At 38.6% G+C, this 72089-nt stretch overlaps 1 protein-coding gene across 1 annotated transcript; it reads left to right on the plus strand.

The window, feature by feature from the left end:
- The first annotated feature begins 28118 nt into the window (after positions 1-28118).
- LOC101104639 (olfactory receptor 13C3) lies at positions 28119-29129 on the plus strand. The gene has a single exon (XM_027963895.2). The coding sequence runs from the start codon at positions 28176-28178 to the stop codon at positions 29127-29129; it is 954 nt and encodes a 317-aa protein (XP_027819696.2). The 5' UTR covers positions 28119-28175.
- Positions 29130-72089: the final 42960 nt, after the last annotated feature.

Raw genomic sequence — 72089 nt, forward strand, 5'->3', positions numbered from 1 at the left:
CCACAGGACTGGAAAAGGTCAGTTTTAATTCCAATGCCAAAGAAAGGCAATGCCAAAGAATGCTCCAACTACTGCACAATTGCACTCGTCTCACACGCTAGTAAAGTAATGCTCAAAATTCTCCAAGCCAGGCTTCAGCAATACATGAACCGTGAACTTCCAGATGTTCAAGCTGGTTTTAGAAAAGGCAGAGGAACAAGAGATCAAATTGTCAACATCTGCTGGCTGATCAAAAAAAAAAAGCAAGAGAGTTCCAGAAAACATCTATTTCTGCTTTATTGACTATGCCAAAGCCTTTGACTGCGTGGATCACAATAAACTGGAAATTCTGAAAGAGATGGGAATACCAGACCACCTGACCTGCCTTTTGAGAGACCTGTATACAGATTAGGAAGCAACAGGCCATGGAACAACAGACTGGTTCCAAATAGGAAAAGGAATAAGTCAAGGCTGTATATTGTCACCCTGTCTTCAACTTACATAGAGAGTACATCATGAGAAACTCTGGGTTGGAGGAAGCACAAGCTGGAGTCAAGATTGCTGGGAGAAATAATAACCTCAGATATGCAGATAATACCACCCTTATGGCAGAAAGTGAAGAAGAACTAAAGAGCCTTTTGATGAAAGTGAAAGAGGAGAGTGAAAATTTTGACTTAAAGCTCAACATTAAGAAAACTAAAATCATGGCATCCGGTCCCATCACTTCATGGCAAATCGATGGGGGAACAGTGGAAACAGTGGCTGAATTTATTTTTCTGGGCTCCAAAATCACTGCAGATGGTGATTGCAGCCATGAAATTAAAAGATGCTTACTCCTTGGAAGGAAAGTTATGACCAACCTAGATAGCATATTCAAAAGCAGAGACATTACTTTGCTGACTAAGGTCCGTCTAGTCAAGGCTATGGTTTTTCCAGTGGTCACGTATGGATGTGAGAGTTGGACTGTGCAGAAAGCTGAGCGCTGGAGAATTGATGGTTTTGAACTGTGGTGTTGGAGAAGACTCTTAAGAGTCCCCTGGACTGCAAGAAGATCCAACCAGTCCATTCTGAATGAGATCAGCCCTGGGATTTCTTTGGAAGGAATGATGCTAAAGCTGAAACTCCAGTACTTTGGTCACCTCATGCGAAGAGTTGACTCATTGGAAAAGACTCTGATGCTGGGAGGAAGGAGGAGAAGGGGACAACAGAGGGTGAGTTGGCTGATGGCATCACCGACACAATGGACATGGGTTTGAGTGGACTCTGGGAATTGGCGGTGGACAAGGAACCCTGTTGTGCTGTGATTCATGGGGTCGCAAAGAGCTGGACACAATTGAGCGACTGAGTTGAACTGATGGAAAGTAGAAGTATGAACATATTGAAGTTGCAGGTATACATTTGTAGGTATACATTTTAAAGTGGATAGGAAGTGTTGGGTATGGCAGGATATACTTTTACTTGGTACTAAGACTGGAATTTGATTTTCTGTAGACACATGTATCAACTTACTCTTTCTCTGGGAATAAATATATGATTTAAGCCTTGAAGGAACTTCAGTTGTCTGGAGTCTGAATATACTGCGGTTTAGAAGGGAGATGCCAATCAAGTTAAATGCCCTCTCTATTCTTTTCAATGGAACATCTTCTAAAAGGTGATTCCTATTTGAAAATTACTTATAGACAATGAATGTGGTGTACATTTGGTATCCTAACAACTCTTAGATAATCGCTGCAAAATATTTTACTTGCATACTTTTTAAAGAGATACCACTGATCTGTTTTAAGGCTTTCAAATGGAGTGGGGAAGGAGGGAAGGTTAAAAAATGGTACAGAGGAAATAATTTTTATTACTATTGCAATGCTAGTATACCTTTTCAGAAGCAGTCAACAAAAATACTCTGTCAAATTTCATTGTGCCTTAAATGTTTTCCCCATTTAACTTTACATCCCTAAAATGGAGTCTCAGAATATGGGAATAAGGGAATGAAGGTTTTTTTTTTTTTTTAAGATTTTTGGTAGTTTCTAATAAAATTGGTTTACTTTGTGTCTGTATATTGGCTAATTCCACTTTTACTAGATTTTTGGCATTATTGAAAATTATCTTTTAGAGTTTTTCATTCTTGTCTAATTCTAGGAGAATTGTTATATAACTATACATAGTCATTTCCTGGGTCACTATGTACCTGTTAATATAATATTTGTGAGAAATTTATATTAATACAAACTGGTATTTCAATTATTTAAAAACAATTAGGTAAAAACAGAAACAGAACAGTTAAAAACATTGTTTGTAAAACTTAAATCAGTCAGACAGAATAGAGAGAAAGACTGGAAAGAAATATCCAAAATATTCATGGTTGTCTTAAGGGACATTTTTCTACTTTTATGAATTATCCAAACTTTTAAAGTAAATGTGCATAAATGAAAAATATAATAAAAAAGAGAAAAACACTTAAGAAGCTGTCCAAATATGTTAGGAAGAATAACTCAGAGCAAAAAATGTTTAAACAGTATAATCAGTACAGAGATTGCTTTAGGTGTCTAGAGACTTAAGGCTGAGTTGTACACTGTGCCTTGACCAGTTATCCATGGGAACCCCCTATTTCTGGTAGACCTAAAACATTATTATTCCTGCTCTTCAAATCTTCCAGGTTAATAGTGTTTATTGTCTTCAGGAAGTAAACCAAGATAAAGAACTTGAGTTCTTGACTTAGTTGTATATTCTCAGAAGAAATTACAGATCATTGGAGCCTAGAAGACTGGAACTGTCACTAGAAGATGAAATTCTTATTTGTTAACGTCCTGAAGTAGCCTGAATCCTAGCTGTCCTCCAATCCCTTTCACCCAATTCTTGATCTTTTTGAAGAAACCACTCTGTGGCCCAGTGCTGTGGGACTTCATCCAGGCACCATTTTAGTCTTGTAACAGATCTATGACTTTTCTATCCAGGATGTAACTCAAGCTCTCTAATTTTCTTTAAAGACATCTAACTTTCTAGATTTTTTTCCCCCTCTGTTCTATGGAATTTAAAGATCTAACATTTAAAGTGATAAGATTTCAGTGAAAAACAGATACCATCTATAATCTAAATTTTCACTAGAGTAAATAATTCTGTTATCCTGTCCAGTTCCTATAGAAAGATTAGGTAAGACATTGATATTTTGCAAAGATAAATGGATTTCCCAACTCTCAATTTATAGTTTTTATGAACTCTAATCAATTAATATACAAGGAAAAGAGTATTATTTTAGCCCACCAAGAGATGAGTAATTGAAATGTAAAGTGCTAGCCTCTTAGGCACTTCATATAATTTTTATCATTTAACTTTCAGAATAGTCCCCATATTATTATGAATTTTTTAACAATGAAGAAATTATTTTGAGATTTCAAAAGTCAAGTACAATTTTCAGTATCTTATAGTTGGTACATACCAGAACTGATTTAAACCCTTATGTTTATTATTCCAAGCTCCCCTTTTTTACCACTGTGTAACAGTGTTTACATATTTATTAATTATTATATAAAATCACTATTTAATATGATGCACTTAACTATCATATGCTGTGCTATGCTAAATTGCTTCAGTCATGTCCAACTCTGTGCGACCCCACAGACAGAAGCCCATGAGGCTCCCCTGTCCCTGGGATTCTCCAGGCAAGAACACTGGAGTGGATTGCCATTTCCTTCTCCAATGCATGAAAGTGAAAAGTGAAAGTGAAGTCACTCAGTCGTGTCTGACCCTCAGTGACCCCATGGACTGCAGCCTACCAGGCTCCTCTGTCCATGGGACTCTCCAGGCAAGAGTACTGGAGTGGGGTGCCATTGCCTTCTCCAAGGATCCATATAGTAAACATATACATAAAATATATATTTTCTTCTTTTAAAAACATTGAAGACATTCGTTGTCTTCCATTTATGATGACATTATCACAGTAATGAATTCAAATAAAAAAACATGCCCCAAACTTTTTTCTCCTGGTTTAGTATAGAGAATTAAACTCTAGGTAGTGGAATTGATTAATTATATTAATGAGAACCCCCAAAATTTAAGTATTTTCATTTGCTTTGGCCTTCCTGACTCACACTAACCCTCATATTTACTTCTGAATTCTATTGCATATTTTTTGTTTCTAGTCCTATTTTTATCATAAGCATCTTTAATTAAGGTATCCTCAAACTCTTATTGAGCATAGTTTATGTATGAATAATGTATAAATGACTGGGGGGTCTTTATCTAGATACTTCTTTCTTAAGATTTTAGTGAACTCCATACTTGTCAGTACTCAGATAAAGTACTCATTAACCTATTATTTGCAAAGGTCTTTTGCATTGCAGGCAACTTTCTTTTCCTCACTTTTCTTTGGAATATTTTGGGATTTAAATGAAAATTAAGTGGTATCCTGGTCTTGGAGATGATGCCTATTTTTTTTTAATGCTTTTTTTACTTTACGTATGTATAAACATATATATATATATTTTCAAAATCCCAGGTGCAATGGTCCCTTCACTCAAAAGTTTTTATATTTATTGATATTCTGTTTTTCTTTTGAGATAACTTAAATAAGAACTTCTCAATTTTTCTTACCTTGTGGCTGAGTTTTAAAGTCATTTACACCATTCCATTCTATTAAGTAATAGAAAGCATTCTCAAGAATTTGAATTTTTTGTGCATAGTTAAAATGAGGCCAGAAGATTCTAAATTTGAAAGACTATTTATTCTCAAAAAGAAACATAGGAAAGAATAGCCACAATCAATTAGTCTGTACATGAATATTCTTAAGAGGCAACGAGGGAAATAAAACGTATAAAAAAGATCAGTGATGCAACTCTAGTTTCCTATGATTTGCCTTAAAGTTGACACTTACTCAAGAGACTCAGACTTTTTTGGAAGATAATTTAGCACTTATTTTTACAACTTCGTTAGTCTCTAAGGTTGAGAGTCAGAAACTTAGGATTCTCTAGAGATAAAGTTCCCCACTTCTGCTACATCTGAAACTCCAATTATACTGACTTAACAAAAATCTTTCTCAGCCATACATTTCTTGGAATATTCCGTGAATACATTTAATGGCCTCAGCATATATTGGGACTTAAATCAGAATATGTCCAAAAGTTCTCAGAAATGTTAAATTTTCACCTAAGAATTTATCTTTATATTCCACAAATAATCCAAGGTCAATGTTGATAAAATCCTAAATAAGTCTCATTCTACCTTTTTAAAAGATTTTTATCATCTATATTTTTATTAATTCTAAACCACATGGAAATAATGTTTCTTTATACCAGTATGAATAAATTTTAATTAACATTTTCCATTTTAAGTCAACAATTTTCTATGACTTTTCAGTCTTATAACTTTCCTTTTTAATATTGGAAGAATAATTTTAATATTTGCAGAATTTAAAATTTGAAGCCTTTACTTCTAATATAGTTGGATATTCTAATTTGTTTTTTAATATTTTGAGATTTTGATATAATGACTATTGATATCTATATATCAGGGCAGTCTAACCTGCTTTTTCTGGTACTGGGAGTAACTTAAGGTTCAACTCTGAATATGGGATTATGGAATGGAGAGAGATGAATTTAGAGAATCCTTAGTGCATGTGCAAAATTATTTTTCCAAAACTTAACTGTTTATTACCCTGCTACAGCTATATTTGCAGAAACCATTTGTATATATTTTCCAGAACCAGAGAATGTATTATTTTTTTATTTGTATAAAATGTTACTTTTTCTTTTTATTCTTATGATTGCTAGTTAGATTTACCATTTCCCCTATATTTATTACTTATATTTACTCTTTTATTATATATCAATACTCTTTGCTTAACTATCTCTTAGTAGTTTGATAGTTTTCCTCTTAATTTGTATGAACACTTAATAAATTACCACTTTTCTCTTAAAATTTCTACAAATACTTTTCTAGTTTGTGTTTTCCCTTCTTATTTTTGACATGGTATTTAATTTTTCCTTGAGATTTTCATATTATCCCTGAAAAATATAACTGAAATTTTCTTCTATGATTTTATTTGGTTTTGTTTAATCCATATGATAATTATGTTTTATGACCAACACATGGAATAGACTGATATTTTAAAAATATTAACTATTTTTCCAAAATACTTTATTAAAACATATCATGCTCTTTTCATATTATTCATTTACCAAATATTTTTTGAGCACTTGTTATGGGTCAGGCAGTAGGATCAATGTTGGGCTGGAATGGGACATAATTAATAGAAAAAGACAGTTCCAAAATTCTAAAGATACATAGGGGAAGCATTGGAAAAGACCCTGATGCTGGAAAAGATTGAGGGGAGGAGGAGAAGGGGATAACAGAGACTGAGATGGTTAGATGGCATCGCCAACTCAATGAACATGAGTTTGACAAACTCTGGGGGACAGTGAAAGACAAAGAAGCCTGTCATGCTACAGTCCATGGGGTTGCAAAGAGTTGGACATAACTTAGCAATTGAACCACAAAAATGGGAAGCATTATATTGTAGGTCATGAAATTTCTATGTTTATCTGTAATTTATATCTTGTTATGCTTAATAGTAAATCAGAAGTATTTTCACATATTATCAGATACTCAAGAAATTATTCATAATGCCTACATATTACTCTATTATATACATGCTTCCGGAGAAGGCAATGGCACCTCACTCCAGTACTCTTGCCTGGCAAATCCCATGGTTGGAGAAGCCTAGTGGGCTGCAGTCCATGGGGTCGCAAAAAGTCGCATACGACTGAGCAACTTTCCTTTCACTTTTCACTTTCATGTATTGGAGAAGGACATGGCAATCCACTCCAGTGTTCTTGCCTGGAGAATCCCAGGGACAGGGGAGCCTGATGGGCTGCCGTCTATGGGGTCGCACAGAGTCGGACACGACTGAAGTGACTTAGCAGTAGCAGCATATACATGCTTCAAGATTTATTTAGTCTATTTTCAAATAATAGACATATACCATGCTTTGACAATTTTAAAAAAATTAGGATTGTGAGGTTTTTAGGATTGTGGGAGTATTTTAGGATTGTGAGGTTCTCTCTGAGAAGGAAAGACCTTTCAGTACACTAGAGAGAATCAATAGCAGAAGAACTGGGGCAGAAGAATGGATAAGTGACCTGGAAAACAGAATGGTGGAATTTCCTGCTGCCAAACAGATTATAGATAAAAGAATGAAGAAAATGAAGACAGTCTAAGATACCTCTGGAACAGTATTAAACACCTGAACATTCACATTGTACCGGTCTCAGGAGGAGAAGAGAGAGAGAAAGGACCTGAGAAAATGATTGAAGAAATAGTAGCTGAAAACTTCCTAACATGGGAGAGGAAATAACCAGGTCCAGGAAGTGTAGAATCTGGGCAGAATAAACCCAAAGAGGAACAAACCATGACACATAGTAATCAAACTAACAATAATTAAAGATGAAGATAAAATATTAGAAGCAACAAGGGAGCAACGATAAATAACACACAAGGGAACTCCCATGAGGTTATCAACTGATTTCTCAAGAGAAACTCTGCAAACTGAAAGGGAAAGGAAAGACCTATTTAAAATGATGAAAGGGAAGAATCTATAGCCAAGAATACACTTGCCAAGAATACCCAGCAAGACTGTCATTCAGATTTGACAGAGGAAACAAAAGTTTCACAGACAAGCGAAAATTAAGAGAATTCAGCACCACCAAACGAACTTTACAACAAATGTTAAAGGAACTTCTCTAAGCAGGAAACACAAGAAAAGGAAAAGACCTACAAGAAATAAACCCAAAACAATTAGGAAAATGGTAATAGGATCATACATGTCAATAATTACCCTGTATGTAAATGGATTAAGTGCACCAACCAAAAGACATAGACTGGCTAGGCAGATGAAAACATGTGCGTGTATGCACTTTCACTTACCACATCACTCTACTTAACCCTCAAATTGTACGTAATTATTTTGTATTGTTAGGTTAATCATGTTTCCATTATGGCTTGCAGTTTTAATTATCTTTTTTATTTTTTGCCTGGCTATTGATTATGGTAACTTAGAAACATCTTTTACTGTTGTGATTATGTAGCTATTCCACTTCCTGGTGCTGTCTGAGGGTGACTGAGAGTTATTTTCTAAGAGGATATACAACTTGAAGAGTAATAAGGGCTCATCAGTTCAGTTCAGTCGCTCAGTCGTGTCCGACTCTTTGCAACCCCATGAATCGCAGCATGCTAGGCCTCCCTGTTCATCACCAACTCCTGGAGTTCACTCAGACTCACGTCCATCGAGTCAGTGATGCCATCCAGCCATCTCATCCTGTCGTCCCCTTCTCCTCCTGCCCCCAGTCCCTCCCAGCATCAGAGTCTTTTCCAGTGAGTCAACTCTTCGCATGAGGTGGCCAAAGTACTGGAGTTTCAGCTTCAGCATCATTCCCTCCAAAGAAATCCCAGGGCTGATCTCCTTCAGGATTGACTGGTTGGATCTCCTTGCAGTCCAAGGGACTCTCAAGAGTCTTCTCCAACACCACAGTTCAAAAGCATCAATTCTTCAGTGCTCAGCTTTCTTCACAGTCCAACTCTCACATCCATACATGACCACTGGAAAAACCATAGCCTTGACTAGATGGACCTTTGTTGGCAAAGTAATGTCTGCTTTTCAATATGCTATCTAGGTTGGTCATAACTTTTCTTTCAAGGAGTAAGCGTCTTTTAATTTCATGGCTGCAATCACCATCTGCAGTGATTTTGGAGCCCCCAAAATAAAAGTCTGACACTGTTTCCACTGTTTCCCCATCTATTTCCCATGAAGTGAGGGGACCAGATGCCATGATCTTCATTTTCTGAATGTTGAGCTTTAAGCCAACTTTTTCATTCTTCACTTTCACTTTCATATAGCCTCCAGAAACTACATCTGAACATGTCCATTTGTTTGCATGCAGGGCAAGCCTGGCTCGCCTAGCACAGGAGGGGTCTCTTGACCTCCTCTCAGATCCTGGGCTCCACGCAGGGGTCAGACTTTGCACCTGGAGGCATGAGGCACAAGAAGGTGGACATTGTGGGGCTGGGAACATTAGCGAGAGCTTCAGCTCAAGCTGCCTCAAACTCTAGCCTCAGCTTTTCCACTGTCCCATGGAGCCATGGTCGAGAACCTACCTTGGTTTGTTCTGCTTCCCTGATTGCTCACTTGGTAAAGAATCCACCTGCAATGCAGGAGACCCTGGTTTGATTCCTGGGTTGGGAAGATCCCCTGGAGAAGGGATAGGCTACCCACACCAGTATTCATGGGCTTCCCCTGTGGCTCAGCTGGTAAAAAATCTGCCTGCAATGTGGAAGACCTGGGTCCAATCCTTGGGTTGGAAAGATCCCCTGGAGAAGGGAAAGGTAACTCACTCCAGTTCTGGCCTGGAGAATTCCATAGACTGTATAGCCCATGGGGTCACAAAGAGTCAGACACAACTGAGCAACTTTCACTATGTAACTATTGTTTATTTTAATACCAGTGTATCATGATTGATCAACAGAAAATAATAGAATTCTTTATCACTACAACTACCATTTAATAGAAAATCCTGTAATCACTTTTTAAAATCCAACTGCACTTTAGAATTTTCTTGGAATTTGTTTAAAAAATACAAATGCCCTGGTAATGGTTTTGTTCTCCAAAGCTCCAGATATGATTCTAACAAGCAGCTCTGTTTTAAAAAACTGAACTATATGATGATCTTTAGCTTTTATCTAGTTTCACTTTTCTATTTCATATTCAGTACTCCTATTTCATTAAATTTATGTTTTCCAATTTCTCCATCTCATTTGTTGTTCTTTCTCAAGCCTTTATCAAATGTAGTAGAAAAGATTTTATATACACATATATATAAATAGTATGTATAATATATACATATATATTAAAAACTTATGGATTTTTGCTTAGCTAAATAATTCATGCCAGTTTGATCCCCCTTGTTTGACTAAGTATAAATAGAATGCTGCTGCTGTTGCAGCAGCTAAGTTGCTTCAGTCGTGTCCGACTGTGCGACCCCATAGACGGCAGCCCACCAGGCTCCGCCGTCCCTGGGATTCTCCAGGCAAGAACACTGGAGTGGGTTGCCATTTCCATCTCCAATGCATGAAAATGAAAAGTGAAAAGGAAGTCGATCAGTCCTGTCAGACTCTTAGCAATCCCATGGACTGCAGCTGACCAGGCTCCTCCATCCATGGGATTTTCCAGGCAAGAGTACTGGCGTGGGTTACCATTGCCTTCTCCGAATAGAATGCTAGATTCCTAATTTATATTCACTCAAAAACTTGGATATATTTCCATTTATTCTTGCATCTGATATTACTGATGAAAATCTAGAAAACTTATTATTTTGGTGATTTTTTTTTAAATGAACGAGGCTTGAAATTCTAATCCAATTCTGAGGATATAAAGAAATACTATGTTATAAAAAATATACCAGGAAATTAACATATGATAAAGTATCACAAAGCTAGTGGAGGTGATGGAATTCCAGTTGAGCTATTTCAAATCCTGGAAGATGATGCTGTGAAAGTGCTGCACTCAGTATGTCAGCAAATTTGGAAAACTCAGCAGTGGCCACAGGACTGGAAAAGGTCAGTTTTCATTCCAATCCCAAAGAAAGGCAATGCCAAAGAATATTAAAACTATCACACAATTGCACTCATCTCACATGCTAGTAAAGTAATGCTCAAAATTCTCCAAACCAGGCTTCAGCGGTATGTGAACCGTGAATTTCCAGATGTTCAAGCTGGTTTTAGAAAAGGCAGAGGAACAAGAGATCAAATTGCCAACATCCTCTGAATCATGGAAAAAGCAAGAGAATTCCATAAAAACATCTATTTCTGCTTTATTGACTATGCCAAAGCCTTTGACTGTGTGGATCACAATAAACTCTGGCAAATTCTGAGAGAGATGGGAATACCAGACCACCTGACTTGCCTCTTGAGAAACCTATATGCAGATCAGGAAACAACGGTTAGAACTGGACATGGAAAAACAGACTGGTTCCAAATAGGAAAAGGAGTATGTCAAGGCTATATATTGTCACCCTGTTTATTTAACTTATATGCAGAGTACATCATAAGAAATGCTGGGCTGGAAGAAGCACAAGGTGGAATCGATATTGCTGGGAGAAATATCAATAACCTCAGATATGCAGATGACACCACCCTTATGGCAGAAAGTGAAGAGGAACTAAAAAGCCTCTTGATGAAAGTGAAAGAGGAGAGCAAAAAAGTTGGCTTAAAGCTCAACATTCAGAACACTAGGATCATGGCATCTGGTCCCATCACTTCATGGGAAATAGATAGGGAAACAGTGTCAGACTTTATTTTTTTGGGCTCCAAAATCACTGCAGATGGAGATTGCAGCCAGGAAATTAAAGACGCTTACTCCTTGGAAGGAAAGTTATGACCAATCTAGGTAGCATATTCAAAAGCAGAGATATTAGTTTGCCAACAAAGGTCCGTCTAGTCAAGGCTATGGTTTTTCCAGTAGTCACGTATGGGTGTGAGAGTTGGACTGTGAAGAAAGCTGAGCACCGAAGAATTGATGCTTTTGAACTGTGGTGTTGGAGAAGACTCTTGAGAGTCCCTTGGACTGCAAAGACATCCAACCAGTCCATCCTAAAGGAGATCAGTCCTGGGTGTTCATTGAAAGGACTGAAGCTGAGGCTGAAAATCCAATACTTTGGCCACCTCATGCGAAGAGTTGACTCATTGGAAAAGACTCTGATGCTCGGAGGGATTGGGGGCAGGAGGAGAAGGGGACCACAGAGGGTGAGATGGCTGGATGGCATCACCAGCTCGATGGACAGGAGTTTTAGTGAACTTTGGGAGTTGGTGATGCACAGGGAGGCCTGGCGTGCTGCGATTCATGGGGTTGGAAAGAGTCGGACATGACTGAGTGACTGAACTGAACTGAACTGAAAGTATTATTAACTAAAGATTTTGTTCAAATTTCACAAAATTTTGTGCTAGTGTCCATTGTTTTCTTAATGTTATTCAAGATTCTGAATTTTGCTTAGTTACATTGAGCAGCTTCCAACAAAATATGATAAATTCTCTTCATTTTTACTGTTACAAATATTTTCTGATTTTCCTTGTTATGGCTTCTTAGATATACCCATCATTTAAAAGTGGAAAATTTAGTTTCCAAATATGGAGTTTTAAAAGTATGTTTGATATTAATTTCTCATTTAAATCCTTCATTCTCTGCAATTACCTTTGTTTTCTTTGAATCTTTTAACTTTACTGAGTCTTTCAGTAGCTAAGTCAAAGATATCTCTTGGTAAATGTTACATTGCATTTGAAAATATGTGGGTTATTTTCAAATATCTTTTGTTATGGATTTCTAAAGTTAATTTCACAGTGATAAGAGAACAGACTTTGTATGATTTCAGTACCTTTAGACCATGACATTGTTGCATCTTGATTATGTCCCTGATAAGTTTCAGTGTCTTCTGGTTTATAGTCTGTGGGAATCTGAATAGAATTTGTATCCTGCTATTGTAGGAAAATTGTATCAATCTTAATTATGTTGAATTGGTTCATAGTTCTTTTCAGAGCACTATACTACTTTTATGTCTATTCATTTCTACTAATTTTTGAGAGTTTGTTACTAAAACTCCAATTAACAATCTTAATTCATCTACTTAAAAATAATTGTAATAAGTGGTAGAACTATATGTAACTTTGTTCTGTATGTTCCAGTAAGTCAGTCAGTTCAGTCACTTAGTTGTGTCTGATTCTTTGCTACCCCATGGACTGCAGCACACTAGGCTTCCCTGTCCATCACCCACTCTCGGAACTTGCTCAAACTCACGCCCATTGAATTGATGATGCCATCTAACCATCTCATCCTCTGTTGTCCTCTTCTCCTCCCACCTTCAATCTTTCCCAGCATCAGGGTCTTTTCCAATGAATCAGTTCTTTGCATCAGGTGGCCAAAGTATTGGAGTTTCAGCTTTATCATCAGTCCTTCCAATGAATATTCAGGACTGATTTCCTTTAGGATTGACTGGTTTGATTTCCTTGCTGTCCAAGGGACTCTCAAGTCTTCTCCAATATCTGTGTATCTGAGGTTACTGATACTTCTCAACCACCACAGTTCAAAAGCATCACTTCTTCGGCACTCAGCTTTCTTTATAGTCCAAATCTCACATCCATACATGACTCCTGGAAAAACCATAGCTTTGACTAGACAGACCTTTGTTGGCAAAGAAATGTCTCTGCTTTTTAATATGCTATCTACGTTGGTTATAACTTTTCTTCCAAGGCGCAAATGTCTTAAATTCATGGCTGCAGTCACCATCTGAAGTGATTTTAGAGTCCAAAAATATCAAGTCTCTCACTGTTTCCATTGTTTCCCCATCTATTTGCCATGAAGTGATAGGATCAGATGCCATGATCATAGTTTTCTGAATGATGAGTTTTAAGCCAACTTTTTTACTTTCCTCTTTTACTTTCATCTAGGCTCTTTAGTTCTTTTTTGCTTTCTGCCATAAGGGTGGTGTCATCTGCATATCTGAAGGTATTGCTATTTCTCCCAGCATTCTTGATTCCAACTTGTGATTCATCCAGCCCAGCATTTCTCATGATGTACTCTGCATATAAGTTAAATAAGCAGTGTGACAATATACAGCCTTGATGTACTCCTTTCCTGATTTGGAACCAGTGTTATTCCATGTCCAGTTCTAACTGTTGTTTCTTAACCTGCATACAGATTTCTCAGGAGGCAGGTCATGTGGCCTGGTATTCCCATCTCTTGAAGAATTTTCCACAGTTTATTGTGATCCACACAGTCAAAGGCTTTGGCACAGTCAATAAAACAGAAGTAGATGTTTTTCTAGAACTCTCTCACTTTTTCGATGATCATAATTATTAGTTGTAATTAAAAGAATATTAGATCATAAATTACATTCTTAGGATACCAGATTCCAAATTCTAAATCTTCCACATGCTGTGAAGGAGAGGGCTGCACTACTTTTCAGAATCTAGGTTTACTCATCTGTTTACCAGTAGCTTCTTCATAGATTCCATGAGTGAATCAAGAGATATAATACGATGAAAGCCATTTGCAAGCTAAATGTGATATCCAAATGTTTGTTCATTGATTTTCTTTTTTTTTTTTTGATTTTCAACATATATATATATATAGCAATGGCTTAGTTGTATGCCACACAATATAATTAGGGATGGTGGGAAAAACTAAATCTTTTTTTTGTTGTTCAGTTGCTAAGTCATGTTGGACTGTCTGTGACATCATGGAAAATAGCACCCTATGCTTCTGTGCCCTCCAGTATCTCCCAGAGTTGCTCAAATTCATGTCTGTTGGGTTGATAACGCTATCTAACCATTTGATGCACTGTTGCCACCTTCTCCTTTTGCCTTCAATCTTTCCCAGCATAGGGACTTTTCCAATGAGTTGGCTCTTCAAATTAGGTGGGCGAAGTATTGGAGATTCAGTTTCAGCATCAATCGTTCCAATGAACATTCAGGGTTGATTTCCTTTAGGATTGACTAATTTGATCTCCTTGCAGTCCAAGGGACTCTCAAGAGTCTTCTCCAGAACCACAATTCAAAATTGTTGATTCTTTGATCAGTCTTATTTATGACCCAACTCTCTCATCTGTACATGACTACTGGAAAAACCATAGCTGACCATATGGACCTTTGTTGCCAAAGTGACATCTCTGCATTTTAATATGCTATCCGGGTTTGTCATTCCCAAGGAGCAAGTGTCTTTTAATTTCATGGCTGCAGTCATTTTCTGAAGTGATTTAGGAGCCCAGAAAAATAAAATCTGTCATTGTTTCCACTTTTCCCCTTTCTATTTGCTATGAACTAATGGGATGAGATGCCATGATCTTAGCTTTTTGAATGTTGAGTTGTAAGCCAACTTTTTCACTCTCCTCCTTCACCTTCATCAAGAGGCTCTTTAGCTCCTCTTCACTTTCTTCCATTAGAGGTTTATCTTCTGCATATCTGAGATTATTGATATTGCTCCCAGCAATCTTGATTCCAACTTGTGATTCATCCAACATGGCATTTCGCACGATGTACCCTGCATATCAATTAAATAAGCAGGGTGACAATATACAGTCTTGTTGTACTCCTTTTCCTAATTTTGAACCATTCAGTTGTTCCGTGTCTAGTTCTAACTGTTGCCATTTGACCTGCATACAGCTAAGGTGGTCTGGAATTCCCATTTCTTTAAGAATTTTCCACAGTTTGTTGTAACCCACACAGTCAAAGGCTTCAGGGTAGTCAGTGAAGCAGAAGTAGATGCTTTTCTGGAACTCCTTTCCTTTCTCCATAATGCAAAAAAAAAACCACACATACACAAAAAACAAAAAAAACCACCACAACAAAAACAAACAAACAAACTTGGCAATATGATTTTTGGTTCTGCTGCCTCTTTGAAACCCAGCTTGTATATCTGCAAGTTCTTGGTTCACATACTGCTGAAGCCTAGCATGAAGAATTTTGAGCATAAACTTGCTAGCTTGTGAAATGAGCACAGTTGTACTTCAGTTTGAACATTGTTTGGTTTGAACATTGTTTGCACTTCAGGATTGCAATGAAAACTGATCTTTCCCAGTCCTGTGGCTAATGCTGAGTTTTCCAAATTTGCTGACACATTGAGGGTAGCACTTTAACAGCATCATCTTTTAGGATTTTAAATAATTCAGCTGGAATTCCATCACCTCCACTTACTTTGTTCATCATAATGCTTCCTAAGGTCCAGTTGACTTTATACTCCGTGATGTCCAGCTCTAGGTGAGTGACCACAGAATCATCGTTATCCGAGTCATTAAGAACTTTTTGTGTCATTCTTCTGTGTATTCCTGCCACCTCTTTTTAATTTCTTCTGCTTCTGTCAGGTCCTTAATATTTCTGTCTGTTATCATGCCTCTCCTTGTGTGAAATGTTCCTTTGCCATCTCTGATTCTTTTAAAGAGGTCTCTTTTCTTCCCCATTTTATTGTTGTCTCTATTTCTTTGCATTGATAATTTAAGATGGCCTTCTTATCTTTCCTTGTTCTTCTCTGGAACTTTGCATCAGCTGGGCACATCTTTCCCTTTCTCCCTGGTGTTTTACTTCTCTTTTGTCAGCTATTTGTAAAGCCTCCTCAGACAACTACTTCACCTTCTTGCATTTGTTTGTGTTTTTCCCTTTGTAATGGTTTTGGTTACTGCCCCCTTTACAATGTTATGAACTTCTGTCCATAGTTCTTCAGTCACTCTGTCTACCAGATCTAATCCCTTAAATCTATTTATCACCTCCACTGTATAACTATAATGGATTTGATATAGATCATACCTGAATGGCCTAGTGGTTTTCTCTACTTTCTCCAATTTAAATTTTAATTTGCAATAAGGAGCTCATGATGTGAGCCACAGTCAGCCCCAGGTCTTGTTTTTGCTGACTTTACAGAACTTCTCCAGAACTTCTCTTTGATTGCAAAGATCATAATCAGTCTGTTTTTGATATTGACTACCTGGTGATGTCTATGTGTAGAGTCATCTTTTGTGTTGTTGGAAAAGGGTGTTTGCTATGACCAGCTTATTTTCTTGACAAAACTTGTTAGCCTTTGCTCTGCTTAATTTTGTACTCCAAGGCCAAACTTCCCTTTTATTCCTGGTATCTCTTGACTTCCTACTTTTGCATTCCAACCCTCCATGATGAAAAGGACATCTATTTTTGGTGTTAGTTTTAGAAGGTCTTATAGGTCTTCATAGAACCAGGAAACTTCAGCTTCGTTGGCATCAGTAATTGGGGCATAGACTTTGATTACTGTGATGTTGCATGGTTTGCCTTGGAAATGAACTGAGGTCATTCTGTTGTTTTTGAGATTGTTCCCACGTACTACATTTCAGATTCTTGTTGACTATGAGGGCTACTCCATTTCTTCTAAGGGATTCTTGCCCACAGTAGTAGATACAACGGTCATCTGAATTAAATTTGCCCATTCTCATCCATTTTACTCACTGATTCCTAAGATGTTGATGTTTACTCTTGCCATTTCCTACTTGATTGCATCCAATTTGCCTTGATTCGTGGACCTAACATTCCGGTTTCCTGTGTAACATTTTTCTTTACAACATTTGACTTTACTTTCACCACCAGACACATCCACAACTGAGCACTGTTTCTGCTTTGACCCAACCACTTCATTCTTTCCATAGTTATTAGTAATTGCCCTCCAGTCTTCCCCAGTATCCTGACACCTTCCAACTTGGGGGGCTAATCTTCTGTCATATCTTTTTGCCTTTTCATGTTTATGGAGTTCTCCCGACAAGACTACTAGAGTGCTTTGCCATCTCCTCTTCCAGTAGACCACATTTTGTCAGAATTCTTCATTATGACCCTTCTGTCTTGGGTGGCCTTGCATGGTATGGCTTACAGCTTCAATGAGTTACCTAAGCCCCTGTGCCACAGCAAGGCTATAATCCATGAAAGGGGAGTACCATTGACTTATTTCTGTTTCTTGATGAGAAACTTTCCACGTTTAACTGTGAAATATAATGTCAGCTTTTATTCTGTTATAGATAGCCTTTATTAAGTTTAGATGTGTTCCTTATGTACCCAACTTACTTATTCTTTTTAATCATGAGAAAATATTGTAATATTGTAATTTTGTCTCTTTTCTGTGTCTATTGAGATTATCATGTGATTTTAATCTTTTATTCTATTATTGTGATCTATTGCATATATTGACTTATGTATGTTGAACCATCTTTGCATTCCAGTGATAAATCTCACTTGATCGTGGTGTATGATTCTTGTAATATGCTTTTAAATTCAGTTTGCCAATATTTGGCTGAGAATTTTTGCATCTCTATTCTTCAGGGATATTGGTCTATAGTTAGTTTTTTTTTTTTTTTCCCTTGTAGTGTCCTTATCTGACTTTGGTGTGAGGGTAATGTTGACCTTTGAAAATAAGTTTGGGAGTTCTCCTTCCCCTTTCTTTCTTTCTTTTTGGATGAATTTGAGAAGGATTGATATTAATTCTTTAAATGTTTGGTGAAATTTACCAGTAAAGCATTTGGTCCTGGGTCTGTTTTTATTGGGGGATTTATAATTATTAGTCTCATCAGATTGTTTGTACCTTCATGATTCATTCTGGGTAAACTGCTTCTTTCCAGGAATTTATAAATTTCTTTCAGGTTATCTAATTTATTGGCATATAATTGTTAATAGCAGTCTCTTATGATCCTATGTATTTCCTTACTATCATTTGTAATGTGTCATCTTTTATTTCTGATTTTATATATTTGAGTTTTCTCTCTCTTTTTCTTAGCTTAGCTGAAGGCTTTGTTTATCAATTTTATCTTTGTAAAAAAGCCACCTCTAATGTTTATCAATCTTTCACCTTGTTTTTCTGGTCTGACTTCATTTATTTACACTCTGAGCTACGTATTTCCTCCTTATTGCTAACTTTGGGCTTGATTTTTCTTCTCTTTCTAGTTCCTTGAAGTTAGGTTATTTGAGATCTTTCTTTTCCTTTTATACATTTATTTATCATTATAAACTTCTCTTTCTGAACTGCTTTTGCAGTACTTTATCTGTTTTAGTGTGTATTTCCATTTTCATTTATTTCAACATATTTTTTAACTTCCCTTTGGATTTTTTTAAAATTTAAATTTATTTATTTTAATTGGAGGCTAATTACTTTACAATATTGTATTGGTTTTGCCATATATCAACATGAATCTGCCATGGGTGTACATGTGTTCCCAATCCTGAACCCCCCTCCCACCTCCCTCCCCATACCATCCCTCTGGGTCATCCCTTTTACACTTTGGTTACTCATAGGTGTGTTGTTTTGTTTTCACATATTTGTAAATTATCCAGCTTTCCCTTGGTTGGTTTCTAATTTCATACTATTGGGTATGAAAAAAAGATACTTGATATGACTTCAGTCTTCTTACATATGCCAAGGCTTGTTTTGTAGCCTATGGTAGACATTTTTGTGATCTATCCTGGAGAATGTTCCTTGTGTACTTGAGAGGAATGGATATTCTGCTGCTCTTGGATAGACTGTTCTGTATATGTCTTTTAGGTCCATTTAGCTGAAAGTATGACTTAAATCCAATATTTTCATGTTAATTTTCTGCCTGTATGATCTATCTATTGCTGAAAGTGGGGGTATTGAATCTCCCTGATGCCGGGAGCCAGTGTGAGGAATCCCGCCCATGACAAGGTCATGAGGAAGGAAGCTGACATATGCAAGGCGTGCTCAGACTTCAGGGACCCCTCTGGAAATTCCTAAGCATGTACCCCAACAAAAATCTGCTGGCTTTTGTGCTCTGCTTTTCCACTCTTCTGACATTTTCTGGAAAAAGTCAATTCAGGGCTTTAGTCTTCTGCATTTGAAAGAGTGTTTCAATCCAAATACTCCTCTGATGGCTTTCTAGCCTGCCTGCAGGACTCGTACAGCTGCGCATGTGATTGTTTGAGGCCTCCTGACCGCAGGAGGCACAGGAAGCTTAAAACATCCTAGGAATGTAGGAGCTTCCCAGGAGTCAAAATCTTTAGAATAGGACTGATTAAAAGTTTCATTTGTTGAGTCAATACTTGCTGCCAAATTTTCATATCCTTTATTTGTAGATATAGTTGGTATATAGAAAAACAAGTAGTAGACCTGGTATTAGCAACATTAGATCTTTGAGTTAAGTACCTTCTTTGTTATAACCCACTGCACCTTTGTTCTATAGAGATGTAACTTTAATGCTTTAAGGAGATGCAGATTAAAGAAAAACACTTCAGGGGAAACAAAATTAACATTCATTAAGGAAGAGAGCCAAAAGTGTTAACAAGCCTCTTGGCCAGAAGATAATGTAAATCACCTGAGACCTTTTGTATACAAAATGATATACAGAAAGAGTCTGGGCTGCGAATGCTACATAATTTTGTGTTACCCATTGATCTCCATGTTTTATCAAAAGTATAAAAGGCCTCCTGAACAATAAAGGATGGGGCCAGTTTCTCGGACCAGTTTCTCAAACTAGTCTCTCGGCCTGGTTTCTTGGGACTCTGGCTCCCCCCGTGTCTTTTTCTCTCTCTTCTTCTCTCCCTTCCCTCTCTCTGCTCTTTACTTCAACTTCAGGCTGAATCTCCACCTGGGGCGCAGAGGCTCGCCAGGTCTACTTACTTGCCCTGGCTGTTAAGACCCGCAGGAAAGGGAGCTTAAGGCGAGGCACCCTTAGATATTCAAGCGGGCGCCGGTGGCCCAACGTAGATGGTGCAAATTCCTTGTCTGGAATTTTATTGGCCTTCCGTGTAAACCAAGCTATTCAGCCCTCTTCCTCCACTTAATCTTCCTACTACGCTACAGTTTCTTAATCTAATCTTATATTAATAAATAAACAAGTCTTTCCACGCCAACGCCGCCCACCCTTCGAATTCCCTGGATCCACCGGGGCTGGACCCCGGCACCCTACTATTTCTGTGTTACTATTTCTACCTTTATATCAGTTAGTATTTACTCAATATATTTAGGTGCTTTTTTTGTAGGGTGCTTATATAATTGCTATGTTTCCTTGATGAATCCACTCCTTTGTCATTATGTAATGAACTTCTTTGTCTCCCATGAAAATTTCTGTCTTAAAGTCTATTTTATCTGATCTAAGTATGAAAGTGAAAGTGAAGTCACTCAGTTGTGTCCGACTCTTTGCGACTCCATGGACTGTAGCCCACCAGGCTCCTCTGTCCGTGGGATTCTCCAGGCAAGAATACTGGAGTGGGTTGCCATTTTCTTCTCCAAGGGATCTTCCTGACCCAGGGATTGAACCCAGATCTCCCGCATTGCAGGCAGAGGCTTTAACCTCTGAGCCACTAGGGAAGCCCCACATTGTCTTTTGCACTGTATTTGCATGGAATATATTTTGCCATCCCCTCACGTTCAGTTCATGTGTGTCCTTAAAACTGAAGTTTTAAGGCAAAATATTGTTGGGTCTTATTTTTTGTTTGTTTTTATTTTTAATTGGAGGATAATTGCTTGTTGTATTGATTTCTGCTATACAATGTGAATCAGCTTTAGGTATGCATATATCCACTTCCTCTTGAGCTGAAATGAAGTGGATGACCCTAGATCCTGTTATACATAGTGAAATTAGCCAAAAAGAGAAAAAAATTATATGTTAATGTATATATGGGATCTAGAAAAATGTTACTAATAAACCTATTTGCAGGGTAGAAATAGAGTTGTAGATGTAGAGAATGGACTTGTGTACATAGTGGAGGAAGGAGAATGTGGGAAGAATTGAGAGAGTAGCATGATATGTACACTACCATGTTTAAAATAGCTAACAGGAAGAAGCTATATAGCATAAGGTACTCTGCTTGGTGCTCTGTGATGACCTAGAGGGCTGGGATGAAGGCAGAGACTCGAGGGTCTTTTTTTTCCCCTAAATTCATCCAGCCACTTGGATCTTTTGATTGGAGATGTCAATCCATTTACATTTAGAATAATTTTTGATATGTGGTGACTTACTAATACCTCCTTATTAATAACATTATGGCTTTTACATATTTCCATTGTATCTTTTTTCCTCTTGCTGCCTACTTTTATGGATGCTGATTTTCCCTGTGATATGCTGATTCTCATCTCTTTATCTTTTGTGAATTTATCATGGTTAAATTTATAGTTACCATATAGCTTACATAAAACATACAATAGTCTATTTTATGCTGATAGAAACTTCAGTTCAGTTCAGTTCAGTTGCTCAGTCATGTCCGACGCTTTGCGACCCCATGAGTCGCAGCACGCCAGGCCCCCCTGTCCATCACCAACTCCCGGAGTTCACTCAGATTCATGTCCATCGAGTCAGTGATGCCATCCAGCCATCTCATCCTCGGTCATCCCCTTCTCCTCCTGCCCCCAATCCTGCAAGCATCAGTCTTTTCCAATGAGTCAACACTTTGCATGAGGTGGCCAAAGTACTGGAGTTTCAGCTTTAGCATCATTCCTTCCAAAGAAATCCCAGGGCTGATCTCCTTCAGAATGGACTGGTTGGATCTCCTTGCAGTCCAAGGGACTCTCAAGAGTCTTCTGCAGCACCATCAATTCTTTGGTGCTCAGTCTTCTTCACAGTCCAACTCTCACATCCATACATGACTACTGGAAAACCCATAGCCTTGACTAGCCGGACCTTAGTCGGCAAAGTAATGTCTCTGCTTTTGAATATACTATCTAGGTTGGTCATAACTTTTCTTCCAAGGACTAAGTGTCTTTTATTTATTTATTTATTTATTTATTGTGTCTTTTAATTTCATGGCTGCAGTCACCATCTGCAGTGATTTTGAAGCCCTAGAAAATAAAGTTTGACACTGTTTCCATTGTTTCCCCATCTATTTCCCAGGAAGTGATAGGACCAGATGCCATGATCTTCGTTTTCTGAATGTTGAGCTTTAAGCCAACTTTTTCACTCTCCACTTTCACTTTCTTCAAGAGGCTTTTTATTTCCTCTTCACTTTCTGCCATAAGGGTGGTGTCATCTGCATATCTGAGGTTATTGATATTTCTCCCGGCAATCTTGATTCCAGCTTGTGTTTCTTCCAGTCCAGCATTTCTCATGATGTTCTCTGCATATAAGTTAAATAAGCAGGGTGACAATACACAGCCTACACATACTCCTTTTCCTATTTGGAACCAGTCTGTTGTTCCATGTCCAGTTCTAACTGTTGCTTCCTGACATGCATACTGCCCTTTAAATCCTCCTTTTTATGTTTTTAACAGGATATTTTGCCCATTTTTATAGTCTCTATTTATCACAGTAATTTTTAATGCCCTTTTCCTTTAGTTTTTATACTATATTTAAATGGCTAATATAACATCCTATTATAGACTTAGAATTTTATTAAACTAAGTGTTTCAAAGTGCTGAATATTTTTACATGTTTTCATGTTACTAATTTAGTTCAGTTCAGTTGAGTTGCTCAGTTGTGTCCGATTATGCAACCCCATGGACTACAGCACACCATGCTTCCCTGTCCATCACCAACTCCAGGAGCTTGCTCAAACTCATGTCCATCAAGGCAGTGATGCCATCCTACCATCTCATCCTCTGTCATCCCTCTCCTCCTGCCTTCAGTCTTTCCCAGCATCAAGGTCTTTTCCAATGAGTTGATTCTTTGCATAAGTTGGCCAAAGTATTGGAGCTTCAGCTTCAGCATCAGTCATTCCAATGAATATTCCGGACTGATTTTCTTTAGGATGGACTGGTTGGATCTCCTTGCTGTCCAAGGGATTCTTAAGAGTCCTCCAACACCACAGTTCAAAAGCATCAATTCTTTGTCACTCAGCTTTCTTTATGGTCCACCTCTCATATCCATACATGATTACTGGAAACACCATAGCTTAGATTATATGGACCTTTGTCAGCAAAATAATGTCTCTGCTTTTTAATATGCTGTCTAAGTTTGTCATAGCTTTCCTTCCAAGGAGCAAATGTCTTTTAATTTCATGGATTTAGTCACCATCTGCAGTGATTTTGGAGTTCAAGAAAATAAAGTCTCTCACTATTTCCATTGTTTCCTCATCTGTTTGCCCTGAAATGATGGGACCAGATACCATGATCTTAGTTTCTTGGATGTTGAGTTTTAAGCTAGCTATTTCACTCTCCTCTTTACTTTCATCAAGAGGCTTTCTAGTTCTTCACTTTCTGCCATAAGGGTGGTGTCATCTGCATATCTGAGGTTATTGATATTTCTCGCAGCAATCATGAAACCAGCTTGTGGTTCATCCAGTCCAGCATTTCTCATGATGTACTCTGCATATAAGTTAAATAATCAGGGTAACAATATACAGCCTTGATGTACTCATTTCCTAATTTGGAACAAGTCTGTTGTTCCATGTCCGGTTCTAACTGTTGTTTCTTGACTTGCATTCAGTAACTCAGGAGGCAGGTTAGGTGGTCTGGTATTCCCATCTCTTTCAGAATTTTCCATTTTGTTGTGATCCGCATAGTCAAAGACTTTATGCATAGTCAGTGAAGCAGAAATATATGATTTTTCTGGAATTCTCTTGCTTTTTCTATGATCCAGCAGACATTGGCAATTTGATCTCTGGTTCCTCTGTTTTTTCTAAATCCAATTTGAACATCTGGAAGTTCTCGGTTTACATACTGTTGAAGCCTGGCTTGGAGAATTTTGAGCATTACTTTCTAGCGTGTGAGATGAGTGCAGTTGTGTGGTAGTTTGAATGTTCTTTGGCCTTGGAATGAAAACTGAACTTTTCCAGTCCTGTGGCCAGTGCTGAGTTTTCCAAATTTTCCAGCATATTGAGTGCAATACTTTCACAGCATCATCTTTAAGGATTTAAATAGCTCAGCTGAAATTCCATCATATCCAATAGTTTTGTTCATAGTGATGCTTCCTAATTAGTGTTCTGTCATTTCATCTTGAAGAACTCCTTTTAGCATTTGTGGTAAAGTGAGCCGTGGTGCTAAATTCCTTCAGCTTTGTTTCTGTGGGAAAGTCGTTATTTCTTCTTTGTTTCTGAAGAGTAACTTTGCCAAAGGTTGGTATTATCTACAGTATAACTCAATAAATTTTCCTAATACATTTAATTCAGTAATGAATTATTTATCTACCTGAATTTATACCTTAAACTGCCTATTCTGTACTTCTTCCCCTCTTACTCCTCTCTCTCCTGCTTACCCTCTTCCTCCTACTCTTTTTCTTCTTTACTTTGTGTCCTTAAACATGTGGATTCCCTTTTTGTGCTGTGAGTTTATTTTATTGCTTTTCAGTATCTTTTTCCATTACAAAAAAGGTGATGCCATCCTGCACAAAATTGACCTATCTAAAACAATGAATATAAAAAAGCAAAAACATTAAATTTGTCATTGAATTCACAATGAATTGATCAATTGAATTGATTGCTTTTCAATTCAAGCATTTCATTTTGATAATTTTCATTTGAATTAATAAATTCTTACTTTGAATTTACATTATTTTGGTAATAATTTGAACTAAAAAGCTCTCACATTTCATGAAATTACTTTGGTGAACATTTGCTCCTGTTTTGAAATGTTACGTGGGTAGAACAGTGTCATTTCATTTTGGAGTTTTAGTTCAGCCACAGTTTGTTCCCAACACCGCTCTTAATTGTGTCTGTGGGACAATGTCCCTAATGCATGAGAAGGTTCCCATTCCATTGATCTCTCATTCCAACTTTAAATTGCTTTGGGAACAGGGGAACAATTACAACTGATGCATAACAAATATTTATTCTTCCACGTCTGAGGAAACAAGCATTGTTTGTTGATCCTAATCTTAATTCAGAATGCTGACAGTAAGTACTGACAAGAAGTGTAGCAAGTTCTTTTAGGAAGTAGAAATAATTTATTAATAATAATGGTAAATCTTGATTGTCATGGCATTGTATCTTTTCAGTCTATAGTTAAAGCTATCGTTTAGTAGTAATTTGTAATGTGAATAGCCTGATGAAATAGAGGTATCAGTTTATCACTAAAATACAGCTGTGAATCATTATGACTATTACTATTTCATTATTATTTGTACACTCTGTTAATCCTTAATTTCCATATGCTATCTCATTATTTCCTAAAAATATTCCTCTAAGGAAAGTAAGGCAAATATTTTTATCATTTTACAAATGAGAAGACAGCTATAAATTAGAGGCAGAGAATCTCAAACCAAAGACTTTGATTTTAATATGAGATGCTTTTCCACTATACAAAACCCATGTTACATATATTTTTAATAAATATTAAATTATTCTCTATAGTTACAATGCATAAATGGTAATAATTTGTATAAGATGGCTGTTTGTTAGTATTGACTGAAAAATAGTTTAAAAAGCTAAAACCTGATGTTGATGAACAAATGTGACATGTTAAAGTTTTCCTGATCATTAATTCACAAATACTGCATGGGAAAATTGCTTGAGTTTAGAAAATAAGCCTTCACCAAGTCAGTCAGAACCCATCTATTATGTGCTGACACTGTATTAGACTTAGGTGTAGAAGGATGAACAAGACAAATAAGCTCCTTCCCCCACATCTCTTGTTACCTCACAGTGTAACAACATAAACAGTTTTAAGTGCTGGGAGCAGAAGTAAACCAAATGTAGCGAAACAAGCCTAGTTCAAGGTGTGTTTGACTTAGTGAGAGATTTCTGCCTAGGACGGAAAGGCTTGGAACAGATGACTGGAAGAAGCAGTTTAGATAGCCTCAGATGCATTGTCATTGCAGTTGTCTGGAAGAGGAAGATAACAGTCGCTGGAGTCCTGGATTCAAAGAGCCTGGTTAAAACATCTTCATATATCCTGGTAAATCTTGCTGTCTTCTTCCATTTCTGTTAGTGATAGGTCTGATCAGGGTGCTCATGTTCCTTATCCAGTGCATCCTCTCACCAATTTCTGAGCCTCACTGGGGAGAATTTTGACTTGTCATGTGAAGTAGTATAGAATAAGAGTTGGATTTTTGCCTCCTTGTTCCTGGCACTGTTGAATGAAGGTCAGTTTGACTTTGTGACCCTGCCTATTCTAAGGTTCTCACTAACAATAGCCTGCTGTTGACACATGATTTTTATACAAATTTTAATGCTACCAGTTAGGTGAAGTTGTAATGGACTATGAATATTGTTTGTTCCTGATTTTAGTCATGTGACATCAGCCAAGTGAACAAATTTCACGCCTTAAATATGACACACAAGATCCTGAAGTAAGAAATTGTTGCATAAATGAAATGAAGGTTTTTTCTTCTCTTTCTTTTCTTTAAGGAAAATTCTTTACTTAAGCCGAACAAATAAAAATTTACAATGTCATTTGGGCTAAAGTTTTCATCTCCAAAATTGAGATTTTATATTCCCTTATTGTCTTTGTCTTCAAAATTGTGGTATTTCTGTTGTGTATTCTAAATTATTCCTTAGTATGAATCCCTCTGTTGCATTGGATTTCTGATTCTAAGTAATATCTGCTATATAGTGAGTTCCTCAACTACTATCACATGGCAAACTAAGTGACAGAGTGGGAGAAAAGTGGCTATGCTGAAACCCTCAAATCTATTAGCCATGTGAGGACTAAGCTTGTGATTTTGATCAATGTCAAATATGGTGGTGATTATGAAAAGATCAGTTTTCACATCCAGTCAGTAATGTGACAAACACATTAATCTAAATATCTTAATTCCTTTTATTATGTTTCTGCTAAAAGTCTCATAAAATCCTACTGTGTGATGACTTATGTGTATACTAAAAGTAGTGGTGCTGTGAACTACACTTGATCTGAGCTTTGAGCTCTACTTTATTATTTACTATGTGGTCAACCTTGGAAAAATTCCATTTTTTAATATGTGAAAAATGGGGATAGTACAAACAATGATTATATTTTGTTAAACATGAAATAGTACATATACCCATGTATACCTATTTATAAAAAAAAATTTAAACATTTTTTGCTGTTCTCTTAGGTTGACAAGTGAGTAAATTATGAAGATACACTATGAAGCCACAGAGTAAAAATAAGTGAAGAGACTATGTAATGTTCTCCAAAGGTTGTCTGTAACATTCGTGTGGAGCTGGTCTATGCAGTGGTCTTGTCATAGGAACAGTCACACAAGAAACTAAGAGGAGCTGAAATATGAAATCAACAGATATCTGTGTTTAAACAGATGTTAAATTTCAGTTTATGCTATTCAATTTATTATTACTAATTGTCTATAAAACAATTAAGGTGACTAATATATACTATGTAGTGTCAGGCATAGAAAGATATATGCCCCCCAAAAATCAGAGTTTCTGTGAATTTTGACCATCATGAATTTCAATTTAAAATTTCCAGTCCTATTGAGTGGTATTTTGCCATCTCCACTCTTTACTTGTCAGGCTTATATTCACTAATTAGTCAGGAGCTTTAGAAACCTCAACCCAGGAACATGTCCTCCATAGCAGTAAAAGTTACTTCTGTATGTTTCTTTAATCATAGGTAGAACTTCACATAGTGGCAATGGCATAGATACTTTAATCATTTCCAGTTTTATTGTATTTTGTTGATACACATTGTTGAAGATAACTGGACTTCAGGGCTTCAAGCAAACACTCCTTATAATACATTCTTTAAAAACCAATTGTTTAGGTAATGTGTAACATGTAACACTTGTTTCCTGGTGGTAAATATATCTTATAGGAGATCTTCCTTTGACATCCTGAAAGCAGAGGACATGGATAAAATTAACCAGACATTTGTGCTAGAATTTCTTCTTCTGGGTCTTTCTGAATACCCAAAGACTGAGATTGTTTACTTTGTTGTAATTCTAAGTATGTACCTAGTCATTCTAGTTGGCAACGGTGTTCTCATCACAGCAAGCATCTTTGATTCCCATCTTCACTCCCCCATGTACTTCTTCCTGGGAAACCTCTCTTTTCTGGATATCTGCTATACATCTTCCTCTGTTCCTTCAACTTTGGTGAGCTTAATCTCAAAGAAAAGGAACATTTCCTTCTCTGGATGTGCAGTGCAAATGTTTTTTGGATTTGCAATGGGTTCAACAGAGTGTTTGCTCCTTGGCATGATGGCTTTTGACCGCTATGTGGCCATCTGTAACCCTCTGAGATACCCTGTCATCATGAGCAAGGTGGTGTATGTTCTGATGGCTTCTGTGTCGTGGCTCTCTGGTGGGATCAACTCAATTGTGCAAACATCACTTGCCATGCAATTGCCTTTCTGTGAGAATAATGTAATCAATCATTTCACATGTGAAATATTAGCTGTTCTCAAGCTAGCTTGTACTGATATATCTCTCAATATTATCACAATGATGGTATCAAATATGGCATTTCTAGTTCTTCCACTGCTGGTCATATTTTTCTCCTACATGTTCATCCTCTATACCATCTTGAGAATGAACTCAGCTAGAGGGAGACATAAGGCCTTTTCTACCTGCTCAGCACATTTGACTGTGGTAATTATATTTTATGGTACCATCTTCTTTATGTATGCCAAACCTAAGTCTCAAGAACTGCATGGAGAAAACAAGTTGCAAGCTTCTGACAAGCTCATTTCCCTGTTTTATGGTGTAGTGACTCCCATGCTAAATCCTATAATCTACAGCTTGAGGAATAAGGATGTAAAAGCTGCTGTAAAATATTTGCTAAACAAAAAACCTATCCAGTAAGTAAAAGGGTAACAGGCAGGAAGGCCAGGGGTCTCCAAACGGAGGAAATAGCGTGCAAGTGTCAGACATTTTTTTCTCTGTTAAGCGGCAGGAGGAAACAAACTAGGGATATTTTTTTCCTTCTCTACACAAATTTAAAAGGAGGTTTCTCTTAAAATACTGTGTTGCCATAATGACACCTGGTTTCACCTGAAGTTAACTATTCTCAAACCTTGAGATAACCAATGCATTTTTCTTATGGAAATGTTTGTCTTAAGCTATGCTAATGTACTATACATTTACCCCAAACCCTGTCTTAAAGTCTGTCCTGCCTCATGCCTCAGAACCTACTTGACAAACCAGTATGTTATACTCAGATATTGTTCCCCTAATCTATGTAAGAAAGATGATGCTGTGAAAGTGCTGCACTCAGTATGCCAGCAAATTGGGAAAACTCAGCAGTGGCCACAGGACTGGAAAGGGTCTGTTTTCATTCCAATGCCAAAGAAAGGCAATGGCAAAGAATGCTCAAACTACCACACAATTGCACTCATCTCACATGCTAGTAAAGTAATGCTCAAAATTCTCTAAGCCAGGCTTCAGCAATACATAAACCGTGAACTTCCTGGTGTTCAAGCTGGTTTTAGAAAAGGCAGAGGAACAAGAGATCAAATTACCAACATCCTCTGAATCATGGAAAAAAGAATAGAGTTTCAGAAAAACATCTATTTCTGCTTTATTGACTATGCCAAAGCCTTTGATTGTGTGGATCACAATAAACTGTGGAAAATTCTGAGAGAGATGGGAATGCCAGACCATCTGACCTGCCTCTTGAGAAATCTGTATGCAGGTCAGGAAGCAACAGTTAGAACTGGACATGGAACAACAGACTGGTTCCAGATAGGAAAAGGAGCACGTCAAGGCTGTATATTGTCACCCTGCTTATTTAACTTATATGCAGAGTACATCATGAGAAACACTGGACTGGAAGAAACACAAGCTGGAATCAAGATTGCTGGGAGAAATATCAATAACCTCAGATATGCAGATGACACCACCCTTATGGCAGAAAGTGAAGAGGAACTAAAAAGCCTCTTGATGAAAGTGAAAGAGGAGGAGGGGGAGGGAAAGATGGCGGAGGAATAGGACGGGAAGATCACGTTCTCCCTCACAAATTCCTCAAAAGAACATTTCAACGCCGAGCAAACTCCACAAAACAACTTCTGTAGGCTGGCAGAGGACATCAGGCAACCAGAAAAGCAGACCATTGTCTTCAAAAACAGGTAGGAAAAAATATAAAAGACGAAAAAGGAGACAAAGGAGGTGGGGAGGGAGCTCCGTCTCGAGAAGGGAAGCCCGTCCTGGGAAGGGAATTTTAAGAAGAGAGGTTTCCAAACACCAGGAAACACTCTCCCTGCCGAGTCTGTGGCGAGCCTTGGAAACACAGAGGCAACATAACAGGAAGGAAAAATAGATAAATAATTAAAACCAACAGATTACAAGCCCACCAGTAACTCCCCCAGCGGAAAAGCAGCACAGACGCCTGCATCCGCCATTGGGAAGTGGGGGCAGGGCAGGGACGCGCGGGAGGCGCGGGCTGCAGAGCTTTGCAAGAATCGGGCAGGAATGCCCCACGCACAACCAGAACGATCTAACTTGGGCTAGCAACCCAGACTGTGGGATAGCTACCACGCGAAAAGCTCGAACATAAGACACCGCCAGGACTGAGCACAGAACAAAGGACGGAGCGGAAAAAGCCGGCTGCAGACCATTCCCCGCCGGGGACAGGCAGCCAGAGCCGTAAGGACTGGAAAGGGGCAATTGCAGACCCGGAGAGACTTTACTTACCTAACTGCAAGCAGGCTCCTTTGCTAAGACTTCTGGGGGTGTTGGACAGTCACAGTTTGCCTCACGGGGTGCGCCAGCGGTCCACCCAGAGAGCTGAGCAGCAGCGGCAGAAAAGGTGACAAGCCGCAGCGATCGCGCTCACCAAACTCCTGAGCTACTCGGACCTGGGAAGGGCACAAAGCGAAGTCCCAGCCGCATTTGTGCCTCTGAGGGCTGCCTGAGGGCCGAACCTGAGCGGCTTGGACCGGGGAAGTGCACCCAGCCTAGGGCCGGCCCCAGACGGTTTCCGGCTGAGCATCGTAGAGCCGGAGCGGTTTGTGCCCCGTGAGAAAGGACAGGTCAAGCGGGGCAGAGATACTGTGTACACACGACAGTGCTATTTGATGCAGCATCCCCCCTCCCCACAGCGCGACTGAACTAGTGAGCCTAAAAACCAGCAAACAGAAGAAGTTAAACAGAGGGAACCACCTTGGAAGTGAGCCCACACGGCCCATAACATCAGAGAAGAGCCAGATATATTTTTAATTTTTTAATATTTTTAAAATCATTCTTTTTTTTTTTTTTGCTTTTTGCTTTTTTTTTCCCTTTTTTTTTCCGAGCTTTTTTTAAATTGTTAAGTCTTCTATTTCTCCTCTAATTTTTATCTCTATAACCTAGTATTACTATTTTAAAAAAAAAAGAACTTTTTTTTTTTTTTTTTAAGGCAAACACCGTATATACTCTTTGGATGGTTGTTGGTGTTTTGTTTTGTTTTTTTTTGTTTGTTTGGTTTTTAATAATTCTTTTTTTTTTCTTGCTTTCTTCCTTTTTCCTTCTGCTTTTCTTTAATATTGTATCTTTGAAAATCCAACCTCTACTCCAGATTTTTAATCTTAGCTCTTAGGTTTTTGTTGTCAATTTTGTACATTTAAAAACCCAAACTTCACTACCCAAGTTTACCTGAGAGCGAGATTACTGGCTTGACCACTCTCTCCTCCTCTGGACTCTCCTTTTTCTCCACCAGGTGGCCTCTGTCTCTTTTCTCCCCCATCTCTTCTCTATCCAACTCTGTGAATCTCTGTGTGTTCCAGACGGTAGAGAACACCTAAGGAACTGGTTACTGGCAGGATTTGTCTCTCTCCTACTCATTCCTCTCTCTTATCCTCCTGGTCACCTCTGTCTACTTCCTCCCTCTCCTCTTCCCCGTATAACTCTGTAAATACCTCTGAGCGGTCCAGAGTATAGATCCCACATAAGGAAGTGACTACTGGCTAGCTTTCTCTCTCCTCTCTTGATCTCACCACATCTCATTCCAGTTACCTCTAACTACCCCCTCCATCTTCTCTTCTCCTTGTAACTCAGTGAATCTCTCTGAGTGTCCCTCAATGTGGAGAAACTTTTCATCTTTAACCTAGATGTTTTATCATCGGTGCTGTATAGATGGAGAAGTCTAGAGGCTACTGTAAAAATAAAACTGAAAACCAGAAGCAGGAAGCTTAAACCCAAAGTCTGAAAACATTAGAGAACTCTTGAATTCAGGGAACATTAAGCAATAGGAGCTCATCAAATGCCTTCATACCTACACCGAAACCAAGCTCCACCCAAGGGCCAACAAGTTCCAAAACAAGACATACCACCCAAATTCTCCAGCAACACAGGAACACTCCCCTGAGCCTCAATATACAGGCAGCTCAAAATTATCCCCAAACCTTTGATGTCTCATAACCCATTACGGGTCACTCCACTACACTCCAGAGAGAAGAAACCCAGCTCCACCCACCAAAACTCCAACACAAGCCTCCCTAACCAGGAAACCTTGACAAGCCACTGATAGAACCCCACCCAAAGTGAGGAAGCTCCATAATAAAGAGAACTCCACAAATTATCAGAATATAAAAAGGCCACCCCAAACCCAGCAATATAACCAAGATGAAGAGACAGAGGAATACTCAGCAGGTAAAGGAACAGGAGAGTTGCCCACCAAACCAAAACAAAAGAGGAAGAAGTAGGGAATCTACCGGAGAAGGAATTCCGAATATTGATAGTGAAAATGATCCAAAATCTTGAAATCAAAATGGAAACACAGATAAATAGCCTGGAGACAAGGATTGAGAAGATGCAAGAAAGGTTTAACAAGGACCTAGAAGAAATAAAAAAGAGTCAAAATATAATGAATAACACAATAAATGAGATCAGAAACTCTCTGGAGGCAACAAATAGTAGAATAACGGAGGCAGAAGATAGGATTAGTGAAATAGAAGATAGAATGGTAGAAATAAATGAATCAGAGAGGAAACAAGAAAAACGAATTAAAAGAAACGAGGACAATCTCAGAGACCTCCAGGACAATATGAAACGCTCCAACATTCGGAATTATAGGAGTCCCAGAAGAAGAAGACAGAAAGAAAGATCATGAGAAAATCCTTGAGGAGATAATAGTTGAAAACTTCCCTAAAATGGGGAAGGAAATAATCACCCAAGTCCAAGAAACACAGAGAGTCCCAAATAGGATAAACCCAAGGCGAAACACCCCAAGACACATATTAATCAAATTAACAAAGATCAAACACAAAGAACAAATATTAAAAGCAGCAAGGGAAAAACAACAAATAACACACAAGGGGATTCCCATAAGGATAACAGCTGATCTGTCAATAGAAACTCTTCAGGCCAGGAGGGAATGGCAAGACATACTTAAAGTGATGAAAGACAATAACCTACAGCCCAGATTACTGTACCCAGCAAGGATCTCATTCAAATACGAAGGAGAAATCAAAAGCTTTACAGACAAGCAAAAGCTGAGAGAATTCAGCACCACCAAACCAGCTCTCCAACAAATTCTAAAGGATATCCTCTAGACAGGAAACACGAAAGGGTGTATAAACCCGAACCCAAAACAATAAAGTAAATGGCAACGGGATCATACTTATCAATAATTACCTTAAACGTAAATGGGTTGAACGCCCCAACCAAAAAGACAAAGACTGGCCGAATGGATACAAAAACAAGACCCCTCTATATGCTGCTTACAAGAGACCCACCTCAAAACAAGGGACACATACAGACTGAAAGTGAAGGGCTGGAAAAGATATACCACGCGAATAGAGACCAAAAGAAAGCAGGAGTGGCAATACTCATATCCGATAAAATAGACTTTAAAACAAAGGCTGTGAAAAGAGACAAAGAAGGCTACTACATAATGATCAAAGGAACAATCCAAGAAGAAGATATAACAATTATAAATATATATGCACCCAATATAGGAGCACCACAATATGTAAGACAAATGCTAACAAGTATGAAAGGGGAAATCAACAATAACACAATAATAGTGGGAGACTTTAATACCCCACTCACACCTATGGACAGATCAACTAAACAGAAAATTAACAAAGAAACGCAAACTTTAAATGATACATTAGATCAGTTAGACCTAATTGATATCTATAGGACATTTCACCCCAAAACAACGAATTTCACCTTTTTTCAAGTGCTCATGGAACCTTCTCCAGGATAGATCACATCCTGGGCCATAAATCTAAACTTGATAAATTCAAGAAAATCGAAATCATTCCAAGCATCTTTTCTGACCATAATGCATTAAGATTAGATCTCAATTACAGGAGAAAAACTATTAAAAATTCCAACATATGGAGGTTGAACAACACACTTCTGAATAACCAACAAATCACAGAAGAAATCAAAAAGAAATCAAAATATGCATAGAAACTAATGAAAATGAAAACACAACAACCCAAAACCTGTGGGACACTATAAAAGCAGTGCTAAGAGGAAAGTTCATAGCAATACAGGCATACCTCAAGAAACAAGAAAAAGTCAAATAAATAACCTAACTCTACAACTAAAGCAACTAGAAAAGGAAGAGTTGGAGAACCCCAGAGTTAGTAGAAGGAAAGAAATCTTAAAAATTAGGGCAGAAATAAATGCAAAAGAAACAAAAGAGACCATAGCAAAAATCAACAAAGCCAAAAGCTGGTTCTTTGAAAGGATAAATAAAATTGACAAACCATTAGCCAGACTCATCAAGAAGCAAAGAGAGAAAAATCAAATCAATAAAATTAGAAATGAAAATGGAGAGATCACAACAGACAACACAGAAATACAAAGGATTATAAGAGACTACTATCAGCAGTTGTATGCCAATAAAATGGACAATGTGGAAGAAATGGACAAATTCTTAGAAAAGTACAATTTTCCAAAACTGAACCAGGAAGAAATAGAAAATCTTAACAGACCCATCACAAGCACGGAAATTGATACTGTAATCAGAAATCTTCCAGCAAACAAAAGCCCAGGTCCAGATGGCTTCACAGCTGAATTCTACCAAAAATTTCGAGAAGAGCTAACACCTATCCTCCTCAAACTCTTCCAGAAAATTGCAGAGGAAGGTAAACTTCCAAACTCATTCTATGAGGCCACCATCACCCTAATACCAAAACCTGACAAAGATGTCACAAAAAAAGAAAACTACAGGCCAATATCTCTGATGAACATAGATGCAAAAATCCTCAACAAAATTCTAGCAATCAGAATCCAACAACACATTAAAAAGATCATACACCATGACCAAGTGGGCTTTATCCCAGGGATGCAAGGATTCTTCAATATCCGCAAATCAATCAATGTAATTCACCACATTAACAAATTGAAAAATAAAAACCATATGATTATCTCAATAGATGCAGAGAAGGCCTTTGACAAAATTCAACATCCATTTATGATAAAAACTCTCCAGAAAGCAGGAATAGAAGGAACATACCTCAACATAATAAAAGCTATCTATGACAAACCCACAGCAAACATTATCCTCAATGGTGAAAAATTGAAAGCATTTCCCTAAAGTCAGGAACAAGACAAGGGTGTCCACTTTCACCGCTACTATTCAACATAGTTCTGGAAGTTTTGGCCACAGCAATCAGAACAGAAAAAGAAATAAAAGGAATCCAAATTGGAAAAGAAGAAGTAAAACTCTCACTGTTTGCAGATGACATGATCCTCTACATGGAAAACCCTAAAGACTCCACCAGAAAATTACTAGAGCTAATCAATGAATATAGTAAAGTTGCAGGATATAAAATCAACACACAGAAATCCCTTGCATTCCTATACACGAATAATGAGAAAGTAGAAAAAGAAATTAAGGAAACAATTCCATTCACCATTGCAACGAAAAGAATAAAATACTTAGGAATATATCTACCTAAAGAAACTAAAGACCTATATATAGAAAACTATAAAACACTGATGAAAGAAATCAAAGAGGACACTAATAGATGGAGAAATATACCATGTTCATGGATCGGAAGAATCAATATAGTGAAAATGAGTATACTACCCAAAGCAATTTACAAATTCAATGCAATCCCTATCAAGCTACCAGCCACATTCTTCACAGAACTAGAACAAATAATTTCAAGATTTGTATGGAAATACAAAAAACCTCGAATAGCCAAAGCAATCTTGAGAAAGAAGAATGGAACTGGAGGAATCAACTTGCCTGACTTTAGGCTCTACTACAAAGCCACAGTCATCAAGACAGTATGGTACTGGCACAAAGACAGACATATAGATCAATGGAACAAAATAGAAAGCCCAGAGATAAATCCACACACATATGGACACCTTATCTTTGACAAAGGAGGCAAGAATATACAATGGAGTAAAGACAATCTCTTTAACAAGTGGTGCTGGGAAAACTGGTCAACCACTTGTAAAAGAATGAAACTAGATCACTTTCTAACACCGCACACAAAAATAAACTCAAAATGGATTAAAGATCTAAATGTAAGATCAGAAACTATAAAACTCCTAGAGGAGAACATAGGCAAAACACTCTCCGACATAAATCACAGCAGGATCCTCTATGATCCACCTCCCAGAATTCTGGAAATAAAAGCAAAAATAAACAAATGGGATCTAATTAAAATTAAAAGCTTCTGTACAACAAAGGAAACTATAAGCAAGGTGAAAAGACAGCCTTCTGAATGGGAGAAAATAATAGCAAATGAAGCAACTGACAAACAACTAATCTCAAAAATATACAAGCAACTTATGCAGCTCAATTCCAGAAAAATAAACGACCCAATCAAAAATGGGCCAAAGAACTAAATAGACATTTCTCCAAAGAAGACATACGGATGGCTAACAAACACATGAAAAGATGCTCAACATCACTCATTATTAGAGAAATGCAAATCAAAACTACAATGAGGTACCACTTCACACCAGTCAGAATGGCTGCGATCCAAAAATCTGCAAGCAATAAATGCTGGAGAGGGTGTGGAGAAAAGGGAACCCTCCTACACTGTTGGTGGGAATGCAAACTAGTACAGCCACTATGGAGAACAGTGTGGAGATTCCTTAAAAAATTGCAAATAGAACTACCTTATGACCCAGCAATCCCACTTCTGGGCATACACACCGAGGAAACCAGAATTGAAAGAGACACATGTACCCCAATGTTCATCGCAGCACTGTTTATAATAGCCAGGACATGGAAACAACCTAGATGTCCATCAGCAGATGAATGGATAAGAAAGCTGTGGTACATATACACAATGGAGTATTACTCAGCCGTTAAAAAGAATTCATTTGAATCAGTTCTGATGAGATGGATGAAACTGGAGCCGATTATACAGAGTGAAGTAAGCCAGAAAGAAAAACACCAATACAGTATACTAACACATATATATGGAATTTAGGAAGATGGCAATGACAACCCTGTATGCAAGACAGGGAAAGAGACACAGATGTGTATAACGGACTTTTGGACTCAGAGGGAGAGGGAGAGGGTGGGATGATGTGGGAGAATGACATTCTAACATGTATACTATCATGTGAATTGAATCGCCAGTCTGTGTCTGACGCGGGATGCAGCATGCTTGGGGCTGGTGCATGGGGATGACCCAGAAAGATGTTATGGGGAGGGAGGTGGGAGGGGGGTTCATGTTTGGGAATGCATGTAAGAATTAAAGATTTTAAAATTTAAAAAATAAAAAACTAAAATTAAAAAAAAAACAAAAACCCATAAAAAAAAAAAAAAGTGAAAGAGGAGAGTGAAACAGTTGGCTTAAAGCTCAACATTCAAAAAACAAAGATCATGGCATCTGGTCCCATCACTTCATGGGAAATAGATGGGGAAACAGTGGAAACAGTGTCAGACTTTATTTTGGGGGGCTCCAAAATCACTGCAGATGGTGATTGCAGCCATGAAATTAAAAGTCGCTTACTCCTTGGAAGAAAAGTTATGACCAACCTAGATAACATATTCAAAAGCAGAGACATTACTTTGCCGACTAAGGTTCGTCTAGTCAAGGCTATAGTTTTTCCTGTTGTCATGTATGGATGTGAGAGTTGGACTGTGAAGAAGGCTGAGTGCCAAAGAATTGATGCTTTTCAACTGTGGTGTTGGAGAAGACTCTTGAGAGTCCCTTGGACTGCAAGGAGATCCAACCAGTCCATTCTGAAGGAGATCAGCCCTGGGATTTCTTTGGAGGGAATGATGCTAAAGCTGAGACTCCAGTACTTTGGCCACCTTGTGCAAAGTGTTGACTCATTGGAAAAGACTCTGTTGCTGGGAGGGATTGGGGGCAGGAGGAAAAGGGGATGACAGAGGATGAGATGGCTGGATGGCATTGCTGACTCGATGGACGTGAATCTGAGTGAACCCCGGGAGTTGGTGATGGACAGGGGGGCCCGATTCCTGGAGTGCTGCGATTCATGGAGTCGCAAAGAGTCGGACACGACTCAGTGACTGAACTGAACTGAACTGAATCTGTGTAAACGAAACTACTTTTATGGTAACCCGTCCTTCTACAAGATTCAAGTTAATCATTTTATGGCCCAGGTGAACCATTTGGTGCCAAGATGATCCCAAAATACATGTTATGAGTGAGGAGCCTAGTGCCATTCTGAGTTTTAAGACATTCCTTTTCTTTCATTAACAGACGACTAGTGACTATATGTGGAGAAGGCAATGGCACCCCACTCCAGTACTCTTGCCTGGAAAATCCCATGATGGAGGAGCCTGGTAGGCTGCAGTCCACGGGGTCGTTAAGAGTAGGACACGACCGAGTGACTTCACTTTCACTTTTCACTTTCATGCATTGAAGAAGGAAATGGCAACCCACTCCAGTGTTCTTGCCTGGAGAATCCCAGGTACAGGGGAGCCTGATGGGCTGCCATCTATGGGGTTGCACAGAGTAGGACACAACTGAAGTGACTTAGCAGTAGCAGTAGTGACTATATAACATCCAGCTGAATACTAGCAGGGGGGTACTCTTTCTGACCTCTTCTGATGCCTAAGTCAGAAGCTTTCTCTATCTCCCTTATACTTTAATAAAATGTTATCACACAAAGGTCTGAATGATCAAGCCTCGTCTCTGGTCCTGGATTAAGTTCTTCTCCTTCAGAGGCCGAGAATCCTGGCCATCTTTTAATTCAGCAACAACCTTTCATAAGTATTTCAAGAAATGTAGATCTTTGTGCAATAGACACAAAGATGGACTTCTAGGTAAAAAGTATGATCTTTTTGGGAAACCATGGTTTAGGAGAGATTTTTATTCTTCTCTTCACTGACCTAACTCTGCTAGAATTACTCAAAACTATGGTTTGCAACCACCCTGGCGTTCAGTGTTTTCAGATTTCACAAGTACCATCAATTCAGTTCAGTTGCTCAGTCATGTTCGACTCTTTGTGACCCCATGAACCGAGCATGCCAGGCCTCCCTGTCCATCACCAACTCCTGGAGATCACCCAAAACCATGTCCATCGAGTCATTGATGCCATTCAACCATCTCATCCTCTGTCGTCCCCTTCTACTCCTGTCCTCAATCTTTCCCAGCATCAGGGTCTTTTCAAATTAGTCAGCTCTTTGCAGGTGGCCAAAGTATTGGAGTTTCAGCTTCAACATCAGTCCTTCCAATGAACACCCAGGACTGAACTCCTTTAGGATGGACTGGTTGGATCTCCTTGCAGTCAAAGGGACTATCAAGAATGTTCTCCAAAACCACAGTTCAGAAGCATCAATTCTTCAGCACTCAGCTTTCTTTATGGATCAACTCTCACATCCATACATGACTACTGGAAAAACCATAGCCTTGACTAGACGGACCTTTGTTGAAAAATAATGTCTCTGTTTTTAATATGCTGTCTAGGTTGGTCATAACTTTCCTTCCAAGGAGTAATCGTCTTTTAATTTCCTGGCTGCAATACCATCTGCAGTGATTTTGGAGCGCCCCAAAATAAATTCAGCCACTGTTTCCCAATCTATTTCCCATGAAGTGATGGGACCGGATGCCATGATTTTAGTGTTCTGAATGTTGAGCTTTAAGCCAACTTTTTCACTCTCCTCTTTCACATTCATCAAGAGGCTCTTTAATTCTTCTTCACTTTCTGCCATCAGGGTGATGTCATCTGCATATCTGAGGTTATTATTTCTCCCAGCAATCTTGACTCCAGCTTATGCTTCCTCCAACCCAGCATTTCTCATGATGTACTCTGCATATAAATTGAATAAGCAGGGTGACAATATATAGACTTGACGTACCCTTTTTCCTATTTGGAACCAGTCTGTTGTTCCATGTCCAGTTTTGTTGCTTCCTGATCTACATAAAGATCTCTCACAAGGCAGGTCAGGTGGTCTAGTATTCCCATCTCTTTCAGAATTTCCAATTTATTGTGATCCACACAGTCAAAGGCTTTGGCATAGTCAATAAAGAAGAAATAGATGTTTTTCTGGAATTCTCTTGCTTCTTCTATCAGCCAGCAGATATTGGCAATTTGATCTCTGGTTCATCTGCCTTTTCTAAAACCAGCTTGAACATCTGGAAGTTCATGGTTCATGTATTGCTGAACCTGGCTTGGAGAATTTTGGGCATTACTTTCCTAGCGTGTGAGATGAGTGCAATTGTGTGGTAGTTTAAGCATTCTTTGGCATTGCCTGTTTTTGGAATTGGAATGAAACCGATCTTTTCCAGTCCTGTGGCGACTGCTGAGTTTTCCAAACTTGCTGAAATATTGAGTGCATCACTTTCACAGCATCATCCTTTAGAATTTGAAATAACTCAACTGGGATTCCATCACCTCCACTAGTTTTGCTCATAGTGATGCTTCCTAAGAACCGCTTGACTTCACATTCCATGATGTCTGGCTCTGGGTGAGTGATCACACCACTGTGATTATCTGGGTTGTGATGATCTTTTCTGTACAGTTCTTCTATGTATTCTTGCCACCTCTTCTTAATGTCTTCTGCTTCTGTTAGGTCCATACAGTTTCTGTCCTTTATTGAGCCCATCTTTGCATGCAGTGTTCCCTTAGTATCTCTAATTTTCTTGAAGAGATCTCTAGTCTTTCCCATTCTATTGTTTTCTTCTATTTCTTGGTATTGATCACTGAGGAAGGCTTTCTTATCTCTCCTTTCTATTCTTTGGAACTCTGCATTCAAATGGGTGTTTCTTTTCTTTTCTCCTTTGCCATTTGCCTGTCTTCTTTTCACAGCTATTTGTAAGGCCTCTTCAGACACCCATATTGCCTTTTTGCACTTCTTTTTCTTGGGGATGGTCTTGATCCCTGTCTCCTGTACAATGTCATGAACCTTCGTCCATAGTTCATCAGGAACTCTGTCTATCGGATCTAGTTACTTAAATCTATTTCTCACTTTTACTGTATAATCATAAGGGATTTGATTTAGGTCATACCTGAATGTTCTAGTGATTTTCCCCCACTTTCTTCAATTTTAGTCTTAATTTGGCAATATGGAGTTCATGATCTGAGCCACAGTTAGCTCCTGGTCTTGTTTTTGCTGATTGTATAGAGCTTCTCCATCTTTGGCTTCAAAGAATATAGTCAATCTGATTTTGGTGTTGACCATCTGGTGATGTCCATGTGTAGAGTCTTCTCTTGTGTTGTTGGAAGAGGATGTTTGCTATGACCAGTGTGTTCTCTTGACAGAACTCTATTAGTTTTTGCCCTGCTTCATTCTGTACTCTAAGGCCAAATTTGCCTGTTACTCCAGGTGTTTCTTGACTTCCTACTTTTGCATTCCAGTCCCCTATAATGAAAATGACATCTTTTGGGGGATGTTAGTTTTGAAGGTCTTATAGGTCTTCATAGAACCGTTCAACTTCAGCTTCTTCAGCATTATTTGTTGGGGCATAAACTTGGATTACCGTGATATTGAATGGCTTGCCTTGGAAATGAACAGAGATCATTCTGTCGGTTTTGAGATTGCATCCAAATACTGCATTTTTGACTCTTTTGTTGAATATGATGGCTACTCCATTTCTTTAAGGGATTCCTGCCCACAGTAGTAGACATAATGGTCATGTGAGTTAAATTCACCCATTCCAGTCCATTTTAGTTCGTTGATTCCTAGAATGTCGATGTTCACTCTTGCCATCTCTTGTTTGACCACTTCCAATTTGCCTTGATTTATGGACCTAACATTCCAGATTCCTATGCAATATTGCTTTTTACAGCATTGGATTTTGCTTCTATCCCCAATCACATCCACAACTGGGTGTTGGTTTTGCTTTGGCTCCATGCCTTCATTCTTTCTGGAGTTATTTCTTTACTGATCTCCAGTAGCTTATTTAGGCACCTACCCAGCTGGGAAGTTCATCTTTCAGTGTCCTATCTTTTGCCTTTTCATACTGTTCATGGGGTTCTCAAGGCAAGAATACTGAAGTGGTTTGCCATTCCCTTCTCCAGTGGCCCTCATTCTGTCAGACCTCTCCACCATGACCCGTCCATCTTGAGTGGCCCCACGTGGCATGGCTTGGTTTCACTGAGTTAGACAAGGCTGTGGTCCATGTGATCAGATTGGCTAGTTGTCTGTGATTGTGGTTTCAATGTGTCTACCCTCTGATGCCCTCTCTCAGCACCTACAGTCTTACTTGGGTTTCTCTTACCTTGGACGTGGGATATCTCCTCTCGGCTGCTGCTCTTAACCTTGGACAGGGGTAGCTCCTGGGCCACGCAGCCTCTGTTCCTACAAGATCCAAGTACCATGGATGTCAAAGTCTCATCCCTGGTAAAATCCAAAGTGAGTGTTTCTGGTGTTCTACTTTTATCATTTGGAAGAGTTTAAGATATACTGATATTCATTTTTCTCTCAGATATTTGGTAGAATTCACCCATGAAGATATCTGGCCCTGGACTTTCCTTTGGGGACTTTCTCCTGATTGCTTCTTCCATCTCTTTTTGTTATTAGTCTATTTAGGCTTTATACTTCTTATTGAATCAGTCTTGGTATGTGCTGGGGTCCAGCCCTGGTGGATCCTGGGTAATTCGAATCAAGGACAGAGTTGGCATCCTGGGAAAGAACTTATTTAATTACAGATATAAAGAGAGATTAGAAAAGAAATGTCTAGTAGGAAAATTTGTGGAGAAAAAGAGGCTGAATAACTTGGTTTACTTGGAAAACCAATAAAACTCCAAGACAAGGAGTTTGCACCACTTACATAGGCCACTGGCGCCCACTTGAATAGCAGAGGGTGCCCCGCCTTGGGCTCCCTCTTGCGTGAGTCTTAGAAACCAGGGCAAGTAAGTAGACATGGCGAACCTCCATGCTCCAGATGGGAATTCAGCCAGAAAAGAAGAGAATGAGAAAAGACCACACGGGGGAAACCAGTCTTTCCAGGAACTGGTCCGTTTCTTTATTTTCCAGGTCCACTTTTATACTTTAAGTTATAGATAGAGATAAATGTAAGAAACAGAGTCATGCAGGGTCAGCTGCTTCTGACCCTTATCTAAAGACAGTGTCCTCAGCATATCTTTGTTCTCACAAGGGTCTTACATTTGTTCACAATATTTTCTGGTCTGGAGACCGATTAACATTTTATGGCCCCACCTTTCTTTCTGTTGATGAAGGTTAATTGATCAGAAAACTTGTTTTCCCTTAAGATCTACTTAGTCTTTTTTTTTTTTTTTTTCCGGGCTTGCATTTGGAGGCACATACTTAGTCTTAAGATAGTGATAAAGTTACATTTTTACATAGCAAGGACACAATAATTTATAACAAAGAAAGAGGAGTACAGTGATCTATAACAAAAGCAAAAATTCATTAACTCAAAAGTCCAGGTTTGCTAACATCAAAACTACTATATTTCTTTTTCTACATTCCAATTACATTGATTAACATACTCCCAGGTGCCTAAGAATATGGAGGCCTGGCGGCAATCATTAACTCAGCAATGAAACCCTTCACCAACATGATTTTTATCTTTAGAAAAACCCTATGCTAACTAAGACTTTCAAAATACTCCAAACTCTCTGTGCTGTTTATGGTTGAGAGGTTGTAAACAATCATGAACATAGTAGCAAGAGTGTGGATAATCCTGTCACACAAGCTAGTCTACCAGCAGAGAGGTTTGTCCATATGGAGGAGACTATTATCTGGAGCTGTAAATTAATTTGAGAAAGGTGGTCGGGGATAGCCCCTGTTAATGTCAGAAGAGTAGGTGAAAGCATAATGCAGTAAGGCAGGCAGACTCTGGTTTTGGGGCAGATGCACAAGCAGATCCAGCGAGGCTCCCTTAAGGCCTGACTCGCCTTTGCCTGTTGGGCCCCTTAACCTCATGACCTTTGCCACGGGCGGGACTCGTGCTGGCTCCCGGCATTGATGTATGTTTCTAGGGTTTTCATTTTTTCCAAAGCTGCCAGATTGTTGGCATATAATTGTTCATAACAATTACAATCTGTAGTACCAGTTGTAAAGTCTTCTCTTTCATTTCTGAATTTATTTGAATCTTCTTTTTCTCTTAATCTAGCTAAGTGTTTTCAATTTTGTTTATCTTTTCAGAAAGATGACTTTTATTTTTGTCAAATTTAAAAATTATTTTTATGTTCTCTGATTCATTTCTGCTCTATGTTTATTATTTTCTTCCTTCTGCTAAGTTGTGTTTAGCTTGTTCTTTTTCTGGTTCCTTGTGGTGTAAATTTAGGCTGTTCATTTGAGAAGTTTTTATTTTTCAATGTGGTGTTGATCACTATAAACTTCCCTTTTAATATTATTTTCAGTTCGGTTCAGTTCAGTGCAGTCACTCAGTCGTGTCTGACTCTTTGCAACCCCATGATCGCAGCAGGCCAGGCCTCCCTGTCCATCACCATCTCCCAGAGTTCACTCAAACTCACATCCATCGAGTCGGTGATGCCATCCAGCCATCTCATCCTCTGTCGTCTTCTTTTCCTCCGGCCCTCAATCCCTCCCAGCATCAGAGTCTTTTTCAATGAGTCAACTCTTCACATGAGGTGGCCAAAGTACTGGAGTTTCAGCTTTAGCATCATTCCCTCCAAAGAAATCCCAGGGTTGATCTCCTTCAGAATGGACTGGTTGGATCTCCTTGCAGTCCAAGGGACTCTGAAGAGTCTTCTCCAACACCACAGTTCAAAAGCATCAATTCTTTGGCGCTCAGCCTTCTTCACAGTCCAACTTTCACATCCATACATGACCACAGGAGAAACCATAGCCTTGACTAGACAACTTTTGTTGGCAAAGTAATGTCTCTGCTTTTGAATATACTATCTAGGTTGGTCATAACTTTTCTTCCAAGGAGTAAGTGTCTTTTAATTTCATGGCTGCATTCACCATCTGCAGTGATTTTGGAGCCCCCTAAAAATAAAGTCTGACACTGTTTCCACTGTTTCCCCATCTATTTCCCATGAAGTGATGGGACCAGAGGCCATAATCTTCGTTTTCTGAATGTTGAGCTTTAAGCAACTTTTTCGTTCTCCTCTTTCACTTTCATCATAACACATCCCATATTTTTTGTATTGTGTTTTTTTTTGTCTTGATATCTTCTTTTATTAATAATTTTCTCTTTTTTTCCTTGAGAAAATACTTGTTTAAGAATCTGTTGTTTCTGTATGTTTGTGAGCTTTCCATTTTCTTTCTATTGTTTAGTTCTAGTTACAGTCCACTGTGATGAGAAAAGGATGCTTAAAATGATTTTAGTCACTTTAAGTTGTTAAGACTTGTTTTCTGACCTATACTGGAGAATGTTCCATATGGATTTAATAAGAGTGAATAGTCTGTTGAGTGGAATGTTCTATACGTGTCTGTTAAGTTCATTTGGTGAAAGTGATTTTAAGCCTGCTGCTTCCTTTTTGATTTTCTAGATAGCTATTCATTTAGAGAGTGGGGTATGGGTGTTTCCTACTATTATTGTATTCCTATCAATTTCTTCCATTAGATCTGTCACCATTTGCTTTGTATACTTAGGTACTTTGACATTGGGTACATATATATTTATAATTCTTATATTTTCCTGACAAAGTGACACTTTTATCATTATACAATGACTTTGTTGTCTCATATGATAATTTTTGACTTAAACTGTATTTTTCTAATATAAATATAGCTACCTCTCTCTTTGGTTATCATTTGCTTGGAATGCCTTTCCTCACCCCTTCACTTTCAGCTTTTGTGTGTCCTTAAATCTAAAGTGAATCTCTTAAAAAAAATAAAGTGACTCTCTTGTAGGTGACATATACTTGAGTCTTATTTTTTTAATTCATTCAGCTACTCTTTTTTTTTTGTTGTTTATGAAGTTTAGTGTATTTACATTCAAAGTAATTATTGATAGCATGGTAAGGAGTTACCATTGTCATTTTAAAAATTATTTTCTGTCTGTTTTGTAGCTCTCTTATTTATGTCTTGTCTTTCTCTGTGGTTTTATGAAATTTTTACAGTTGTATTCTTCGATTCTTTTTTGGTCTCTTTTGTGTATCTACTATATCTTTTATCTTTATCATAAGATTTGTATCAACATTTAAAAATTATAGCAGTCCCTTTTAAGTTCGTAAGAACTTAAGACAATTGTGTGCAGAAGTTTTGCATGTTACTTCCCTTTTATATAATTGATATCAGATTTTACTTATTTTTGTATTCTGTTTTTATTTAAAAATATCAGTGGTTACAATTATTCTGCTACTTTTGTCTTTTAATTTATATGCTAGTATTAAAAGTGACTTACATGCCACCATTACAGTCTATAATAATCTATGATATATATATACTGTATATATACTATATATATGTATGTGTGTATATATATATATACTGCATACATTTATTCTTAGCAGTAAGATTCTTGTAACCATTCTTCTTGAATGGTTTCTCTTTCTATACTGAATTTCTCATTTTGTTCATGTATCATTTTCCTGCTTTTACTTGGTTGTCTGCAGCTCATTGAGCTCTTTTAAGATTTTTTTTTTTTTGGAATTCTTTGTCAAATAGTTCTTGGATCTCTGTTTTGTTTTTTTTTTGTTTGTTTGTTTGTTTTTTTGTTTTTTTTTAGAGTTGGTTTCTAAAGCTTTATTGCTTTCCTTTGATGTATCATTTTTGCCTGATTCTTCATTGTTCTTGTAGACTTGCATTTGTTTTTGTGCATTTGGAGGAGCATGCCCCTCTTCCGGTCTTTACAGATCTTTACAGATGATTTTGGCAGGTATTAACTTTCTCCTATTGGATTCTTAGACAACCAGTACTACCTCCAGGATTGCAGTCAAGTGAGCCTGGAGCTAGGTCACAGGGCTGCATCTCTGTCTGTAATAGGGTCTATGGTTGATATCAGGTCTGATGCCCTTGTTAATAGGGGTGTCAGTGGGCATAATTCATCCTGGATAGATGTTACTGTTTCCAAGACCATGATCAAGTTGAGCTGGTGCTTGATCATGGGACTGCTTCAAAGTTTTCAGTCAGGACTATGGCTTGGGAACCTATTACTGGGTTAGTTTAAGTGTGGCTACTGCTAAATCCATATAAGGTCAGAGCTGGTGACAAAACCAAGGATAAGCAGGACTACAGCCAAGTCTGCAGGAGGATAAGGCAGCGTCTGTGTCTGTAATTAGGTCCACAGTTGGTGGGCCTGCTACTGAGGTGTTGGCCTGCTTTCTCAAACTTCGTTCTTCAGTCTGTCTCCACTGGTGTGTAGTACCCTTATAAATTAGATCCTGCAGCTCCCACAAAGGCACTTTTATCTATAGATGATTGTCACATTTGTGATTCTCTTGCAGAACTAGGGCTGGGGGCTTCTTATTATGCCATCTTACTGGCATAATGTCATGCTCTCATTTTAAGAATTTTGGAAATTATTTCAGTATCTAGGAAAAACTCTTGAAGAGGGAACATGAAAAAACAGGAAGAACACAATATGATATAAATTAACATGATGAGTAAAAGACGTGTGTTTTACTTATTCGATTTCAATAAGATACTGCTGTAAAACACACAGAAGAGAAATCTGGGATGTGACTATAGATTTGGATTCATCAGTTTATGGGTGATTCGTTGAAACAACAAGAATGGATAAATTTTCCATATGAGATAATACTAGAATCAGGTGGTGACCATTTTGTGGAGGGATATTCATGTCAGGTCAATATGTTTTCATTTTAGATAGAAGGCCAAAGTAACTTCTGAATCGTTGCTCAGTTGTTCAACTGTGTCCAACTCTTTTTGACTCCATGAACTGCAGCATGCCAGCCTTTCCTGTCCTTCACCATCTCCCAGAGTTTGTTCAAACTCATGTCCATTGAGTCAGTGATGGCATCCAACCATCTCATCATATTACTCCCTTCTCTTGCCTTCAATCTTTCCCAGCATCAGGTTCTTTCCCAATCAGTTGGCTCTTTACACAAGGTGCCCCCCACCCCGAAAAAAAAATAAAGTATCTCACCGTTTCCATATTTTCCCCATCTATTTGCCATGAAGTAATGGGACTGGATGCCATGATCTTCATTTTTGGAATGTTGGGTTTTAAGCCAGCTTTTTCACTCTCCTCTTTCATCTTCATCAAGAGGCTCTTTAGAACCTTTTTATTTTTTGCCATTAGAGTGGTATCTTCTGCATATCTCAGTTTATTAATATTTCTCCCACCAATCTTGATTTCAGCTTATGATTCATCCAGCCTGGCATTTCACATGATTTACTCTGCGTGTAAGTTAAATAAGCAGGTTGACAATATACAGTCTTGTTGTACTCCTTTCCCAGTTTTGAACCAGTCAGTTGTTTCATGTCTAAGTTCTAACTGTTGCTTCTTGACTCACATACAGGTTTCTCAGGAGACATGTAAGGTGGTCTTTTACTCCCAAATTTTCCATAGTTTGGTGTGAACTATGCAGTCAAAGGCTTCAGTGTAGTCAATGAAGTGGAAATAGATGTTTTTCTGGAACTCCCTTTCTTAGTCTATGATGCAAAAAAAAATGTTGGCAATTTGATCTCTGGTTCCTCTGCTTTTTCTCAATTCAGCTTGTACATCTAGAATTTCTCAGGCCATATACTGCTGTGAAGCCTAGCTTGAGAGATTTTGAGCATTACCTTGTTAGCATGTGAAATGAGGGTGATTGTGAGGCATTTTGAACATTCTTTGGCATTGCCCTTATTTGAGATTGGAATGAAAACTAACCTTTTCCTGTCTTTTGACTACTGGTGAGTTTTCCAAATTTGCTGGCATATTTGAAGACCCATTAATTAGAAAGTAGATACACTGTATAGAATTAGGAAATATGCAGAGACTGTGAAACCACTTAGAATGTTATTGTACCACCCAAGCTAAGAGGTTGTAAGAGCTAAGATGATGACAGTAGCAGAGAACAAATGGTATTATATGGCCTTTAGGATAAAACAGATCTGTGTTCAAACCCCATCTCAGATACTAACGTTCATGATTACCATTATTTGGGAGAGTATAGGCACTCAAAAATATAAACTCCAATTATAATTCTAGTTCTGAAAATAAACTCAAGTTATACTGTCCCAAAGAATACAATAGGATGAAAAGTAGAAAACATAGAAGAACATATTTTGGCTTCATATAAAAAAGTGTTTCTAACAGCTAATAACTAGATTCCCTGAGAGCTGATGAGCTCCCCATAACTGCTGCTGCTAAGTCACTTCAGTCGTGTCCGACTCTGTGTGACCCCATAGACGGCAGCCCACCAGGCTCCCTTGTCCCTGGTACTCTCCAGGCAAAAACACTGGAGTGGGTTGCCATTTCCTTCTCCAATGCATGAAAGTGAAAAGTGAAAGTGAAGTCGCTTAGTTGTGTCAGACTCTTAGCAACCCCATGGACTGCAGCCTACCAGGCTCCTCTGTCCATGGGGTTTTTCAGACAAGAGTACTGGAGTGGGTTGCCATTGCCTTCTCCTCCCCATAACTAGAGGTGTGTAAAAAAGGATGGATAAAAGCCCATTATGTATCGTTTAGAGGATATTGAAGCATAAAGTGTAGAGATAGGTGCTTTTAATTCTGTGAGAACTGATTGTTGTGCTGACTGCCTTTAAACATTATTTGGTAGGTTAAAAACACCTTTCCTTTGAGGAAGATAGGATTAATTGCATATGATATTGGTATCCAGGAACTACATGTGAAAGCATACAAATAATTTGAGCCAAGGTCTTTTGGTGATAATGGGAATATAACATGATTTGGTTGAAAATATGTCTTAGAGGTTTTCCTGAAGAGAACTTTTACCTTGAAATTCTTCATTTCTTTTGATAGGTGAAGATGATGTAGATATATTTTTATTATTTCATGCTTGTTATTCTTGAAGTTAATGACGTATATTTGTGATAAGGTTCTGCTCTCCAGTATTTCTAAATCTCTGGTGTGATATTGAGGTCTCAAAATTTTGAAAAATTGCCTGAATTTCTTTTCTGTAGTGATAAGAGTAGAAACTGCCATCTATTTTGAGGGTAGACTCATTCTTTCTTTAGGGAAGGACTACAGTAAAAAGTGGTCCTTATTGTGCTGAATGAAGCATAAGCTGGAATCAAGATTGCCAAGAGAAATATCAATAACCTCAGATACGCAGATGATACCACCCTTATAGCAGAAAGTGAAGAGAAACTAAACAGCCTCTTGATGAAAGTGAAAGAAGAGAGTGAAGAGACTGGGTTAAAATTCAAGGTTCAAAAAATGAAGATCATGGCATCCGTCCCATCACTTCATGGCAAATAGATGGGGAAACAATGGAAATAGTGTCAGACTTTATTAGGGGGGCTCCAAAACCACCGTAGATGGTGACATGAAATTAAAACATGCTTTCCCCTTGGAAGAAAACCTAGACAGCATAATCAAAATAGTTCAGTTCAGTTCAGTCGCTCAGTTGTGTCTGACTCTTTGCAACTCCATGAATCGCAGCATGCCAGGACTCCCTGTCCATCACCAACTCCTGGAGTTCACTCAGACTCACGTCCATTGAGTCAGTGATGCCATCCAGCCATCTCATCCTCTGTTGTCCCCTTCTTCTCCTGCCCCTAATCCCTCCCAGCATCAGAATCTTTTCCAGTGAGTCAACTCTTCACATGAGGTGGCCAAAGTATTGGAGTTTCAGCTTTAGCATCATTCCTTCCAAAGAAATCCCAGGGCTGATCGCCTTCAGGATGGACTGGTTGGATCTCCTTGCAGTCCAAGAGACTCTCAAGAGCATTCTCCAACACCACAGTTCAAAAAAATCAATTCTTCGGCACTCAGCTTTCTTCACAGTCCAACTGTCACATCCATACATAACCACTGGGAAAACCATAGCCTTGACTAGACGGACCTTTGTTGGCAAAGTAATGTCTCTGCTTTTCAATATGCTATTTAGGTTGGTCATAACTTTTCTTCAAGGAGTAAGCATTGTTTAATTTCATGGCTGCAATCACCATCTACAGTGATTTTGGAGCCCCCAAAATAAAGTCTCACACTGTTTCTACTGTTTCCCCATCTATTTCCCATGAACTGATGGGACTGGATCCCATGATCTTTATGTTCTGAATGTTGAGCTTTAAGCCAGCTTTTTCACTCTCCACTTTCACTTTCATCAAGAGGCTCTTTTGTTCTTCTTCACTTTCTGCCATAAGGGTGGTGTCATCTGCTTGTCTGAGGTTATTGATGTTTTTCCCGGCAATCTTGATTCCAGCTTGTACTTCTTCCAGCCCAGCATTTGTCATGATGTACTCTGCATATAAGTTAAATAAGCAGGGTGAGAATATACAGCCTTGACATACTCCTTTCCCTATTTGGAACCAGTCTGTTGTTCCATGTCCAGTTCTAACTGTTGCTCCCTGACCTGTATATAGGTTTCTCAAGAGGCAGGTCAGGTGGTCTGGTATTCCCATCTCTTTCAGAATTTTCCACAGTTTATTGTGATCCACACAGTCAAAGGCTTTGGCATAGGCAATAAAGCAGAAATAGATGTTTTTTTGGAACTCTCTTTCTTTTTCCATGATCCAGAGGATGTTGGCAATTTGATCTCTGGTTCCTCTGCCTTTTCTAAAACCAGCTTGAATATCTGGAAGTTCACAGTTAACGTATTGCTGAAGCGTGGCTTGGAGAATTTTGAGCCTTACTTTACTAGCATGTGAGATGAGTGCAATTGTGTGGTAGTTTGAGCATTCTTTGGCATTGCCTTTCTTTGGAATTGGGATGAAAACTGACCTTTTCCAGTCCTGTGGCCACTACTGAGTTTTCTAGATTTGCTGGCATATTGAGTGCAGCACTTTCACAGCATCATCTTTCAGGATTTAAAATAGCTCAACTGGGATTCCATCACCTCCACTAGCTTTGTTCATAGTGATGCTTTCTAAGGCCCACTTGACTTCACATTCCAGGATGTCTGGCTCTAGGTGAGTCATCTACCATCATGATTATCTTGGTTATGAAGATCTTTTTTGTACAGTTCTTCTGTGTATTCTTGCCACCTCTTTTTAATATCTTCTGCTTCTGTTATGTCCATACCATTTCTGTCCTTTATCGAGCCCACCTTTGCATGAAATATTCCCTTTGTATCTCTAATTTTCTTGAAGAGATCTCTAGTCTTTCCCGTTCTGTTCTTTTCCTGTATTTCTTTGCATTGGTTGCTGAAGAAGGCTTTCTTATCTCTTCTTGCTATTCTTTGGAACTCTGCATTCAGATGCTTATATCTTTCCTTTTCTCCTTTGCTTTTCACTTCTCTTCCCTTCACAGTTATTTGTAAGGCCTCCTCAGACAGCCATCTTGCTTTTTTGCATTTCTTTTCCATGGGGATGGTCTTGATCCCTGTCTCCTGTACAGTGTCACAAACCTCTGTTCATAACTCATCAGGCACTCTTATCTATCAGATATATTCCTTTAAATCTATTTCTCACTTCCACTGTATAATCTTAAGGGATAGAGCTTCTCCATCTTCGGCTACAAAGAATATAATCAATCTGATTTCGGTGTTGACCATCTGGTGATGTCCATGTGTAGAGCCTTCTCTTGTGTTGTTGCAAGAGGGTGTTTGCTATGACCAGTGAATTTTCTTGGCAAAACTTTATTAGTCTTTGCCTTGCGGGCACAGGAGGGCCTAGAAGAGCTGTTCCACGTTCAAGATCAGGAGGGGCGGTGGTTAGGAGATACCCCTTGTCCAAGGTAAGGAGCAGTGGCTGTGCTTTGCCGAAGCAGCCATGAAGAGATACCCCACGTCCATGGTAAGATAAACCCAAGTAAGACGGTAGGTGTTCCAAGAGGGCATCAGAGGGCAGACACACTTAAACCATACTCACAGAAATCTAGTCAATATAATCACACTAGGACCACAGCCTTGTCTAGCTCAATGAAACTAAGCCATACCCATGGGGCCACCCAAGACAGGCGGTTCATGGTGGAGAGGTCTGAAAGAACGTGGTCCACTGGAGAAGAGAATGGCAAACCACTTCAGTTATTCTTGTCTTGAGAACCCCATGAACACTATGAAAAGGCAAAATGATAGGATACTGAAAGAGGAACTCCCCAGGTCAGTAGGTGCCCAATATGCTACTGGAGATCAGTGGAGAAATAACTCCAGAAAGAATGAAGGGATGGAGCCAAAGCAAAAACAACACCCAGTTGTGGATGTGACTGGTGCTAGAAGCAAGGTCTGAGGCTATAAAGAGCAATATTGCATAGGAACCTGGAATGTCAGGTCCATGAATCAAGGCAAATTGGAAGTGGTCAAAGAGGAGATGGCAAGAGTGAATGTCGACATTCTAGGAATCAGCAAACTAAAATGGACTGGAATGGGTGAATTTAACTCAGATGACCATTATATCCACTACTGCCAGCAGGAATCCCTTAGAAGAAATGGAGTAGCCATCATGGTCAACAAAAGAGTCCAAAATGCAATACTTGGATGCAATCTCATAAACGACAGAATGATCTCTGTTCGTTTCTAAGGCAAACCATTCAATATCACAGTAATCCAAGTCTATGCCCCAACCAGTAATGCTGAGGAAGCTGAAGTTGAATGGTTCTATGAAAACCTACAAGATCTTTTAGAACTAACACCCAAAACAGTTGTCCTCTTCATTATAGGGGACTGTAATGCAAAAGTAGGAAGTCAAGAAACACCTGGAGTAAGCAGAGACATTACTTTGCTGACAAAGGTCTGTCTAGTCAAAGCTATGGTTTTTCTAGTTGCCATGTATAGATGTGAGAGTTAGACTATAAAGAAAGCTGTGTGCCTCAGAATTGATGCTTTTGAACTGTGGTGTTGGAGAAGACTCTTTGAGTCCCTTGGACTGCAACAAGATGAAACCAATCAATCCTAAAGGAAATCAGTCCTGAATATTCATTGGAGGAATAATGCTGAAGCAGAAACTCCAGTACTTTGGCCACCTGATGGGAAGAACTGACTCATTGGAAAAGACCCTGATGCTGGGAAGGATTGAAAGCGGGAGGAGAAGGCAAGGACAGAGGATGAGATGGTTGAATGGCATCACCGACTTGATGGACATGAGTTTGAGCAAGCTCCGAAGTTGGTTATGGACTGGGAAGCTTGGCGTGCTGCAGTGCATGGGGTTGCAAAGAGTTGGACACGACTGAGAGACTGAATTGAACTGAAGAATAAGAAGTGCTTTTAGTCATACACCCCAATTTTTTTTGAGTTAAGCCTAATGCTTGTAGGAGAAGGAAGTAAATAGACCTCAGAACAAGGAATTAAAGAGAAAAACGTTTAAAGATTCCACTTTGAGGAAGAGTGGCAAGTAGCATGTCTGTTACTGCCATTATAAGCACTTTTGCCAAAGATATTTCTGCTGCAAGAATTTCTACCCAAATATATTTTGTTGCCTAACTAATTGACCATAAGGCAGTGTTACTATGAAAGACAAAGTAACTTGGTCACACTTTTTTATTTGAAAGTTTGATTTCAATTAGTTGAAATGCATTAACATTTCTTCTACTTAGCAATATTATTGAGGGCTTTATTCAGCTGACAAGTGATGATAATTTGCTTTTGCTTCAAGAATTGGTTTCTCAGTTTGAAAAATGCTACATTAGGTAGAAAGAGGTGATGGTCTCAATGGCACAGGTTTGAACCCATATTTCCTATAGAACTTTGGATCATCTGTCAACAGCTGTGAAAATGTCAAGAAAAAAAACAAAACAAAACAAAACAGCAGTCTAGAGGTTTTCCCAAAGCAATACAAAGTATAGTTACAAATATGCATACTAGTATTTGGAAACTGATACCTCTGTCAATGAAGTAAAAAAAAGAAAAATGGTGAAAAAGAAAAAATGCAATGCTGAACAAGGAAATATATCAAGCAAAAAAGTGTATAAAATACTATGAATGAATGATTCAGAAGAAAAATGTTCAGGTACAAGTCACAAAATAAAATATTTTATTTCCATAGTATCACCATGACTATGCACACATTTTAAATGCATTAAAATATTTTGTATTTTGCAATCAGTCAGTTCAGTCACTCAGTCATGTCCGATTCTTTGTGACCCCATCAATCACAGCATGCCAGGCCTCCCTGTCCATCACCAACTCCTGGAGTTCACTCAGACTCATGTCCATCGAGTTGGTGATGCCATCCAGCCATCTCATCCTCTGTCGTCCCCTTCTCCTCCTGCCCCCAACCCCTGCCAGCATCAGGGTCTTTTCCAATAAAATCCTTTAAATTGTGTCATTCATCTTTGTGTGGTAGGTTTATGTACTTTTTGATATTCCTCTTTTAAAAAAATTTTTTTTTACCTTTTATGGCAAAATTGCCTTATGGCCAATTGTCTATGCAGCAAAAATGTTGTGTCAAAAATGTCTATGACAAAGATGGTTATAACAAAAGTATCTAGAACCATCTAGAAGATATGAGAAGCAGTGATATTCTATATTAAATTCTTTTTCTTTTTACTGCATCACTTAATTTTGTTCTCAAGTTCAGTTGTTTATTAAACATGACAGCTTATTGAACATGTATGTGTTTTAGTCACTCTTTGGGGGGGCAAAATGGACTGGACAGCTTGAATACAATGGAGAAATAGTCATAAGATTATAATAGAAAATGTTAGAGAAGTACAATAGAGCATTCTGGGGAAAAATCATCAAGAAATAGCAACATGTGTGCATTAATGCAATATAAAGATTATATTATTCCCACCAACAGTGTAAGAATTTACACCCTTTTCTCCACACCCTCTCCAGCATTTATTGCTTGCAGACTTTTGGATCGCAGCCGTTCTGACTGGTGTGAAGTGGTACCTCATTGTGGTCTTGATTTGCATTTCTCTAATAATGAGAGATGTTGAGCATCTCTTCATGTGTTTGTTAGCCATCTGTATGTCTTCTTTGGAGAAATGTCTATTTAGTTCTTTGGCCCATTTTTTGATTGGGTCCTTTATTTTTCTGGAACTGAGCTGCATAAGTTGCTTGTATATTTTTGAGATTAGTTGTTTGTCAGTTGCTTCATTTGCTATTATTTTCTCCCATTCAGAAGGCTGTCTTTTCACCTTGCTTATATTTTCTTTTGTTGTGCAGAAGCTTTTAATTTTAATTAGATCCCATTTGTTTATTTTGCTTTTATTTCCAGTATTCTGGGAGGTGGATCATAGAGGATCCTGCTGTGATTTATGTCTGAGAGTGTTTTGCCTATGTTCTCCTCTAGGAGTTTTCTAGTTTCTGGTCTTACATTTAGGTCTTTAATCCATTTTGAATTTATTTTTGTGTGTGGTGTTAGAAAGTGATCTAGTTTCATTCTTTTACAAGTGGTTGACCAGTTTTCCCAGCACGACTTGTTAAAGAGATTGTCTTTACTCCATTGTATATTCTTGCTTCCTTTGTCAAAGATAAGGTGTCCATATGTGTGTGGATTTATCTCTGGGCTTTCTATTTTGTTCCATTGATCTACTGTTGGTGGGAATGCAAACTAGTACAGCCACTATGGAGAACAGTGTGGGGATTCCTTAAAAAATTGCAAATAGAACTGCCTTATGACCCAGCAATCCCACTGCTGGGCATACACACTGAGGAAACCAGAATAGAAAGAGACACATGTACCCCAATGTTCATCGCAGCACTGTTTATAATAGCCAGGACATGGAAACAACCTAGATGTCCATCAGCAGATGAATGGATAAGAAAGCTGTGGTACATATACACAATGGAGTATTACTCAGCTATTAAAAAGAATACATTTGAATCAGTTCTAATGAGATGGATGAAACTGGAGCCGATTATACAGAGTGAAGTAAGCCAGAAAGAAAAACACCAATACAGTATACTAACACATATATATGGAATTTAGAAAGACGGTAATGATGACCCTGTATGCAAGACAGCAAAAGAGACACCAATGTGTAGAGTGGACTTTCGGACTCTGAGGGAGAGGGAAAGGGTGGGATGATTTGGGAGAATGGCATTGAAACATGTATACTATCATGTAAGAAATGAATTGCCAGTCTATGTTTGATGCAGGATGCAGGTGCTTGGGGCTGGTGCACGGGGATGATCTGGAGGGATGATGTGGGGTGGGAGGTGGGAGGGGGTTCATGTTTGGGAGCTCATGTACACCCATGGCGGATTCATGTCAATGTATGCCAAAATGAATACAGTATTATAAAGTAAAATAAAGTAAAAATAAAAATTTAAATTAAAAAAAATAAAATAGATTTAACTAACCAGGGAAAAAAAAGATTATATTATTGAAATTTGGTAACTAAAAGAAGAGGTGACTCCTGAATGCTAGAGAAATTGGGACTCCCAATGATTCCTAAAAATGAAAAATTTCTTTGGCAAAAAAAGAATGAATGAGCAAGACTGAGAAAGAGATGGAAACAGAGAATCAAAAATAACAGAAGGATCAAGGAGCACATGCAGATTGTATTCGAAAAAAAATAGGGAAAATTAAAGCTGGAGACTAATGAGGGAGAAAGAGTGGATGAGGTAAGGTAAAATAATGTATTAATCAGAATACACGTGGTTTTAAGCAATTAAAAAATCTATTCAAACTGTTTATTAAAGAAAGTATATTAGTTCAAGCAACTGAGTAGTTTACTGAGTAGTCTGTAATTTTTTAGACCCAACTTTCCAGGAATTAATGGTGCCATCAAGCACAGTCTATTTCCTTCCCTCAGCTTACTTTCCTCTTGGGTGATTTGATTCTCAGTCTGACTCTCACATACTGACAAAGATGCATAGGAGAAAACCCAGGCTTACCTTAAAAAATGAGTGACTCTTTTATGATACTCAGACAACATTCCAGCAATGAAGACTGATTAGCATGGCTTAGGTCACATGCTACCCTGAATAAATCACTGTGGCTAGGGAGGATGTTCATTTTTCATTGACCCAAAATGTGTTTCATGATTATCATTCAATCCAGATAGTGTGGTCTGGACTACCCAGCAAAATATACATTGAGATTGGGAGACAGTTGATTCCTTAACATGAAAAGAGGCATTCTTTGACAAGATGAGGGGATGCTGGACAGACAAAAAGACCAAATATTTGAAGGAGACTAGAACGATGATAAGGAAGAGACAGAAGAAAGAGAAGGGTATGAAAAGGAAAAAGGAAGTGGGAAGGGGACAGAGATAAGGGACAGAGTGTTACAGAGAGTGAAAAATAGAGTGAGATACACAGAGAGGCAGGTTTCCCAGGCGTCAAAGTGGTAAAGAATCCAGCTGCCAATGCAGGAGACACAAGAGATGTGCATTTGATCTCTGAGCCGGGAAGATCGCCTGGGGTAGGAAATGGCAACCCAATCCAGTATCCTTGCCTGGAAAATTCCTTTGGCAGTGGAACCTGCTGGGCTACAGTTCATAGAGTTGGACACAACTGAGTCCCTCCCCCAACACACACAACAGAGAGAGACAGAGAGAATGATATTCATCATTCTATCATGGCCTGTGTGGAACCAAGAGCTATTGATGCCTATAACTAGAAAGACTGCTGAAAAGATGCTATATGGAAAGGTTTACAAGGATATATCAGTCAGTTCAGTTGCTCAGTTGTGTCTAACTCTTTGTGACTCCATGGAATGCAGCACGCCAGACTCCTCTGTCCATCACCAACTCCTAGAATTTGGTCAAACTTATGTCCATTGATTAGGTGATGCCATCCAACTATCTCATTCTGTGTCATCCCCTTCTCTTCCCGTCTTCAGTCTTTCCCAGCATCAGGGTGTTTTCCAAGGAGTCAGTTCTTCCCATCAGGTGGCCAAAGTATTGGAGCTTCACCTTCAGCATCTGTCCTTCCAATGAATGTTCAGGACTGATTTCCTTTAGGATTGACTGGTTTGAACTCCTTGAAGTCCAGGGGACTCTCAAGAGTCTTCTCCAACACCACAGTTCAAAAGCATCAATTCTTCAGCACTCAGCTTTCTTTATGGATCAACTCTCACATCCATACATGACTACTGGAAAAACCATAGCTTTGACTAGATGGACCTTTGTTGGCAAAGTAATATCTCTACATTTTAATATGCTGTCTAGGTTGGTCATAGCTTTTCTTCCAAGGAGCAAGCATCTTTTAATTTCATGGATTCAGTCACCATCTGCAGTGATTTTGCAAGAAAATAAAGTCTCTCACTGTTTCCATTGTTACCCCATCTATTTGCCATGAAGTGATGGGATTGGATGCCTGAAATGTAGTAGTTTGATGCAGTATCAAAAATGACAGAATGATTTCTGTTCATTTCTAAGGCAAACCATTCAGTATCACAGTAATCCAAATCTATGCCCCAACCACTAATACCAAAGAAGCTGGAGTTGAAGCTGGGCCTCTGAAGACAAGGACGTATACTGTTATGAAAATGAGAACTCTACATTTAGCTTTATATTAACAGTGCTCTTATTTTACTAAGTTCTGCAGGTTCATCTCTGAATACCAAAGTAGATCTTTTCCCCAAACAATTCTTAAGCTCTTTCATATTTTCCACGAGTACAAGTGTCTACTCAAGATTTTATGCACAGCTTGTTTCACATCCTTATTTCTCAGGATGTGGATGATGGGATTCATCATTGGGGTTACCATTCCATAAGACATCCCAATGATCTCATCAGATGTTTTGTGTCCTTTGACTTGGGTTTCATGTACATAAAAAGAGCTGAACAATAGAATAAAATGACCACAGTCAGGTGGGCTGAACAGGTAGAAAAGACCTTTTATCTCTCTTCTGCAGATTTAGTTATCAGGTTGGAAGAGAGGGTGAAAATATAGGAGATAAAAATTAACACCTGGAACAAGATGGTGGAGGAGTAGGTGGACATGGAATACATCTCTCTCCACAGATACATCAGGAATACACCTTTAGACACAGAAGTGAATGCAGAACACCAGCTGAGAGTGGACAGGAGTACCTGACCAGCAGAAAATAATATATAGGCCCACACAAAACTCGGTAGGATGAAGGAACTAGGGGGAAAAATGGGAGTGTTAGTAGGACTGGACCTGCCTTCAGTGGGTAGGGAAACTGAAACAGGGGTCCAATCCCCACACAGGGGCAATTGTCTGAGTCAGAGGAGAAACATTTAAAGATAAGAGAGAAACAGCTGATCTGTGGCAGCCTAAATGGAATGAAAATCAGACAGTCCTTGCTGCAGCCATATGTACCTTGGACAGTGCAGTGGCTGGGAGCTGGAGTTTAGGGATTGTGGAACAGTCCCAGGGTGAGGGCTGCTATTGATTGCAGAGAGACAGATAGAGGGGATGTGAGGGAGAAGATTGTGTTGGGGAATGCCTGTGGAGGAAAGCCAGGCAGCCGTGGAAGCAAGGCGATTATACTAAATCATGCATGGGGGTGGAGCCATCACCATAGCCTCTCTCTCCTGACATGCCAGCATTGGCAGCTGAAAAATAGAGAGGCTGACCCATAAAACAGAGAGGCTGCACTGAACTGCTGAGTAGGACCCATCCAGAGTGCTCTTTTAAGTGACTGATGCACTGATCTACAGAGAAGGACCCCAGGCAGGGGGTCCCTCTATGTGCCTGACACATCAAACAACAAAGAAGGACCTCAGGCAAGGAAGTCCTCTAAGTGCCTGAACAGATGGAGCTACAAAGAAAGACTGGCCAAAGAGGCCTTCTGATCACCAGCTACAAGAGGCTTGAAAAAAGACCCTGATGCAGTCTCAAAAATGGCAGAATGATCTCTGATCGTTTCCAAGGAAAACCATTCAGTATCACAGTATAATCCAAGTCTATGCCCCAATCAGTAATGCTGAAGAAACTGAAGTTGAACCGTTCTAAAAAGACCTACAAGACATTCTAGAACTAATGCCCCAAAACATGTCCTTTTCATTATAGAGGACTGGAATGCAAAAGTAGGAAGTCAAGAAATACCTGGAGTAACAGGCAAATTTGGCCTTGAAGTACAGAATGAAACAGGGCAAAGGCTAATAGGGTTTTGCCAAGAGAATGCAGTAGTCATAGCAAACACCCTCTTCCAACAAAACAAGAGAAGACTCTACACATGGACATCACCAGATGGTCAATACCAAAATCAGGTTGACTATATTCTTTACAGCAAAGATGGAAAAGCTCTATACAGTCAGCAAAAACAAGACTGCGAGCTGACAGTGGCTCAGATCATGAACTCCTTATTGCCAAATTCAGACTGAAATTGAAGAAAGTAGGGAAAACTACTAGATCATTCAGGTATGACCTTAATCAAATCCCTTATGATTAGACAGTAGAAGTGAGAAATAGATTTAGGGAATTAGATCTGATAGAGTGCCTGAAGAACTGTGAATGGAGGTTCCTGACATTGTACAGGAGGCAGGGATAAAGAGCATTGCCAAGAAAAAGAAATGCAAAAAGGCAAAGTGGTTGGCTGAGGAGGCCTTACAAATAGCTGTGAAAAGAAGAGAGGCAAATGGCAAAGGAGAAAAGAAAAGAAATACCCATTTGAATGCAGAGTTCCAAAGAATAGAAAGGAGCGATAAGAAAGCCTTCCTCAATGTTCAATGCAAAGAAATAGAGGAAAACAATAGAATGGGAAAGACTAGAGATCTCCGCAAGAAAATTAGAGATACAAGGGAATATTTCACACAAAGATGGACTCAATAAAGGACGGAAATGGTATGGACCTAACAGAAGCAGAAGATATTAAGAAGAGGTAGCAAGAATACACAGAAGAACTGTACAAAAAATATCTTCACGACCAAGATAATCATGATGGTGTGATCACTCACCTAGAGCCAGACATCCTGGAATATGACGTCAAGTGCACCTTAGAAAGCATCACTACGAACAAAGCTTGTGGAAGTGATGGAATCCCAGTTGAGCTATTTCAAACCCTAAAAGATGATGCTATGAAAGTGCTGCTCTCAATACGCTAGAAAATTTGGAAAACTCAGCAGTGTCCACAGGACTGGAAAAGGTCAGTTTTCATTCCAATTCCAAAGAAAGGCAATGCCAAACAATGCTCAAACTACTGCACAATTGCACTCATCTCAGACGCTAGCAAAGTAAGGCTCAAAACTCTCCAAGCCAGCCTTCAAGAGTATGTGAACCATGAACTTCCAGATGTTCAAGCTGGTCTTAGAAAAGGCAGAGGAACCAGAGATCAAATTGCCAACATCCGCTTGATCATCAAAAAAGCAAGAGAGTTAAAGAAAAACATCAATTTCTGCTTTATTGACTATGCCAAAGCCTTTGATTGTGTGGATCACAACAAACTGTGGAAAATTCTGAAAGCGATGAGAATACCAGAACACCTGACCTGCCACTTGAGAAACCTGTATGCAGGTCAGAAGCAACAGTTAGAACTGGATATGGAACAACAGACTGGTTCCAAATAGGGAAAGGAGTATGTCAAGGCTGTATATTGTCACCCTGCTTATTTAACTTATATGCAGAGTACATCATGAGAAACGCTAGGGTGGAGGAAGCACAAGCTGGAATCAAGACTGCCCGGAGAAATCTCAATAACCTCAGATATGCAGATGACACCACCCTTATGTCAGAAAGTGAAGAAGATCTAAAGAGCTTCTGATGAAAGTGAAAGAGGAGAGTGAAAAGGTTGACTTAAATCTCAACATTCAGAAAACTAAGGTCATGGCATCCATTCCCATCACTTCATGTTAAATAGATGGGGAAACAGTGGAAACAACGACAGACTACCTTTTAGGGCTCCAAAATCACTGCAGATGGTGACTGCAGCCATGAAATTAAAAGACACTTGCCCCTTGGAAGAAAAATTATGACCAACCTAGACATCACATTAAAAAGCAGAGACATTACTTTGCCAACTAAGGTCCGTCTAGTCAAGGCTGTGGTTTTTCCAGTAGTCACGTATGGATGTGATTTGGCCTATAAAGAAAGCTGAGTGCCAAAGAGTTGATGCTTTTCAACATTGGTGTTGGAGGAGACTCTTGAGAGTCCCTTGGACCACAAGGAAATCCAATCAGTCCATCCTAAAGGAAATCAGCCCTGAATATTCATTGGGACTGATGCTGAAGCATAAACTCCAATACTTTGGCCACCTGATGGGAAGAACCAACTCATTTGAAAAGACCCTGATTCTGGGAAAGATTGAAGGTGGTAGGAGAAGGGGAAGAGAGAGGATGAGATGGTTGGATGGCATCACCAACTCGATGGACGTGAGTTTGAGCAAGCTCCGAAGTTGGTGCTGGACTAGGAAGCCTGGCATGCTGCAGTCCAAATGGTCGTAAAGAGTTGGACATGACTGTGTGACTGAACTGAACTGAATTGAGTGCCATAACTCCTGTGGCAGTGGTAGTCTGTCTCCCTGCTCACTTAGCACTGTGAGGGCCCCTGCAAGACAAGCAGTTGTGCTACCTTCACACTCAACTCTCACTGGACCAGAGCTGCCACAGGCAAAAAAAGTCTTACTCCATGTGCATAGGGTTGCTTCCTTAGTGTCTGACTTGCTGTGACTCTGTGGATGGTGGTCTGCCAGGCCTCTCTGCAGGGAGGGGTTCTCCAGGCAAGAATACTGAAGTGTATTGGCCAATACTGGTTGCTATACTCTTCTAGAGCACTATATTCCCTGCTGCCCTAGCTGCCAACTTCCCTGAGTACCTGGTGCTTCCAGAACCCTGCAACTCAAGCAGCTGCACCACCTCCACACCTGGCCTCACATGGGCAAACCCAAGTCCTCCACACAGCCTCAGGAGCAAACCCCAGCGAACAACCCATATCTGGAGGTGGAAATAAAATCACAATTGAAGCCCAGGGACAGTGTGACTAAGGAAGAACACCCAAAACCCTCCTACCAGCTGTACAGCTACAGATCAAATCTACATGATCAACTAGGCATACTCTGTGTCTGTGGAACATATAAAAGGCCATTGAAAGCTCTCACAAAAGAAAACACACTAGTTTTGATAGCTATGGACCTTGTAGGCACAACATAGAGGAGTAGGAGCAGATTAGCATCTGAGCTGCCCTCACAGCAGGTCCAGAGATTAGCACAGTGTTGGAGGGCATCCTTTCTTCACATCCTAGGGAAGTGAAGTGGACTGTGACTTCCAGAGAGGGAAAGGACTCTGACAACAGTGACTCAAGAAAAACATTTCTTATTCTTGTGTTTTGACTTGTTCTGTAGATTCTTTTGGATTTTATTTTCTTTTTCCCCCCTCTGTTGTAATTGTTGATTTTTTGGGCACTATGAAATATAACTAAGCTTTTGAGCTTCTTCTTTTTCTTTTTTTTCTCTCAGTCATATTTTTTATTGTTATTATAAACCTCTGCCTCTATACTGGGCTTTTGTAATTCTGGGAAGGGTTTTTTTTTTCTCTTTTTTTAATTTTAATTTTTAAAACCTATTATTATTTTTTCTACATTTATTCCTTTGTTTGCTTTTCCTACTGTTCTTTCCCTCTTGTAGTTAATCTTTAATATCTATAAATCTTTATCTACTTCTATTTAACTTTGCATATCTATTCTTACTTTCTTTTCTTTCTTTCCTTTAGTCTCAACATATTTGTTAGTTTTATTTTCATTTCTTTATTCCCCACTGGGCACCTTGCTTTGATTTTGTTTTCCAGTTTATGCTTTAGTTAGTTTTGTTCTGATAGACATAATCTTTGGTTCCCTTTGTTCACCAGGTCAATCTATTGTACTTTATTTTTGTTTGACTGTTTTGATTTTGCTTATGGGTGTATACGTACATGTACATGAATGAGAAATCAAAAGATTTACAGACAAGCAAAAGCTGAGAAAATTCAGCACCACCAAACCAGCTCTTCACAAATGCTAAAGGATCTTCTCTAGACAGGAAACACAGAAAAAGTTTATAAACTCAAACCCAAAACAACAAAGTAAATGGCAACAGGAGATACTTATCAATAATTACCTTAAATGCAAATGGGTTGAATGCCTAAACCAAAAGATAAAGCCTGGCTGAATGGATACAAACACAAGACCCCTATACATGCTGTCTAAAAGAGACCCATCTCAAACCAAGGGACACATACAGACTGAAAGTGAAGGGCTAGAAAAAGATATTTCAGGCAAATAGAGACAAAAAGAAAGCAGGAGTAGCAATACATATATCAGATAAAATAGCCTTTGAAATAAAGGCTTTGAAAAGAGACAAAGAAGGACACTACATAATGATGAAAGGATCAATCCAAGAAGATGTAACAATTATAAATATATATGCAACCAACATAGGAGCACTGAAATATGTAAGGCAAATACTATCAAGTGTGAAAGGGGAAATTAACAGTAACCCAATAATAGTGGGAGACTTTAGTACACCACTCACACCTATGGGTTGATCAACCAAACAGAAAATTGGCAAGGAAACACAAACTTAAATAATACAATGGACCAGTTAGACTTAATTGATATCTATAGGACATTTCATCCCAAAACAATGAATTTCACCTTTTAGTGCACATGGAACATTCTCCAGGATAAATCACATCCTGGGCCATAAATCTAGTCTTGGTAAATTCAAAAAAATGGAAATCATTTCAAGCATCTTTTCTGATCACAATGTGGTAAGATTAGATGTCAACTACTGGGGGAATATCTATTAAAAATACAAACATATGGAGGCTAAACAACACACTTCTGAATAATCAACAAATCATGTAAGAAATCAAAAAAGAAATCAAAATATGTATAGATACAAATGAAAATGAAAACACGACAACCCAATACCTATTGGATTCAGTAAGAGCAGTGCTAAGGGGAAGGTTCATAGAAATATAAGCTTACCTAAGAAATAAGAGAAAAATCAAATAAATAACCTAACTAGACACCTAGGCAACTAGAAAAAAGAAGAAATGAAGAAGCCCAGGGTTAGTAGAAGGAAAGAAATCACAAAAATTTGGGCAGAAGTAAATGAGAACGAAACAAAGGAGACTATAGCAAAAATCAACAAAACTAAAAGCTCGTTCTTTGAGAAGATAAATAAAATAGATAAGCCATTAGCCAGACTCATCAAGAAAAAAGGCAGAAGAGTCAAATCAAAGAATTAGAAATGAAAATGGAGAAATCACAACAGACAACACAGAAATACAAAGAATCATGAGACTACTAACAGCAATTATATGACAATGAAATGGACAACTTGGAAGAAATGGACGAATTCTTAGAAAAGTATAACCTTCCAAAACTGAGCCAGGAAGAAATAGAAAATCTCAGCAGACCCATCACAGGCATGGAAATAGAAATAGTAAACAAAATCTTCCAATAAACAAAAGCCCAGGACCAGATGGCTTCATAGGTGAATACTACCAAAAATTTAGAGACAAGCTAATACCTATCCTACTCAAACTCTTCCAGAAACTTGCAGAGGAAGGTAAACTCCCAAACTCATTCTATGAGGTCACCAACACTCTAATACCAAAACCAGACAAAGATGCCACAAAAAAAAGGAAAGCTACAGAGGTGGCAAGAATACACAGAAGAACTGTACAAACAAGATCTTCACAAACAAGATAATCAAGATGATGTGATCACTCACACTCACCTAGAACATCCTGGAATGTGAAATCAAGTGGGCCTTACAAAGCAGCACTATGAACAAAGCTAGTGAAGGTGATGGAACTCCAGTTGAGCTATTTCAAATCCTGAAAGAGAATGCTGTGAAAATGCTGCACTCAATACGTCAGCAAATTTGGAAAACTCAGCAGTGGCCACAGGACTGGAAAAGGTCAGTTTTCATTCAAATCCCAAAGAAAGGCAATGCCAAAGAATGCTCAAACTACTGCACAATTGCACTCATCTCACATGCTAGTAAAGTAATGCTCAAAATTCTCCAAGCCAGACTTCAGCAATACCTGAACCGTGAACTCCCTGATGTTCAAGCTGGATTTAAGAAAAGGCAGAGGAACCAGAGATCAAATTGCCAACATCCTCTGGATCATGGAAAAAGCAAGAGATTTTCAGAAAAACATCTATTTCTGCTTTATTGACTACACCAAACCCTTTTGGATCCCAATAAACTGTGGAAAATTCTGAAAGAGACAGACATACCAGACCACTTGACCTGCCTGTTGAGAAACTTGTATGCAGGTCAGGAAGCAACAGTTAGAACTGGGCATGGAACAACAGACTGGTTCCAAATAGGGAAAGGAGTACATCAAGGCTGTATAATGTCACCCTGCTTATTTAACTTCTATGCAGAGTACATCATGAGAAACACTGGGGTGGAGGAAGCACAAGCTGGAATCAAGATTGCTGGGAGAAATATCAATAACTTCAAATATGCAGATGACACCACCCTTATGTCAGAAAGTGGAGAGGAACTAAAGAACCTCTTGATGAAAATGAAAGAGGAGAGTGAAAATTTTGGCTTAAAGCTCAACAATCAGAAAACTAAGATCATGACATCTGGCCCCATCACTTTATGGCAAATAGATGGGGAAACAGTGGAAACAGTGGCTGACTTTATATTTTTGGGCTCCAAAATCACTGCAGATGGTCATTGTAGCCATGAAATTAGAAGACGCTTACTCCTTGGAAGGAAAGTTATGACCAAGCTATACAACACATTAAAAGCAGAGACATTACTTTGTCAACAAAGGTCTGTCTAGTCAAGGCTATGTTTTTTCCATTAGTCATGTATGGATGTGAGAATTGGAATATAAAGAGAGCTGAGCGTAGAAGAATTGATGCTTTTGAACTGTGGTGTTGGAGAAGACTCTTGAGAGTCACTTGGACTGCAAGGAGATCCAACCAGTCCATCCTAAAGGAGATCAGCCCTTGGGATTTCTGTGGAAGGACTGATGTTGAAACTGAAACTGCAATACTTTGGCCACCTGATGCGAAGAGCTGACTCATTTGAAAAGACCCTGATGTTTGGAAAGATTGAGGGCAGGAGGAGAAGGGCATGACAGAGGATAAGATGGTTGGATGGCATCACCAACTCACTGGACATGGGTTTGGGTGATCTCCAGCAGTTGGTGATGTACAGGGAAGCCTGGTGTGGTGCGGTTCATGGTGTCACAAAGAGTCAGACACGACTGAGCTACTGAACTGAACTGAACAGGCCAATATCACTGATGAACATAGATGCAAAAATCCTCAACAAAATTCTAGCAAACATAATCCAGCAACATATTAAAAAAATCATACATCGTGACCAAGTGAACTTTATCTCAGAGATGCAAGGATTCTTCAATATTCACAAATCAATCAATGTGATACACCACATTAACAAATTTAAAGATAAAAATCATGTGGTTATCTCAAGAGGTGCAGAAAAGCCTGTGACAAAATTCAATAAGCATTTATGATAAAAAACTTTCCATAAAACATGCATAGAAGGAACACACCTCAACATAATAAAAGCCATATATGATAAACCCACAGCAAACATTATCCTCAATGGCAAGAAATTGAAAGCATTTCCCCTAAAGTTAGGAACAAGACAAAGTTGCCAACTCTCACCACTACTATTCAAGATAGTTTGGGAAATTTTAGCCACAGCAAATAGAGAAGAAAAAGAAATAAAAGGAATCCAGATTGGAAAAGAAGTAAAACTCTCACTGTTTGCAAATGATGTGATCCTCTACACCACCAGAAAATTACTAGAGCTAATCAAAGAATATAGCTAAGTTGTAGGATATAAAATTAATACGCAGAAATCCCTTGCATTCCTATACACTAACAATGAGAAAACAGAAAGAGAAATTAAGGAAACAATCCCATTCATCACTGAAATGAAAAGAATAAAGTATTTAGGAATAAATCTACCTAAAGAAACAAAAGACCTATATATAGAAAACTATAAAACACTGATGAAAGAAATCAAAGATGAAGCAAATAGATGGATGGAGAAATATACCATGTTCATGGTTTGGAAGAATCAATACAATGAAAAAGAGTATTCTACTCAAAGCAATCTATAGATTCAATGCAAGCCCTATCAAGCTACCAACGGTATTCTTCACAGAACTAGAACAAATAATTTCACAATTTGTATGGAAATACAAAAAAACTTGAATAGCCAAAGCAATATCGAGAAAGAAGAATGAAGCTGGAGGAATCAACCTGTCTGACTTCAGACTATATTACAAAGCTACAGTCATCAAGACAGTATGGTACTGGCACAAAGACAGAAATAAAAATCAATGGAGCAAAATAGGAAGCCTAGAGATAAATCCACACACTTCTGGACACCTTATCTTTGACAAAGGAGGCAAGGATATACAATGGAAAAAAGACAATCTCTTTAACAAGTGGTGCTGGAAAAACTGAGCAAAACCAATACAGTATTGTAAAGTAAAATAAAAATAAAGAATGAAACTAGAACACTTTCTAACACCATACATAAAAATAAACTCAAAATGGATTAAAGATCTAAATGTAAGGCCAGAAACTATTAACTCCTAGAGGAAAACATAGGCAAAACAGTCTCTGACATAAATCACAGCAAGATTCTCTATGACCCACCTCCAAGAGTAATGGAAATAAAAGCAAAAATAAACAAATGAGACCTAATTAAACTTAAAAGCTTTTTCACAACGAGGGAAACTACAAGCAAGGTAAAAAGACAGCCTTCAGGATGGGAGAAAATAATACCAAATGAAGCAACTGACAAAAAATTAATCTTCAAAATATACAAGCAGTTCATGCAGCTCAATACCAGAAATAAATGACCCAATCAAAAACTGGGCCAAAGAACTAAACAGACATTTCTGCAAAGAAGACATACAGATGGCTAACAAACACAGGAAGAGATGCTCAACATCACTCATTATCAGAGAAATGCGAATCAAAACCACAGTGAGGTACCATCTCAAGTGGGTCAGAATGGCTGCTATAAAAAAGTCTACAAACAATAAATGCTGTAGAGGGTGCATAGAAAAGGGAACCCTCTTACACTGGGAATACAAACTACTACAGCCACTATGGAGAACAGTGTGGAGATTCCTTAAAAATGGAAAATAGAACTGCCATACAACACAGCAGTCCTATTGCTGAGCATACACACTGAGGAAACCAGAATTGAAAGAGACACTTGTACCCCAATGTTCATCACAGCACTGTTTCCAGTATCTAGGACATGGAAGCAACTTAGATGTCCATCAGCAGACGAACAGATAAGAAAGTTCTAATACATATACACAATGGAATATTACTCAGCTATTAAAAACCACATTTGAATCAGTTCTAAGGGGGTGGATGAAACTGGAGCCTATTATGCAGAGTGAAGTAAGTCAGAAAGAAAAACACCAGTAAAGTATAATAATGCATATATATGACATTTAGAAAGATTTTAACAATGACCCTAAACGTAAGACAGCAAAAGAGACACAGATATAAAAACAGATTTTTGGACTCTGGGAGAAGTTGAAGGTGGGATAATTTGAGAGAATAGCATTGAAACATGTATATTACCATATGTAAAATAGATCACCAGTCCAAATTTGATGCATGAAACAGGGTGCTTAAAGCTGGTGCACTGGGACAACCCAGAGGGATGGGATGGGGAAGGAGATGGGAGGGGTGATTGTGATGGGGTACACATGTACATTCATGGCTGATTCATGTCAGTGTATGGCAAAACCCACTACAATATTGTAAAGTAATTAGCCTCTAATTAAATAAATTAATTTTTTTTTAAAAAAGGAAACAATAGTTAGAACTGGACATGGAATAACAGACTGGTTCCAAATTGGGAAAGGAGTACATCAAGGCTGTATATTGTCACCCTGCCTATTTAACTTATATCCAGAGTACACCATGAGAAATGTTGGACTGGATGAAGCACAAGGTGGAATCAAGTCTGCCAGGAGAAATATCAATAAGCTCAGATATGCAGATGACATCCCCCTTATGTCAGAAAGTGAAGAAGAACTAAAGAGCCTCTTGATGAAAGTGAAAGATTTCAGGAGAGTGAAAAAGTTGGCTTAAAACTCAACATTCAGAAAACTAAGATCATGGCATCTGGTCCCATCACTTCATGGCAAATAGATGGGGAAACAATGGAAACAGTGAGAAACTTTATATTTTTGGGCTCCAAAATTACTGCAGATGGTGACTGCAGCCATAAAATTAAAAGATGCTTGCTCCTTGGAAGAAAAGGTATAACCAACCTAGACAGCATATTAAAAAGTAAAGACATTACTTTGCCTGCAAAGGTCTGTCTAGTCAAAGATATGGTTTTTCAAGTAGCCATGTATAGATGTGAGAGTTGGACTATAAAGGAAGCTGAGTGCCAAAGAAGTGATGCTTTTGAACTGTGGCATTGGAAAAGACTCTGAGTCCCTTGGACTGCAAAGAGATGAAACCAGTCCATTCTAAAGGAAATCAGTCCCGAATATTCATTGGAAGGACTGATGCTGAAGCTGAAACTCTAATACTTTGGCCACCTGATGTGAAGAACTGACTCATTAGAAAAGACCCTGATGCTGGGAAACATTGAAGACAGAAGAAGAGGAGGACAGAAGGGGAGATGGTTGGATGCCATCACTGACTTGATAGACATGAGTTTGAG

This window comes from Ovis aries, chromosome 2, assembly GCF_016772045.2.
Source record: "Ovis aries strain OAR_USU_Benz2616 breed Rambouillet chromosome 2, ARS-UI_Ramb_v3.0, whole genome shotgun sequence".
Taxonomy (NCBI): Eukaryota; Metazoa; Chordata; class Mammalia; order Artiodactyla; family Bovidae; genus Ovis; species Ovis aries.

Bases quoted from the DNA above. Each gene is read 5' to 3' on its own strand.
- LOC101104639 (XM_027963895.2), top strand. From the start codon at position 28,176: ATGGATAAAATTAACCAGACATTTGTGCTAGAATTTCTTCTTCTGGGT.